Source organism: Vigna unguiculata, chromosome 9, assembly GCF_004118075.2.
Source record: "Vigna unguiculata cultivar IT97K-499-35 chromosome 9, ASM411807v1, whole genome shotgun sequence".
In the NCBI taxonomy this organism is placed as follows: Eukaryota; Viridiplantae; Streptophyta; class Magnoliopsida; order Fabales; family Fabaceae; genus Vigna; species Vigna unguiculata.
The window spans coordinates 11,122,208-11,194,296 of NC_040287.1; the positions used below are offsets into that span (position 1 = coordinate 11,122,208).

Genomic DNA, 72,089 nt, shown 5'->3' on the forward strand with positions numbered 1-72,089 from the left:
GACTTATATTTTTCTAAATAAGGCACAATATATAGATCATGATCATAACTTTCTTTGTTATTAGAGTCGAAGGTATCAAAATCTAAAGGAAGTTCACTCTATCTTTTAATAAAACTAAAAAAGTTTGTTGCCTTATGCAATAAATAAATCTTATTGTTTCAACAAATAAAGTTGGATCATTCTAATGAGAAAGGCCTTTTCACAGTTAACACCAAGTTAAAGAAATGTTGGTTCAAAAAACCCAATGCCAGAACAAACCTAATGCATATTTATGCATTCACTTTTAAGACTATATTGTAACTATTCAGACACAAAAACAAAAAGTATATTTATAAAATTAAAAGAGAAGGAAAAAGTTAACTTAGTGCAATCTAAAGAGAAAACAAGAACAACTTTATTAATAAATTCCAAGGATTTTGAGAAGTTACCCAAATTATTGAAGGACTAAGTTGTTTCTAGGGCACTTTGAGCCTACAATAGTTGAGAGAGCTCCTTTTTTGCAGTTGAATCTTCAGGCTTTTAACTCCTGAAACTTTTTATAGCTCCTCTCGGATTGCAAAAATGATTAACTTATTAATAACAAACTTGTAAAATGCACTTTTTATTTTGCAAACCATAACACTTGGATCCTTCATATGGCTACGTCGAGTACCAGCAGGTGGCAAAAAGGCTCCATTATCTATCAACAATTTCACAACATCCCTCCTCCTTTCTTTGGCTGCAATGTGGAGCGATGTCCTTGGTTCGAGAGAAAAGATCAATGTAAGAGATTCATACTTTGAATCTGCAGGGATATTGTATTATACAATAATTTTTACCCAAATTATCTTAACTTCCTCTTCTCTATCAAATACATTGTCAGTCATTCCTTCATTGAGAAGTCTTTTAACCTGATTAGCCACGCCAAAAGATGCCAGTATCAGACTAAATTAAAACAATTAGTAACCATTTTGTGAAACCTAACAAGGATAATTAAATTGAAACATCCAAACAAAATAAAAAAAAATGCATAAAGTTTGACACCAAAGGCTGCAATCTTAAAGGCAAAACCATTCAAACCCATTGCAACCCCTTTCACATACAAGCATAAAGAATCCAAATTCAAATTCAAAAAATAAATAACCTAAGTGAAACCATAACAATTTTCCTAATTGAAAGCCTCAAATTACAATTTCTCTGATAAACAACATGCCTCCTTCCATTTTAACCACAAATAGTCAGCAGTGGTCATGACAAATGCTGAAATTGTCTAAATGAGAGGCTGAGTTTGGGAGAGTGGCATCGGCAACCGAGAAGGCTAAATCACTTATCCAAACAAAATAAGCTCAAGCAATTAATCTCAAAGAAAATATGCTTAAGTAACTAAATGAAAGAAAGAGAGAAAACCTGATTCTCCAAACGATAGCAGAATCATTGACACGACAATGGTAGGGCTTCGATTCACTATGCTTTCACGGTGCAGCATGGGAAACAGTAAGCAGTTATCATTGTTGCAAAGGCTCTAATGGTTCAAACGTGAGACTAAAACTGAGTTATGGTGCTGCAAAGGCTCTAGATGTTGACGACTGTGTCAAAGTGCTCCAAGTGTTGAGGACGATATGTCAAAGGCAGAGGCTGACAACGACAAACGAGAAGGGAGACGATCATGTGGACGGCGTGTGGGAGCCAACCCCTTGGAAGACAAGAAAGAGTGTTGAGTGATTGCGTGGACTGCTCAAGGAATGGAAGACGAGAAATAGAGATTAGGCGTGGAGTGCTTCTAAAACAGAAAGTGGTAAAATTAGGGATTCAAAAATAGTATGACTAGTGTTAAAATATCAGTCATGGTAAGTTAGAGATTTAGAGATAATATGACATGTTTCCTTATATTTGTCATAATATGATTTTAATATAATTTCATTTTTGCCACTATGTTCACTTACTATTACCTTGAATGACCTATGATTGAGAATGGGAGAAGCACATTGAAGTAAACGTCATATGGAAACTGAATGGGTGTCTAAAGGTGAGTTGGGAACAGATGAAGAACACGACTATTATTAGGTGTCTGAACGCGAGTTGGAAATGGATGAAGAACACGAGTTGGGTGTCTGACTTGGAAACGTGACTTGAGAACATGAATTGGGGGTCTTTGAAGTTGTTTGGAGCATTGGTCGAACTTGCGGAGGACATGAAAGGGAAATATATTGCTTTCTGAATATAGTGAGGAACAAGGTTTCAAAGTTGAAGTAAAAGGGGTTATTTTTTACTTTGTCAGTGCTCGCGATGTAATGTCGAAGGAGACAGAAAGTGATGCCAGGAAAAGAATTCCCAACAACATCATTAAAATATTAAATATAGCCATCGATTTAGCGACTAAATTTTAGCAACTATATTTAAGGTCGCTATTTCAGTCGCTAATTAAATTTATGTAAGTACAATAATATTTTGTTGCTATGTTGGTCACAGATTGCAACACAAATCATTCAGTGGCTAATTCGGCCGCAGATAGCAACCTATATTTTTCGGTCGGTAATTTCGGTCGTTAAAACAGTAAATTCTAGTAGTGAAAGTATCACTTCAGAATCATACAATTCAACTAATTGAAAAAGAAGATCAAATGATTATAATATTGGCAATGAACGTACAAAAAAATCACTAAACACCAAATTTTGAATTTGAACAGTTTATCAGTTAAGATCAATTACAATTAATAGACAAGGCAATGTTATATCAATTGGTTATGCAAACATGTAAGATTTTCAATAAAACATTACTTAGATTGATTTTCTTGATGAATGTAAACTAAGAACATTGCAATGCAGAAAATGTAAACCAATTCACGCAAAATTTTTATATTGGTTCACTCCACTAGAGCTACATCCAGTTACTCAAGGCAATATTATCCTAACTTTCCAGTATTTCAAAAGATTATACAATCTTTACAAGATTCAACTTTCAAAATACATTATTCAACACACTAAAACTCTTGAATCACACAAGAAGTCCACACAGCACAACGAGAAACTTTCTTGCAGATCTAGAATCACACCAGACACACCACAAATATCTAGACTCAACATTCAAATTTATATATTGTCTTTGACACAAGAAGCCTTACACCTATCATGAAACCTCTTAGTGCATTATATCAAAGGCGATGTCTCCACTTGACCTAACAAATGATCAAATTCCTCATGATAGTGTAAGTTTAAATTATGACTTCGCTAGAAGAGGGGTCTCACCCCTAATCTTGCCAAAAGAACCTTATTCAACTCTTACCACCTAGATTACATTACTGTGTGAGTTTCTAATTCTTATGGAGTTTAGGATGGCTCACCAACATGTATCCTTAATCAATCCATAATACTAAAGTTAACAAAAAAAAGGTAGTTTTCCTCCTTATGAACAATACCCTAACACAACATACATCTCTTATACCAAAATTTCCAAAACATACATTGCTTTGGAACCTCCTTCAACACTTACCACCTAGATTACATTACTCCATGTGAGTTTGTAATTCTAATACAGTTTACGATGGCTTCTCACCAACACAAATCGTTAGTCAATGCATAACACTAAAGCTAACAAAAAGGTAGTGTTCCTCCTTATGAACAATACCCTAACATAGAATACATCTCTTCTACCAAACGTTTCAAAATAAACATATATCATATAATTCTCCTCAAAACGAATGTATTGGACCATAACCATATCTCATTATTAAATGAAACTACCTAACACATACTACCTAGTGCCAGCCAAAATACGCCCAATGATACCCTGGCAGAGAGCGCCAAGCGATTTGACTCTTCTGCCCAACGATTAGCTCCTATGCCCAATGCCCCAGACCCTAGAGCTCTCTAGAATTTAAATTCCAGGATGGTGCCCAATAGTATTCAAGTGGTTCCCAAAGTTAACTTCCCCTAGAGCCCTTATTAAGAGAGTGCCCAATAGCCTCAACGTAGTACATGACACTCTGGTCCACTAGGACTAACTATCAAGTGAGCGCCCAATGATATAGAATGGAGCCTAGTGTTATAGCCTCTAGAGCTCTCTAACTTGGCCATTTCGAGGTGGCGCCCGACAATACATACTTGATGCCCAATGCCATATCAGTACACATGAATATATGGTATTTTTTACTTGTGCAATTGGCTCAATAGGTCTCTTCAACTTCTTTTCCTTTTCCAATTCAAGTATCAATTTAGTACATTTAAAAACCTCCTTCTAAACCAAATGCCAAATTCACAATAATTCATAATTGAATTTCACAACCGGGCAAACAATAACAAACCACAAATTTCATCAAATTAACAATTTCACACAATCGATCAAAGAATTAACACCAATTACAATCTTAAATTCTATCAACAAGTGAAAGTATAGAAATTAATATTAACTTCTATTACTTAAGACAAAAACTCTTTTTTTTCACATTGATGCTCCTTAAAGCTCTATACAACACATTATGACCTAAACAATCAATAAAAATCTCAATTAGAGATCTAAGCTTAACATCAAGATCATAGAACAATAAAGATTCATCATAAGTACCTTTGAGTCACATGTTCTCGCCTGCAACCTAAAGAGCTAAATATCTAATTTAACAACGTATAATAGTGACCTTTAAAGGATATTTTTGAAAGATCACTCAGCAATGTAAAAAATAAACATGACATTTCATTTATTAAATCGGTCATTAATATAACAAATACAAAGATAATCTAACAACTTTCTAAATCGATCTAAAAACTCTAATTTTTTAAATCGACTTTAAAAGTAATGTAAAATGTTTCATATAACTAATGCAAAAGTTTTTGTACAGTTGATGTAGAAGAGGTAGTGTTTTAACAGTCAAGATCTGTAAGAATATTTTTCATCGCTTAATTAGGCATGATCACAATTTAGTTAATTGGTATGCATATAAGCTAATTGGTTTAGGAATATTGAACGAGCTCAATTAACATCAATGTTCCTCTTTTTCTCATTATACTTTTGGTTTGACATATATAGTAGATATAGTATTAAGGCTCAACTTTGATTTTAATTCTTGTGTTGAATTGATCGAGTTGTAAAAATTTGATATCAGATTTCATATTCAGCTTCTGAGTTTAAAAGTTCTATTAGAATAAATATTTAGTTTTTGAGATTAAAAGTTTTAGGTTGGGGACTGCGAAGTATTAAAACTCAAACCGATCTTAATTTTTTTCTTCTAATTAGTTCTTATCCAATCTGTCATTATTTATATGCTATTAAAATATATTCAATAAACAGATGTTGATAATATTATTAAGACATTTAATTCATCTATATTAATGAAACAGATAAATTAATAAAGAATCAAGGATAAAGCTTGAAAACAGACATATATTCAATAAATTAGAGTATCAAAGAAACATATTTGATAATAAAAACAATCAAGGATAAAGATTGAAAACATGTTTCTATTCTATATATATTAATAAAGAAAAGGCTAATGATGAATAATGGAGAGAAGGAGAAATAACACATACCGAATGATTTGGCTTAAGTTCTTCACATCCGAATTCCATAATAGGTGTCACAATATTTTAGTAAAAAAAATGAAAATCTTAAATCCAAACATTTAGTGTTTTTTTCTTTTTCTCTATATCTTCTTCTGTGTCAACCTTTATTTATCAGTTTTCAACCTTTATGTTATCCCTTACTTTTATTATCAAAATATGTCTCTTTAAGATTATGATTTTTGGTTTTATTAATAAAAATAAATCTTAATGCTATACAAAAGAATATTAATAGGTAAATATCAACTGTTCTAGCCAACAAATAATAATCTCAATAAGTTAAATAACATTCTATCAATTCATGCTTAAGAGTCTCTTTTATCTTTCCTCTGAACTTCTAAATTCCTATTAGTATTAGGATTCTCAAAACATTTAATTAAATATTATACTTACTCCTAATGTCTTTTTTTTATTATTCAATCCTAATCATCACGGTATTTATTAACTAAATTGATATTTAATCTACCGTTCCAATGAGTATTTATTACTGAAAAATGTTTTATTAATAATCAATTTTAATAATCATGATAAAATTATATACTAATTTACAAAATAAAAAATTATGAGTTATTAAAATAATTATTATTATGAATAAAAAATTATAATTGATTTTTAATTAATTAAACTAATTTAGAAATCAATTCCTTTGATAACAAAAGCTTTAGTAGTTAATGTTAGGTAATCAATTTTTTTTGATAGACGGAAAGTTAAAACCTTAGTAACTAAATTTTAGAAACCAATTTAAAAGTCAATTATAATTTTTTTATTCATAGTGACTATTTTAGTAATCAATAATTTTTATTTTTTAAATTAGTATTTAAATTAGTTAATATCTAACAACTTTTAATCAATAAAATCGATTATTAATAAGATATTTTCTTATAATGATTAAACTTGTTAACCTAATTCTCATCGGATCTAACCACACGGATCAATAAGACGAAATTAAGATTAATTTTATGTTGAGGTTGATTTAACTAGAAAAATGAAATCAAATACTTAGTAAAGTCATTAACCTTAGCGTTTTCGTTATCTGAATTTTGTCCTATATCTCTTGCTCCTTTAGAAAATAGTCTCATAATTCATACAACTAAATCAATGTAATTCAAAAATTTCCTGAGCTTGATATCACAATCAATTTTTTGTTTTCCCATTTCAAACTCAAGCGTTTGTGCCTATATTTCCATTTAACAAAATTTATGTTCATCTAATTTGATTTTGACACAGCTTTCAAACTTACCTTAATTATTTGATGGTGGATATAGTTTTAAAATATTTGCATTACTTATCCGTTAAAAAAGTGTTAGTAGAAGGTTTATTTAAATGAATGACATAAGTTTTAAAAATAATAGTTGTGCCTCGTAACTTGTGAGGTTGATGAGTAATAAGTGATTTCACATGGCACTATTGAGAAGCACGTTGATGTTGTACACATTTTTGTACTAGCTGACAAAAATTCCCTACCACACTCGTCTTTTTCCCAACCAAACTACCGTCAACTCCTTTTCATTTTTCTTCTTTTCTTTTTCTCTCAAAATCTCTCTTTACTGTACAAGGAATCATCGTCCCCTACCCTTTTACCCTACGCACCAACCCAACCCAACAAATCTCAGCCATTCCATTCTCATCAACAAACCCTAACTTTTTTCCTTCCCCCATTAACCGATTCATCCAAGATTCCACGTCAAATTTGTATAATTAAATTAGGTTTATATTCTATTTCTTGACATAGTATTTGTATGATCATCAATTTATCTTAACGAAATTTGTTAAAATTTAAATTTAATCACACGAAAAGTCTTCATTTTGATTAAGAAATCTCAATTGGATCCTCAATTTTAAAATTGTCCCAATTAAGTGTCATCCTTTTTAATCTTCCAAGCCTCTAGTCTCCTCTAATTTCAAATTGGAGGATTTCTTATGCGAGAGAAATAATTTCAAAGCACAGTCACTTTCATTTCCAATTCTTTTCCTTTTTTTCTCCTTTTATAATTACTATTTTTCATGTCAGTAAATAAGTCCAACGCAAATTGATAGTTGTTAAACATTTTAATAGTGTTAACGATTTGTCCTTATTTAATACAAATTTTCAAACTAAAAGACTCAATTGAGATAACTTTAAAGCCGAGGACCCAATTGAGATCTTTTAACCAAAATGAGGACCAAATGTGATTAAACCTAAAATTTATTATTTGTTGGGTCTATTATTTTACTCGTTATTGAATTATCAATTAATGTTTCGTCTCATACTCAAAAATTACATGTTTTGAATATGTGAAAATTTTACATCAGTTAAAAATAAAATGATTTTATATAATAGAAACGATTACAAATCTCATCTTACAAAATTAATTTTGTAAGATTAATTTAGGTTAAATTCACTTTTTCTTCGTCATCGTGATGACTGTTTGAGTGTTGATTGGTTCTCAATAATTGGATTCACCACATCTCATTATCTCTGAACCATGTTTAACTAGAAGCCAAGCTATGCATTATTAAGTACGGCCATGGAAAATAGTTTGTACCACCAAACCACGCTCAATTATTCAGTTTTGGCCAATTCTATTAGTACGCATGCCAATTATTTTATCCTATATTACGTCCCATTACTGCATGTGCTTCCATCATAATTAAAACCTTTCTTTCTTTCTTTTCTACCACACAAAAACACAACAAAATCATCCATATATATCAATTACCAGTTGTCATCACATTTATGATTCCTTTCAACACATTCAAATGACCCCATAAATATATAATGTGCCAGCTAATTAACACTTTTTTTTTCTCCAAATTATTATCGATACTCTTTCTCACCATATCAAATCATATTTATGCTTAGATATTCATACCATTATTATGCTGTCAACCTCCTAATTATCATATCACGCGCTATGCTACTTCCTACTTTACTTAATCTTAATTTTCCTTCTTTTTATTAGAGGAGAATCAAATAAAGACAAAAGTTTATTCATCCCATAATCACAGCCACAAATTGCATAAAGGACAGAGATATTATATAGACATTAATTTGATTACAGTAATTTTATTGCGCTATAGTATCAAGCGACGTGGGCCCTGTTAAAGATAAAAGTAAAATAGCCATTCACTAGACAAAGAGAAACTATTTTAAAACTTATATAAAGATAAAGTATCTTTCGTTTATTAGAGTTCAATCTAATAATTTGTTTTTCTTTTCACAACGATAGTTTGGTGCAAGTTAAGGACAATAAAAACAATACGATACATACACATATTGAAGAATAATTAAGTGGATTACATAGCTTTTGAGCTAAAATAGTCACTTCAGACTAATTTTCTTACTTTTCTAATCATAATCAATATGTGGAGATATTTATATATAACTGGGTAAATTCAATCCTTACATCATTAAATTATGTTGAGTTTATTTTTCCCTACCCAATTAATGATTGACTTAGTATAGGTTTCAACGTGATTTGGTCTTAGCAACTAATTATATTAATTATAAATAGGCTTAAATATCTTTTTCGTCTTCATTTTCGTAGTGTTTGTTACGGATGGTCTTCATTTTGACATAATGTTTTAAATGATCCTCATTTTTACCGAATGTTTAAAATGGTTCTCATTTTCGCAATTCGTGTTTTATTTGGTCCTTTTCTGTGACGTCGTTTAAATCAGTAACAGAGCATTGTACAGGTGACACTGTTTGTATTATGTTACATTGGGAGTGTTACATGTACTATACAAGTGTGGTAATTTAGAAACCATGCAGAACATCACAACAATCCAAGTACAAACAAACCCCAAAATAGAATTACAAACACCCTAACTCACGAGCAAACACAACCCAAAAAACCTTAAACCCACTTACCTCGTTGATGATGATTAACTGGAAAATTGAAATGAAGAGTGCGACTGCAATACAACGATGAAATGGCAAGTATTAGTTGCTTCTTCTGCAAATCCGAGCTCAAGAAAGACGAAGATGATGAAATCGCCTCCAACGATGAAGAGCGCGACTGCAATCAAAATCAAGCCCTAATTGTAAAATTTCCCCCAAATTGAAAAGTTAACGTTAATTAGCCATTTGTACAATACACGTAACACACCCCAATGCAATGTAATACAAACAGTGCCACATATACAGTGCTCTGTTACTGATTTAAACGGCGTCACACAGAAAATGACCAAACAAAACACGAATTGCGAAAATGAGGACTATTTTAAACATTCAGTAAAAATGAGGACCATTTTAAACATTCTGTCAAAATGAGGATCATCCGCAATAAACACTACGAAAATGAGGAAAAAAAAGTATTTAAGCCTTATAAATAAATAATTGTTAGTATTGTTTGAGATTTACATTAATGATGGTTCTCTTAACCCCCTCATTCATGTTTGATCGGTGACATTTGAAAACTTAATCAACTATATGATTATATATGAATTGTGTATGTTTTAAAATCGTGATTCAAATATAATCACCGTTGTATGTTGGTTTATATGTTTTTCTCCTTGTTTATTGCACGCACTGTTACAATGTCTTATCTTTTTCTTTTTTTATCATTGCTCCTTTCCTTTGCCACTATTCTTCCATTCTTCTTCCTTCTTTTCTCATTTGTCTTTACTCTTTTATTGGTGTTCTTCAAGGTTAATGTTGTTTCCACCACTAGGTTTTCGTCTTATGTCATCATATATGCCAAAGAGGTAATTAATAGGAAAACCCTCACCTACACATGTAATTATTTGAATATTGAAAAATGATCTATTTAATTTAACAATTGAATCTTTAATTACTGCCATGCTTCAATATAGGTGGATTTTTTAAAAATGATCAAAAGGAAATATAAGATAAAAACAAGAGAGGTTCTATGGCTTTTTTTTTCAATTTTAATAATAAAAATAATTTATCAAAATATAATAAAAAATTAAGAGACATAGTTATTAAAAGAACAATTTATGATAATAAAGTCACAATTAAAAAATTGTCATGAAAAACATATAGGACATAATTTTTCCTTCTTTCCTTCTATATTTATAAAAAAATAAATCTACAAAAATTTATAAGATAAAAAATACTATTTATTAAACTAATATTTAACTATCAAGTGAGACAAGAAGAGAGTTATCCTTATATCTTCAATAATGGAATAGAATATATGAGAAATAAGAATAAAAAGGATGAGTTTGTGTCTAAATTCCAATTTTTCTTCCTAAACAAAAGAAAATAGGTGATACAGAGAATATATGAGCAACTCAAAAGATAATAAAGAATATAAAAGTGTCTCAATAATTTTTTTTTATTCCTTATTATATTTAATTTTATCAATAAGAAAATCATTAATTAGAAAGCAATTTTAGAAATCAAAAATATTTAGTCACTATAATCAATTTAGATACCAATTTACAAAATAAAAAATTATTGATTACTAAAATAGTCATTATTATGAATAAAAAATTATAATTGGTCACTAAATAGATCAATAATTAATTTAAGATTAATTTAAAAACTAATTCATTTTGTAGCTAAAACCTTAGTAGCTAATTTTTAATGACCAATTTCCTTTAAAAGTCAAAAGAAATACAAATTTACTTAATTTAATTTTTATCAATATGATATATATTACATATAACTTTTAAAAAATTTAAAAAGCTGGAGGAACCATGGTCCCCATGCACAACACTAAAGTCTCCCTAATTGTTCTTCATTCTCTCGTACCTGCATTTTGGGTCAGATATTCTAATATTGAATATTATTTTAAAAAATTAATTAACATTTCTTGCTTTTAAAATTTATATACTACTTAATTTTAAATTATATTTTATTTAGTGATTTAGGCTATGTTGTGAGGATTTAGAAATATTTGTTGTATTTAAACGTGTTGTGAACATTTTGTTAACTTATTAGGACAATTTTATTAAGCTTTGTTTAGAATATAGTGAATGATTGTCATGAATGGTTGCAAAATGAGTTATCAAAATTTATGTAGGAATTTTGACTTTCAAAAAAATAAATATGAAATTAAAAAAAAGTAAAACAAATACACACACTTATAACAATAGTTCTTCACAATAATCATTGTCGTTTGTACTTTTAACGAGGGTTCTTTAGAGTAGTTATTGTCATTTGTCAAATTATTTTTTTAACTTTTTTCCCTATTTTGCATGGCGGTTCTCATTAATCGTCGTTGTTTTAAGTTTTGACGACGACTTTAAAATTGTTGTCATTTGTTTGCACTTTTAACGATGGCTAAAACAATATCAATTTAAAAATCATCGCTACAGGCCTATTTTTACCGTCGTTATAAGTAAATATGCAATAATGACTCTTTAATGTTGTCATTATAACCATCATGAACACTTCAAAATCTAAGTTGGTTCATCTTTTCCTCTTAATTTTTTTAAATATCGTTATGCGTTAAATGATTGATTTTAACTCTATGCTTGATTTTTTAAATTTTATTTTGACTATATCATAACGATTTTATTAGTCCATTCTTTTAATGCATTGGTATTGAATTTGAGGATGCTCAACTCCACCACAATTTAAATTATATAATTTTTGAAATGTTTATATTTTAAGCCTTACATTACTAAAATTAAAAAAAAATGAAAACTTGAAATTATAAATCTTGAAATAGTTTTTTTAATTTTGTAAACTCGTAATACATAGTTAAATAAAGAGTGTGTGCAATATAATAGCTTGTTGGTTTGTTGAATGTGTAAACATAGTTTACTTTATTTCATATTGAAATTACATTATTGTTACATCATGTGAACCTTAGTTACCTCAAATTTGAAAATTTCCTATGATTTCTTATTTATAAATACAAGAGGAGTGAGTACTAATAATCACTAGATGGAATCTTGATTTCTTTGTTGGATATTTTGGAAATATTGATCACTTCTTAATAATTTCTTAGTACATAAATTGTAATCTACATTTAATATTCTCATAAAATTTGGTTAATTGTATTTTATGTTGATCTCTAAATTTGTAGTTGGTTGTCATTGATTGTTATTTTTATTTCGTGTAATCCAAAGACCACTACGAAATATTGTTGAAATTTTGTGAAATATAAGAAATGTTGATGGGTAAAGTTTAGGTATCCTTACATTAATTGTTTGAATGGTACAATAGTGAATTCTACAAAATTACGACCACCTTTTGTGTGATGGGTTTCTACGAAATTATACAAGTTATACATGACATGGTGAATTATCATAATTGTTAAGTATGTGTCAAACTTATTTAATTCCACCATGGACGACCGAGTGGAGGAAGGTCGATTGAAGGACATGAATCATGATGTTGTTGTAGATTTTTTTTTTCAAAACACATGTATATAAAACTTTGTCTAGTGATGCAAAAATACCCTTATATTCTAAATCAACTAAATTCACGTAGTTATTAGTGGTTTTTAAGTTGATAAATTTAAAGGTAATAAATTGGTGAATTGATAAAAGCTTAACAAGATTGCTTGCTTTGCTTAATGATATGTTTTCATAAGGAAATACACTACTTAATTATAATTATGAAGCAAATAAAATACTTTTTTAGATGGGTATAAAGTATAAAAAGTTGCATGCGTTTCCTAATTATTGCATATTATACAAGAAAGAATTTGAATGGTTGAAAAATTTCATGTGTCAGTTATCACGTTACAAGCTAAAAAACAAAGATGAAGATAATAGTCATGGAATGACAAAGGATGTCCTCTATGAAGAGGGCGTGTAGAGAAAATATGACAAACTGTTTCGTTATCCAGTTGACTTTAAGCAATGGAATGATGAGTTTCCCCAATTTGGTAAAAAACTAATAAATCTTGGACTTTGCTTAATTATAGATAAAATGAATTTTTTAGGTAATATAATTATCCACCAAAATTCATGACCTATTTTACGAGTTATTTAAAACTTATCTCTTAATTATGCATGAAGAAAAATATATGATGTTGTTTATGATGGTTTATGGTCCAAGACAACTAAGAAATGACATAAATGTTTATCTAAGTGCACTGATTGTGATTTAAAATTTATGGGATGAGGGAAATGAAGTCTTTGATTAGTTTGCTAATGAATCTTTCCAAATGCATGTCATGTTATGTTGTACTATCAATGACATTTCTACATATGGGAACTTGTTTGTGTATAATGTTAAGAGTCATAAAATATGTACTATATGTGAAGAACACATTGTATATCAATGATTTATATATGAAAGGAAGACAATTTATCTCTGGCATTAGCGATTTCTAAAATAACAACATCCTTATCGTAGGTTGAAAAATGTCTTTAATGGGCACTATGAGAATGAACATCTACTTCCATTGAATAGTGCTCAGATTTATGAAAGGCTAAATTAACATATAACCTATCTTTGAAAACTAACAAAAAAGTCATTTATGACAAATATTTCAAAGAAAAAGTCAATGATACGATCCTATCCAGGAAAGAGTACGATCATTTCTGAATTTGAATCCTTAAGAGGTACGACACGAATAAATAAGAGAAGAACGCGAAATAAGACGAAGATGGAGGATGTCACAATCTAGCATATTGATAAGTCAAGGGAAGATTCGCCACAAATATGTTAATCTTTGATAAGAACCGAAGGCCTAAGCCAAAAACAAAGAGAACACTCTCTTTAATGAAATCAAATTCAATATATGACTAAAAGTGTCTACATCAACTTTTGGTACCTCTATTTATAGGCACATAAGTTTAAGAAAACCTGAGAACCCTACAAGAAGTCCTGAGCCCAAACCTAAAAACATAAACTAATTTATAAAAGAAAGTCCAAAGCCCAAAAACATAAAACATAACTAATTTCTAAAAGAAAACCCAAAGTCTAAAAACATAAATTAATTTTCTTAAAAACTATCCTTCAAATGTGCTCCAAGCCATGGTCTTCATATCCTTTGGATTTTCGATTTCTTGTAGCATCAGGAGCCTTGAATAGATTTGATCTTCCAATTTCTTACTCCTTGCCCTTGTCATAGGTCCTTTAAATTGTAAAGGTTCATCTTAGGATAGTCCTCTATCAGTCAATCTTCTTTTATCTTTCATATTTGTGCAAGTTAGAACTTAGGCATTGTATAAATGTAATACATGTAGAGAAAAATGTGTGTGATCACTTAATTAATATACTTCTTAACTTTAAAACCAAATAGAAAAGATAGTATAAAAGCTTGTTTGGATTTGATTGAAATGAATATACGAGAGGAGTTGACACCAAGAAAGGTGAGCAAACACATATTTACCCCCAACATGTTACAATATGTCTGAATAAGAAAAAAAATAAGTTTTTGTCAATGTATAAAAGGTGTAAAGGTACTAAGAAGGCACTCTTCAAATGTTAAAGAGTCTTGTATCTATGTTGGGTTTGAAACTAATTAGTTTGAAATCACATGATTGTCACATCTTCATGCAATAATTGTTTCATGTGGCTATTAGTGGAATCTTACATAAAAAACATGTTAAATATATTAGGAGAGATATGTTAATGTTTGTAATAATGAAACTTAAAAAGAAAATTTGAAAAAATATTAATTCCTATAAACTAAATTAAATATGTTTCATAGTTATGGTAATATATTATACTTATTATTTATTTAAATGAAATGAATATAACTTTTTTATTCCTTTTTTTAAAGTCTTCATTTGATTTTAAACAAATAATGATTACATTATCATAATGATCGGATACCTTTTCACTTCTTTTTTTATTGTGGCAATTTCATTTATGTATTCATATAAAAAAAATACTATTTGAACTAGTATTTTTATTCATAACACACATTTATATCCTTTTAAGTAAAAAATATATATCTGATTTAGAGAAAAAGAATTTTAGTAAAATAATTATTTTTAGTTAAATCATATATCTTGAAATGGTGATTCTAAGATTTATTTGAGTTCTAAAATAGGTGTTATATTTGGTTCCCTCTTGGAATAATAGGTTTTATAACATAAAGTACTTCGAGCTTGGCTTACAAGTTAGTTAGGTGGGGTAAAATCTCATTAAAAATACGTTTTATAGGATAATTCGTACATTTCTAAATATCAAGCTTATGTGAGTTCTATTAATCTCATGTTTAAGGCTTTATGATCACTAAAATATTTGTTTTCAATTTCCAATCATAAGCAAAGAGTTTCTTAATCAAGTTAGAAAGATGTATAATACTACACAATTCCCTAGTCTTGAACATATGCAAAAGACTATTAGTCATGTCAAAAAAATGTCAACAATTAGATTGACAACAATGAATACTATTATATAATCCTCAAACGTAAGCCATGAAGACAAGGAGGATAAGGATGCTTTCATAATCTTAACTTAGGATTTAGGTTTAAGAATAATAAGATAGTTGATAAACCTCTTTTCGTCTAGAGTTTTATGAAAAAATTTAGTTTCGCCACTAATGATATATAGTGGTAACCAATGTGTCAAACCCAAGGAGATTGCAATACATTGAGTGAATGCACATGTGCAAATATAACTTTTATGGAGAAAAATGAAATAACAATTTAAATTATCCTAATATGCAAATGAGATCATGAATGGAACTAATCCTAAGTATATATGCAACACTACTCTAGAAAGATGCAAAAACTATGGTTTAACACACTAAAATGAATTATAGTGCTTGAAAACAAGATAAGAGTATTTATAATACTTGGAATGAATGATATCAAGTATGTTCTGAATGTGAGAATTAACTAAAATACTAGAAAAATACAAAATGTGAATGTGTTTGTAGAAATGCTTAAACGAAAATGTAATCCCCTATGTGTTTGATGAAATACTCAAATGATTTATCAATGCACAATTGACAATGATATTGGTATGAACATGTTATAAATGTTAATAACACAGAGAACATATTTAGAAGTCCTATCTAACCTTAAATTCATGAAATTGCATATAAAAGCCAAAAACACGAAGTTAAAGCATGAAACAAAATAAGAGACGAGTGTGCATGTGTGCAAAAATGAAAATGTATCTAACTATGATGTGAATGGTATTTTGAGATAAAAATCTACTTTATCACAATGCTAATTGAGATAGGAAATATTGAATTTAACAAGAGAATAAAAAAAACATTAAATCCTAAATTTACAAACCAAGAACTAACGAACATAATAAAAGTACCAAATTTAACTGCCTAAAAGTTGTTTTATTGATATTTTAATGAGAAATGCAATCTAATACCTCAAACATGTTGTAGGGTTTAAGAGAACGATGTTAACACTGCGAATCATGGATTACAAGAATTAAAACCATAAAACGAAGTGTACAAAACATAGATGAATGGTTCAAATGGCTCAATTAAATAGATTTCAAGAGTTGAATTTTACTTAATTGATTTTAGCTATTTCTAATCAAAAGACATTTGATAGAAGTTAGATAATTGTGTATCTTCAGAAATTAAGCATGATTCTGTAAGTTTTGAAATAGTTGAAATGCCAAAAAGGGGGGTTTGAATTGGCTAAAAGCTAAAAACTATCTTTAATTGAATCAACCCAACCAACAAGTAAGGATGCAAACACCTCTGAACTGTACACTTTCAACCGATCAAAACTGAAGTTAGTCGATTGTTTTTATTAAACTGATGCAGTACTGATATAATCAACCGATTGAATCACAAAAACAGTCGACTAAAATACTAAGAAAAATGCAGAAATGCAGATTCGTGATTTAAAGCAAGATCAATGTAAAAGATCAGTCAACACAGGTTCCAATGAGTTATACAAACATGATCAATCCTGCAGGTGATGCCAAAATACTCAAGCATGTCAAAAAGATGGTTTAGATCACAATTCTTTAAACTTTAAATGATAATGCAAGAGAGAATTGTTAGAGAAAAGAGTAATACACAAGATTTTTATACTAGTTCACTTAAACATGAGCTACATCCAGTTGCTCAAGGCAACCCGAGCTTGACTTTGCACTATTTCAAAAGATTTACAAAGTTTACACCCTTAAACTTTCAAAATATGCAAAAACACACACAAAAGACTCTTGAATCACATAAGAATCACACCAGCACAACAAGACACCTCTTGCAGACCTGGAAAACCACCAAGCACACACAAAGCTTGAGAAAGATCAAACCTTAGTGGTATCACAACCCTGCCTACTACAAACACCTTCTCCAAGCTTCAAATACCAAGCAAAATGCTCCAAGAATTGATCCTAGATCAATCTTCATCAGCTGCAATCTGTATGATCACGAAAAAGAGAGAATTCCCATGTTTTCAGAATGATTTCGCACTAAAAATGCTCTTATTACCTCTCTTTCGCAAAATACAACTCTTGTAGTCAAACTGTACGAAATTCAACAGGTTGATTTTCAAATCAATCGGTTGATGTCCTTAACTTAAGTGAAATCAATCGATTAAAAAATAAATCAATTGATTGAATAAGTCATAGTTTAAGACTACTGCAGCTAACCTTTTAATCTGTTAAAAATCCATTCAACATATTAAAAGACACATTTTAACTTGTTGAAAAATATTTCAACAGATTAAAAGATACAATAAAGACCCTATACATCTAATAAATGCTAAATGATCTACAAAGTGAATTACAATCTTTAAACTTGTTTTTCCATAATCAATTATGCACTTACTTAGTCAACTCAATTTCTTGCTCAAAGTTCCTACATTATTCATTGTTAGCTTTCAATTAAAAGGAAGCAATTTTCGAACCAAGTCAATTAGAACCAAATTCACCTAAGATAAATCTGAATATTAAAATAAAGCTAGCAAAAACAAATTACAAAACACATTTAATGCAACTATTAAATATATATATATATATACTAATAATATGTAACTCAACTTTAAATTAAAAGTTAAAGCAAACTAAACTACTACTTATTTATGCTAATGAAATCTACCAATTAAAGAAATCAACTAAAAATGGTCTAAAAAAAACTAAATAACAAATATTTGCAAAAATCATAAAATTAACACTAACTAAATATACTCTAAAAGCTATGAATTGAATACTAAAACAATACCAAAAAGATACAAATGGTCTAGAAAAATTTATCAAAAATAGGGACTTAGCAATAGTGCATATATAATATTTAGACTACAATCAATTAGTATACAACTGATGCATAAGGAAAATCTATAAAATTTATTGAGAAAAAGATTTCAAATTGGTATCCTTTTTTTGTGTTACTCATGGTAAAAAAGGAAGCAACGTAATGATTTGAAGTGATATTTTGAAGAATTCAAACATTATTTTGCCACAAAACAGCTTTCCATTAACTTGGTAAAATCTAACTTGTAACTTAGGAACTTTGACGAATACATTGAATATCAAGACTTATATAAGAAGTATATTAACCTGCTCAAAATAAATTAATATAAGACTTAAAAATGAACAACTTAACACGTGATCAAAAGAACATAGACTCATTAACATATAGGCTAATATAATTATATCCATTATAAGAGCACACATGTTCCCTTGCACACACACTAATATAGAGATAGTGGTCATGAGAACAAACCAACCAATTTTACGTAGGCTAATATAATGAAATCGATAAAAATATGATCTTAAAAACACATAGGCTAATTAGCGCATAGGCTAATATAATCATATTAATCAAATGACAATCATAAGAGTACCTAGACTCGTTAACACATAGGATAATATATGAGATTAGTCATAGGCCTTGTGGGAGAAAATGATACATAATTGTGGAGCTTGACCGTCAAGTTAGATTAAAAGGGTGAAATTCCACAAAAAATGACGCATCTATTAATTATAATTTGTACACTTTTTAATATCAAGCTTACAAGGAGATCATTTAGATCTCGCAAGTGAAGACTAAGGCTTTGTGATCTTCTAAATTTCCAATCTCATACATCTCCTAATTACTAAACTTTTGATGAATCATATGTCCAATGTATTAGAAAATCTAACTATACATAACTTCAATCTTAAATGTAAACAAATAGATTATTAGATATACATAACTTCAATCTTAAATGTAAACAAATAGATTATTAGATAGATAGACAAAATATCTATTGTAACAATAATAATATTTATATTTAACAAAAAAAAAATATTGCTTATAAATTATCAAATAAAAACTTTAATTCTAAAACATACACTACAAGAAAATCCCTCTTTAACAACCAATTTTAGTAACTAAAAATTATTAGTCACTATAGTGCCCAATTTAAATACCAATTTACAAATAAAAAAAAATTGGTTACTAAACATAGTCACTATTCTGAATAAAAAATTATAATTAGTTTCTAAATTAGTTTCTTAAATTTAGCTACCAAGGTTTTGGCTATCAAAGAAAATTGGTTACTAAACATTAGCTACCAAGGTTTTTGCTACCAAAAGAATTGGTTTCTAAATCAATCTCTAATTAATTACTGATCAATTATAATTTTTTATTCATAATAGTAACTATTTTAGCTACCAATACAATTAACCCGTGGTTTCGCCTTTTGTGGTGCAATTTGTTCAATCACAGCCTCAACCAACGGTGGTTAATCATGGTAATATTTGTTTTATGAATGAATCTTCTCTTATTAAGAATATAGACATTACGACATTACTATTAGTGGTATGTCAGTATAGTCTGATTCCTTGGTTGATATGTCTTGTGTAGAGGATTGAACTTCCATTATCAATAGTTTGTAGGGTTTACAACAACTACATTCACTAAATGGTAGTTTTGAGGTAGCTCTTAATTATTTGATGTCTAAGGAAACTCATTTTGTGGAATAATTGCAAATAGTTTCTAAATGGGCTAATAGGCTTAATGAAAGGAAAATTCTAATATTGAAGAGGATGATGAGTCAGTTCAAACTATAAGGAAACCTCGTAGAGGTAGACCAAAGAAAGTTAATACTAAATCCTACAAAGCAAAAATTTCTAAAAAATGAGTTTTAAAGGTATATGGAGTTCAAATTATCGGATGGTTTTTGTGAAGGAAATCATGAATTTATCCATGTTTTACTTAGTTTATTCGTAATAGATTTTATTTGCCTATGTGTGTGATGTAATTCCATCATGGGTTTGGTATTATATCCCATGTTTTTCCTTTTTTTTTAATAAAAATTTCATGTAACAATAGTTCGTCCAAGTTATGGATTTGTATCTCACAATTTGTGAACTGTATCAAAAGTTATGAGCCTAAATTTGGATTGCTTGAATATATTAGAATCAATTTGTGAACATGTATGTTTTAATCCTTTTTATTTTTATTTGTGTCTGAAGTGTCGAACTCTAGCATTTATCATGAATGCCAATAGATTACCTTCCACTGTTCCTTTCAATTGATGAACAAACAAGATATAAATTGAGTCTTGATATATTAAAAAATAAAAGAAAATCATAAACACTGAAATTTAGAACCCTTGACATGTATATTGAAAAGAAAAAAATTTGATTAAACGCATTTATTATAATTATAATAAAAGAGACCACATATACATAAAATTTAACACATGATGACATGTTGTATAAAACTTTCTTATATGTTACAAGATATGTAAATTAATTAGTTAATTCCACCTTATTTATTATTTAAAAAGTGAGTCATATTTCAACTATTTCTAAGTGAGTTACAAAATGATTTATATAATTTAAAGTATACTAAAATACAAATAAATAAGTAGAAAAGAGCACTAAAATTAGTAAATACTAATCAATGATAACATAAAAGGAAACATATCAAAACAAATTTAAAAAGAAGAAGAAAAATTAAAAGAAAAAGTTGACGTATCCCGATCAACAAGTTAATCAAGTCAAATCAATCAATGAAAAAATAACACTATTATAATTTCTTTGCGCTATAATCCAAAAGATTAATTGAATAGATATGAATCAATTTAATATTTTCAATGTGAAACTAAAATTTAAAACTTATACATGGTAGATAGTTGAAATTAGCATAGTGTATTAAATTAGTAGATTGATCTTTCAGATTGATTATGCATCTAAAATTTTACTTACAATTATATATCCATTACATTTTGTAATAAATGCTTCAAAAATATTTTAAGAACATTTTTCACTTTCATGAGTCTAATTTTCTTTATGAAGATTTTGCAAATATTTCAATAAGTTAATTTTCTACATGTATAAATTGTAATTTTATAACATTCTTTTGAATATGATTTATTATAAAGTAATGTTTTATTTTAATGTGTTTTATTCTTGTACGAATATTACTTCTGTAGGTGTTGAAGAACTCTAATTCTATTTGGATCTTGATTTAAAAGAGTTGAGAAACAAATTACAACTAATATATGTATCGATTACGCAATTATTTTTTCTTCTTGTTAACTCATGGAATACTTATACAAATTTTCTTCGATATAATAACTTCAACTATATACAAGTTCTTGTGTCTTTGAACAATGGATATAGTAGAATTGTCATAGTTATTTATTATAAAATGGTATTTAACATTGTACTCTACATCACATAATTAACTTATGTTAAGTATATTATGTTTGAAATATTTTACTAAACAAATGTTATTTATAGATTGTAGAGACTTCATATCTATTTGTCCAAGTCAATGATCTTCCATATTTAGTTTTTGTCAAACATGGCTAATCCTCCATTCTTGTTTCATGAGTCTTAGAACATAAATCTTTCACTCATAATTTAACACAAAAACCTATAGTCCATGTATCATAATAAGGGTGTCCAGATAATATGGGGATTCTTTCTCGTTAGTTCTTGGTGTCACGAAATCTCCTTGTATATATGAGCTACTAGTATATTTAGGTTTTGTATGAAACTTTTTTTCCTTTATAACCTAATCTACTTTTTCTACGAGCTCTTGATGAAGGCTTGACCACAAAAGATTCCATGGAGATTCTCCTAAGAAGAGTTACAAGGAGCATGTCTAGAGAGGAGACTTATAGTCTTTCATCTTTATATTTGTTTTGCATTTCATTATTGTGATTTTCCTAAAGTTGACTTAGTTGACCAATCTTAGTTGACTTTTTGACCTTTGACTAAGTTTAATTTGTTAGCTAGAGTTGACTTGGCTTAAGCTAATATGCTAATCTATGTTTAGTTGTTTTGTAGGTTAATTAGGCTTAAGGAAGCATGGCTAGGTGGCATAACACTATTGGAAAGCATGGATGATGTGGAGCTTAGGTGGAGAAGAGAGAAAATAAAAAAGCATAAAGCATAAAGCAAAAGGAGCTTATACCTTTTGTCTCCTTTGTCTTAAAGCTCCTTTTGGCTTTACTAGAAGACATCCTTGTCTCTTTTGCGAATGTGACCGAGAATCCTTCTAGGGTTTCCCACCAAACTTTAAGTTTGTGCTACTTGAGAAGATGCTTCTAGAATTAGGGTTTCCTATTTGCTAGCTAGTCTTTTTAACTTTGTTTTCATTTCCTAGAGACCCTTAGAACTCCCTATATAATGGGTGCTCTTGTATATGTAAAAGTGTTGATCATTTTGAGCTTATACACTAGTGTTTCAACCACACAAAACCGTGAGCTTCCTCCTTGGAGTGGAGTTTCCACTTAGCCTTATCTTGCTATGCAAGTGGCGACACAAATCATTCATCTCTAGAGTTGGTTAGCCTTATGGCCCCTCTAAGAGTGGCGTGCTTCAAATCCATCTCCATCTTCTGTATCTTCCATTTTATTGTTGTTTTCTTTTACTTCTATTTGGTTTATATGTGTTGTTTTCCATTTGAATTTTGAATCAATCCATTTCTCTCCTTCTTTAGAACCTTTAGAAGTGAACCTTCGCATCCATATAGCTTGTTATCTTAATGTTCAGTGGGATCTTCTCTAGGTTTCCTAAATAACTCATCACCATATCAGCTCTCCTACAAGATCTTGTCAAGAGATTAAGTTTTTTGTCACCTCCGATTGTTACATATGACTTTTGTCAATGTATCATTCTCATAAAATAAATCATTCACTATTTGGGCATGATCTATATTAGATAGTCTCTTCTAACACTCTTGATTTTTTTTAATAAAATTTATATTAGACATCACTATATACTTTGACCTATGATAAGCACTGTGATAGATGACATCAAGAAATACTAGAATTCTCTACATTTTGTAAATAGAGCACAACCAAGATCAATTATCATAGGACACATTAAATTGTATTCACTATTTTGGGTTTTTTTTTGTACAAATAAAAAATGAAGGTTTTGGGATTGGATAACATAAAATCGTAAATTAGAAAACAAGATTAGATATCAAAAGCAAATTTTTATAAGATTAAAATAGATCAATTCATATACTCAAACAACCAAACAATCTAAAAGTAATAGTTCTCTAAAGATTATATCCAAATTTGAACAACTTATTGATTCTATTGATCAACTAAATCAATTATACAAATTAAATCTCAATATCATTCATTCTAAAACGTATTTAGTTATCAAATAATGATACAATCTCAAACAACCAAACAATCTAAAAGTCATAATTATCTAAAGATTATATCCAAATTTGAATAACTAATTGATTCAATTAATCAATTAAACCGACTGTACATATTAAACCTCAATATCATTCAATCTAAGTTGTATTTAGTTATCAAATAATAATTCAATCAGTTCCTAATTTGAGTTTTTATTTCAGAAACGCAAATTGATATCACAAAAGAGAAAAACTAGAAATAGAGAATAGAAAATTAATCTCAAAGCGAAGAGCTTTCAATGCAAAAACTCATTCCATGTTGTTTGATCTAGATTTTGTGAATTGATTCTCAAATATTAGTTCTCCATTATTCAATATAAAAAACAAAAATAAAAATAAAAGGAGAAAAAAAAAATTAAAAATCTCAAAATTCGGCCAATGATTTATGTATATTGTTTATAGTATAATTAGACATCTAATCGAATCTAAACCTAAACCCTAATTTAGCAAACTCTAAAGGAGTTGTGAGCCCAATTTGGGCTATAATCAGGTATAGAAGCCCAAATAAGAGTTCTTTTTACCTTTTGATTACAAAGTGTTTGTAATTAAGAAAACTCTAAGTAGATCCCCATTAGACACGAAGATAATCCATTAGGTTATCTAAGTGTGATTGTTCTCTTCACACGAGCTCGAGAGAAGGGAGGATTCCATTAGAAAAAGCAAGAAACAATGAACACCAACAGCATAAAATGGCATGAAATGAAGATAACAACAAAAGCATGAAAAACATAAAAAAAAAAAAAAGATAACATGGAAAGGGAAACAAAGGTGATAAATCTTCCCTAAGTCTCCACATGTCATCCAAGCCTTTGTGCTTCAAACTAGGTGGCAATAGAAAGTTAAGAATGTCCAAATGTAAGTCATATGTTGGGTCATGCGTCCCAACACTCCCATCCCCCAAAAGGGTCTCAACATCAAACTATAAGTATCCAAAACCAACCTACAAACAAAAAGTAAACAACATGAGTCAAGGAAAACTAAAGCAAAGGAAAAATGCTACGTAAACTAAAACAAGTGAGTAAGGAGAAAGCTTCACTTTTAGTCATTATCCTAGTTATCCTTATAAGAGGGTCCCTTACATTCACATGAGGAGTTATGATCTCATCAAGCCCAATTTACAATGTGTAACTAAAACAAACAAAATTAAACATGCAAGTCTCTTTACAATTTTTTTAACAAATTTGTCTCAACTTATGAAAATTGTAAAAACTATCATAGCAGTTCAAATCTAATAATCCATATGTTTATTTGGAAGTTCTGAAAACATAGAATCCAAAGCAACTAGAATCAATAACAAGTGACATTTATAGAAAAAAGTCATGACTAAAATAGTCAGATGAACTAAAACTCCAAATTTAAAGCAATTGTATGTAAATGAATCCAAAATTATCCAAATTATTACTAATGAAAAAAATAAACAAAAAACTGAAAATAAGACAAATGAAAAGTGAGATCATTGTTTATATTACAAGTTATTAATAAGAGCATTGTATTTAGTTTGCATAATATTAAACTAGTCAGGCTTAGATAAAACTTATTTAATACTAGTCGGTTCAAGTGAAGTTTGTTTAGCTAATTTTTTTTTTAAAATATCAAAAAGAAAACATGGACTAAAATATTAGTACAAGAGTTTCTTAAATATATTTAAAAAAATACGAGTAATTAGTACTACATTAATTATTACTAAAAGTAATATGAAATATTTCATATTATATCAGTTATATTTCGAATCCTTATAATATAGGTTTAACTTTTGGTTTCTATTTTTGTTTAAAAATTTCAAGTTCGTCCTCTCGTTTTTTTTTGTCTCAATTTCATCCCGATTTTTCAAAAAAAAATGATACAATTTAATTATTTTTGTTAAATTTCTTAAAATAGAATTAAAGATTTTTCATCAAAATTGAAGCTGCTAATAAGGATGGTTTATTTTGTTAGTATAATTAACATAATCCTAATATCAATTTTGATGAAAAATCTTTCATCCACTTTAAAAAATTTAACAAAATGATCAAATTGAATTAATTTTTTAAAAATTGAGACCAAATTAAGACTAAAAAAAACTGAAAACCAACTTAACATTTTTTTCACAAAAACTAAAAAAAAAACTAATTAAACGTATAATATGTACATATTATATTTGTTCTAGTAGTAGTTATGTCAATTTTATTAATAATCAATGTAATAAGTATTAATTTATTTAAAGAAGTGTTATCATAGTTACTTTTACGTAATTTTCTTCTGAATCAATGTCAATTTGACAAGAAAATAATATTTTTTAATCATCGACACTAATTTAAGAGTTTAGTTTGTTTCAGGAAAATACTATTAAGAAAAGTTAGGTAATTCGTAAAAATATTTATATTAGTAATATTCGATATTTTTAAACTCACAAATACTTTGGTGAAAGAAAAAAAAAGAAATAATTTTTTCATAAATTAAAATTAATTTATAAAAGATTAAAATACGTGTGTGTAATTTATTGTTTTTAATTTCTGTATAAATGAATTTTACTTAATAGAAGTTTTTTTTTTCTTATTCTAGAAATTGTTTATGAACGAGCTTATTAGCATGTCGGTTATTCATAAACATATTATAACAAACAGAACCTTACACTTATTACTTGTCATAATATTTTTCTTTCAGGTGAAGTGTTAGTTAGATTTAAATATTCACTCTACCTAATATAATATTATCAGACTATTAAAACTCGCGTCGCAATCTAAAAAAAAGAAGAAAAGAATCGATATATTTGTATATAAATACTAAAGGACAACAACAATATTATTGGTTAATTTGGAAGTATAGTATTGTGTTGTAAGAAATTGAGAAAGAAAAATGTGGACTGTTTATATATTTGGGTATTTTTAAGATGTTTTTAGTTTATTAAGTATTTAAAATGGATATTTTTTAATTCAATTTTGTAATTTATCCTTTTCATTAAAGTGATATGAATGTTATTTATTTTTATTTGTCTCCTTGGTATTAATAAATATAAAGTCATTATAATTAATATAAAATGATATGTAAAAAACAAAATAAACAGTAATTGAAAACAATTTTTAATTATTGTAGTTGAAAAATTTGAAAGTCATCGAGAAACATTATTCTAATATATTTTTAATTAACCCAGAAAACTTCATATTCATGAAAACAATAAATAAAGTGATTAAACAAAGTAACAGTTACGATATTCAAGTAAAACAAAAGAATATACGACAAAAGTTTAATTAAAAAATATAAAATATTTAAGTACGTTATAATAAAATAAAATTTAAATACTTAATTAAATAATAATAATAATAATAATATTTAATAATATATATAATCAACAATTTATTTTAGTAATATATCTATATATATATATATATATATATATATATTAAATTTTATAATAAATGAGAGTTAACTATGTTATTAATTTTTATACTTTGATATAAAATTAAAATTTGTTCATATTTATTTTGATATAATATTGTATTTAAATTTAAAAATTAAATAAATATAATTTTTTAATTGTATAATATTAAAATTTTACATATATCAAATAATATTTTAAATTTTAATTAAATTTAAAAGGATTATATTTTATTTTAAAATTTAATGACAAAACTGTATTTGGAATAAAACTAAATTCTAATTTCAGTTACAAATTAAAAAAATACAAACATATTTAATTATAAATAAATATAATCAAAATATTATTATTTTAAGAATTAAATATGTTTTTATCTTTCATATTTTAGTAAAATTTAAAATTAATTCTTTTTGAAACTCCTTTTATTTTTAGAAATGTGTGAATTTAATTTTATTAACCAAATTTTATTAAGTTTATATGCATTTTAAGTATATTTCATGATATGATTTGAATTGTTTACAGACATATTTTTGTTTCAATGTTAACTCAAATATTATTATAAAACTTGTCGTCAAATCAACTTAACAGAATTTGGTTAAAATGACTAAAATTACATATTTCTAAAATTGGAGGACTAAATTATGCCAAAATTTTAAAGAGAGATTAATTTCAAAATTCACTACAAAAATATATTTAAGCCTATTTTAAATTGTAAAAACTTATTTGTTAAATGTGTTTGAACTTTAACAAAATTCGATTAAAATGATTAAATCCACACATTTTTAAAGTTTAAAATTTAAATTAAACCAAAATTAAAATAAAAAACCAATTCTAATTTTTATTAAAAGTTAAATAAAAATATATTTAATCCTTATTTTATTTTAAATGGTAAAAATTTATTTATATGAAAAATATCACAGGCCGACGATAAAGAGGCAAAGTAAAAAAGGCATAGGTGCATGCACAGCATTTAGTACTAGTTTTGAAATAACCGAAGGGGTCATCGAAATGCGTAAAGAGAAGTAAATAAAGAGAAGATGAAAGAGAGAGAGAGAGAGAGAGACCGTATACGGAAGAGGACCATACGGCTTGTCCGACAGAGCCACGGAGAGCACCAACTGGTGGTCCCCACTCCAACTCCTATGTGGTGGGCCCCACATGTCCCTCCCAATCTTCTTTTATTTTCTCTGTTGCTCTATTTTTCTACTCCTCTTCCTAACCAGACATTATAGTCACTTATGTCCCTCAAACTCACCAACCTGCCCCTACTTGCCTACGACCAACAACAATCGATTATGGCCCTTAAATTATCTATTATCTATTATCTTTTTATTTTCACTTTCTTTTTTCTTTTTATTTCTTCTAACCATCCAAACAATCACTTCTCATTCGTTTCTTTCCGCCTTCATCTTTTTTTCAAATCAAACAAAAAAAGTTGAAACTCCACCATAATCTCATCATCATCAAATTATGGCCTCAAATTTTTTTTCCTCAAAAACATAATAACACTAACACATTTTATTTGAACAAAATGTGTATTTTACGCATTTTTTTAATTTCAAATTTTATTTTAAGAAATTAATCACCTGTAATTAATTTATTAAAGTTCTATCATTACATTTTCTTTAAATGTTTAAATCGTGGTGGATGCAAAAACTTTTTCTCTAAATATTTAAATATTACACTATATTCAAAATTTAATTATTCATGAAAATTCGGTTCACTTGATAGTGAAATTGAAAGAGAATGAAAAGTTAACGCTTATAAGTTATGAATTCAACTCTTACAAAATATATTTTATCAGTAAAACATTAACCGCTAACATTTATTATAAAAAATAATTATTAATGTATAATACTCATAATTGTTGATAATTATGTAAAAGAAAATATTATTTCATAATATTTATCAGTTTATTAGGGTTTAGTATCTATAATCCCTTTTATTTTAACTTATTAACTAACTTTTTAGTTCTATCAAACATGATTTCTTTCATAAAAATGCCGATAGTTTAAGACCTCTTTGTAATATAAACACGTCATTTGCAAAACAAATTTACGAATTATTTTTTCAATAAATCAACCGCTTTCAACTATAAAATTTATTTGAGGACGAGTTAAAAACAAAACAGTTAATAAAATATTAAAAGTATGACAGTTTTGGTAGGACGAATAAAAAGTATTATTTGATATAAAATGTAAACGAAACATCGTAAATGATTAAGTGCATAATTTAAGAGAGGTGGTTTAATAATTAAAGACGTGAGGAGTGTTGGCTTAATAATTAAAGTGATGATGAATCTTTTATCTTCATTACTTTAGGGTTCAAACTCATCAATCATTCAAAAAACTTTTAATTATCCTTCTAAATAAAAAAAAATTCATTAAAAGTATAAAAAAAAAACCCTAAGAAATGAAGAAATTAAAATACCGAACTTAACTTACAGTTATAACCTAGGAGACGAAGCGAAAGAAGGCGCGTGAAATTGAAAGTGTGTTGCATTATTTAGGGGGTTTCTATATATGAAGTAGTACTAGTGGTGTATAAAAAGAAGGCAGATGTGATTATTTTGGTGTAAGTTTTGAGTAGACAGAAACATTTGATTGTTGTGATGTGTGCGTAGAGAAAGAGTAGAAAGTAGAAAGCTGCACGTGGTGCGTGGGGAGTGGGGGTTGGTTGGGTGGCACAACACAAGGGTGGGGTAAAGTGAAGGAGTGAATGGTAAAAACAAATGGCAAGAGTGGGGAATGTGGGAGAAAGACAAGGGCAAAAGAGGAAAAGTCATACGTAGCTGTCGCTGTCACACAGACCCGGTTTGTCTCCTCGGAAGTGGATCTTCGCACGTTACGAATACCAATGTAAAGAGACTAATGTACCCAACCCAACACATTGCTCTCCCCTGCATATGCCTTCACCCCTCACCACCCCAACCCAAATTATCCCAAACTATCATCTTTCTCTGCTACCAAACATCACACTTAACTATACTATAACTTTCTTTCTTTTTTCCTAATAAATTTCTATTAATAGGTAATAATGAGTAAAATTAATAAGTCCCGTTTCATTTAAAAGTTAATAGTTTAAATAATATTTTTTTATTTTTATCTTCTAAAATATCTTTTAAAATTACGAGGACTAGATGAAAACCAAGAAAGTATTTAAAAGATCTTTACAAAATTACCTATTAATAGAAATCTTTAATGGACTAAGATTCAAACATGTGTATGTGTAAGATATCAACTTTATCTTTACTCATTATATTGGTCTTTTGTTTGTCTTGTTACTACCAACTATAACTATTTCTCCTCTCTCTCTCTCTCTCTCTCTCTCATTTGGTGCAGGCACTTGATTGGAAGTTGGAAATCAACAAAACTTAACTCTCTCTTTCTCTTTCTCTTTCTCTTTCTCTGCGCTTGCGCTGGTTAAAATTTTGTTCTTTTCACCGAGCCTGGGAGCTTCTTCTCCTCGGTCCTGATTTTCTTCCTCCGGATATCAGCTTCTGTAGGCGAGAGGGGAGGGACTGAATGGTGCGAAAAATTTACAATGTGGTAGCCTCATTTACCGTTTAAGCCATGATAATGAAGTTTTCCTCACTTGGGTGTTCCGCGAATTGGTGCATTTGTTGAGAGGTTTAGGCCGTTACTGGATCTGCATTTGGGTGCAGGAGGGTTGGGAAAAAGGTTGAACTTTGATGGTTTTGAGAGGTGGTGGGTGTGAGCCACATGAAGAACTTGAGGTGGCACAAGCAAATTTCCAACAGTGGCAAGTTGGGGAGAAGGCTTTCACTTGGGGAGTACAACCGCGCAGTGTCATGGTCTAAGTATCTGGTGTCTCCGGGGGCTGAGATAAAGGGAGAAGGAGAAGAAGAATGGAGTGCAGATATGTCTCAGTTGCTCATTGGATCCAAATTTGCCTCTGGCAGACACAGCAGAATCTACAGAGGGGTTTACAAGCAAAAAGATGTCGCAATTAAGCTCGTCAGTCAACCGGAGGAGGATGAGGATTTGGCTGCTTTTCTTGAGAAGCAATTCACTTCTGAGGTCTCTTTGCTCCTTCGATTAGGCCACCCAAATATCATTACTGTAAGTTTATCTCTCTTCCGCTGTGTCCTTTTCTATCCACATGGATTCATATAATTGCTTCATAATCATGTTCTTTTGCATGTGGTCAGAAGTTTGATCTCCTTGGTGATGTGTAAGAAATAACATGAACTGGTCAGAAGTCTCTAAATCTTCGTCACAAAATATCATGACTTTACCAGAAAAGTAAAAGAAATGTTGTGTTTTGTTTTCTTCAGTTATTGTTCTGTTCGTGTATCTGTCTTATTATTAATGTTGGCATAGAATAAGAGAGATGATTCTCTTGCTTACGTTGTTAGGAATATTTATTGGTGCCTCTTGAGAGGAAGATGCTGGCCTTCATACTTTGTCTAAATGTCCAATTCTCATTTGTTCTTCACCTTTTGAGTATAGCTTCTTTACCCCTTTGGTCTTTTCGACGGTTTTTGTCTTGCAATTCTAACTAGGTGTTGTGAAATTTCGTGAAGGAACTAGGAAGAACAAAAAAGGAATAGTTATCTGCAAAATGAAGTAATGGATTAGTTGGAAAAGTGGTGCAATAGTTATGAAGTTAAAACTGCCAAAGGTGCTTCCAATGAATGCTTCAGTGTATGGTTGCATTTCCATTTGTTGAAAAGTTTAAATTGAACATAAGAGCAGAGATTCGCCTTTGATTTAGGCTATTTCTTTAGCTAGTCATTTAATTACCCTCTCACCCCAATTATTCCAGAGTCTTGTGGTGGATCTTGTTGTTGATCAAGTATTGAGTTTTAGGAGCTCTGAGAGGAAAGTGTTTTAATTTAACTGTTTAATGCTTTCTCTTGAAAGTTGATAATGGCCTAACTAACACAGAAAGCAATAAAAACAGACATTAATGCTTAGATTTGCTCATTTTAAAGAGAAGAGAATGTTTGAAATACAAGACTTCTGCTGCTATAGAGACAGTAACCCTTCATCATGAACTGTTGATTTTTATTTATAATGCAGTTTATTGCTGCTTGCAAGAAACCTCCTGTGTTTTGCATAATCACTGAATATTTGGCTGGAGGTTCACTGGGAAAATTCCTGCACCACCAGCAACCAGATATACTCCCGCAAAAACTTGTTCTGAAGTTAGCCCTTGACATTGCAAGAGGGATGCAGTATCTTCATTCTCAAGGGATTCTTCATAGGGATCTCAAATCAGAGAATCTCCTCTTGGGGGAAGACATGTGTGTAAAGGTAGCAGATTTTGGTATCTCATGCTTAGAATCTCAGTGTGGCAGTGCAAAAGGATTCACCGGAACTTACCGTTGGATGGCGCCCGAAATGATCAAAGAAAAGCATCATACCAAGAAAGTAGATGTGTATAGTTTTGGCATAGTTCTATGGGAGCTTTTGACAGGAAAAACTCCATTTGACAACATGACTCCAGAGCAAGCAGCATTTGCAGTTTCCCACAAGGTTTGCATCAGAATTTACTTAAATTGTTTCACTCATACTCTTATTGTATTTCTTAAAGAAAATAAGTGCTCATTGCATGGACTTGTATGAACCGATGTCTAACATGATCTTATTTGAATAATCATATTTGTCTGAAAAATTGGTGGTATGCACATGTTGTCTTATGTCTCAAATGCTTCAGTTCTTAGTAACATAATAGATTGCTTTATTAATTCATTGAATGACTCTAGGCATATTTAATCACTAAATTTATACATGAATCTGGTTAAATCAAGTGATGTTCTCTTATCTGTTGTCAAAGGTGAAAACAACAGAATGCCTTACCAGAAAGTTTGTAAAGAAAACTACTAGTAAAACACTTTCAAACAGTATTTTCTGACACATTTTTTTGAATAGATTGAAATTCATGTGGGTTCTCTCATTTGATGAGTCTCGTTTTCAAACTAGTTGGACCCACAAGAATTTCATCCCATAGAAAAGAACGTGTTAGAGAGAAAATGTGTTGGTAACACTGTTCATCGTTGTTAATTTCATGAATGCTGTTAAAGAATAAGAAAAAGAAAATAGTTAGAAAGAACTTGAGTACAGAAAAGGGCTTAAAAAGGAATGAAACTCCATCTCATCAACGTAGATTTTGTCAATATATCATTATAATAGTACTATTGAGGATCTATTTCGTTCTCTATTATTCTAAAGTTGTTTTCTTACTGATCCTTTGTTAGTGGGAACAGTTTTCCATTGTATTATTTGTTTACACGTAGATCAAACATGGGCATGCATGATTATTATCTATGTAAAAAAAGTTGATATTGTTCCTCATAAAAATCTTTAATATCCATCGTTGTATGCATATACACATATACTTGTGTTTTCGTTTTCACTATCTGCTTTAACACTATCATGTCTCTATGCATTCTCTATGCATGCACTTGGCTATATAACCCCATTTTGATGGTTTATGTGCCCGAATCTTTCTCAAGAGTGTTGGCGTGGTGGGCAACAATTATTCTCTGTCTATGATCTTTACAGAACATGTGGTTGTGTTTGTGATATGATAGCCTTGTTCATCCAACCTCATTTACAACATTGAATTACGATAACCTTAGATTTTTTTTTCTTCATTTGCCTGACATCTGCATGATGGTTACTTTTCCAACATTTAAGATATGGCATAGTGTTAGATATAACATTATTTATGAAAATCAATGATTGCTACCACCTCTGCTTCACTGTCACATGCACACCACATCAGAACAAGCTGCCACATAATTGACTCACTAATTGATACACAAGCTTTTATTTTATCTTTTTTTTTCTCATTTTTCTGATATTACTTCCAACCAATCACAGATGCAAGAAACATACACATAGTCCATTCCAACTTTTCTCGTTCATTGTCTTTGCACATGCTTCACTATCCTAGAGATATTCTTTGAATCTAAAGAGAATACTTAAAATATACATGCCATTAAGTAAAGGCGGTTTATGTTTGTACTGTTTTGCCTTTGGTATGTTCCACCTACCGGACTCATCAAACTCAGCAATAATCTATCTTCATATCTTCAATTTAACTTTTTATTTTATAGTTTTACAGTATCTACCAGTAAAAAATAATGGGTTCAATCTGGTTTAAGGCAATTGTTCAACAAAGTACATGTCTTAGACGATAATAATAGAAATACTGGTTTAAGGTATGTCTGGGTAACTTTTTTCCAAAAACAAAGAAATGGAATAACCCTTATGTAAACTAAAATCAACTTGGGTATAATCTTTTGTTAATTTGTCGAAAAATGCAAACTTTTAACTTAAGCCAACCCTTATTAAGCAAACTTTTGTTAACTATGGAAGGTTCTCTTATGGATTAAGTGATTTTTTGTATGAATGTTGAAACTGAGTTTGATGGATTTTTTGTGTGTAGAATGCAAGACCACCATTGCCATGTGAGTGTCCTTGGGCATTTAGTGATCTGATCAATAGATGCTGGTCAAGCAACCCAGATAAAAGGCCTCATTTTGATGAGATAGTTTCGATTTTGGAGTTCTACACAGAATCACTTGATCAAGATTCAGAGTTTTTGTCAACTTACAAACCAAGTCCTAGCAGTAGTAGTAGTAACACCATTCTTGGGTGCCTCCCAAAATGCAATGCACGCCATAAATTTGGTGCTTGCAAAGCTTAGCATTACTAATGGATGATGCTATTATTTCTCAGTTGTGTGACTATCAACAATTGTATTATATTATATTAAAACCTATGGGAAGAAAAAAAGCTTGTTCAATTAACAAACGCAATTCTCTTCCTCTTCAAGACTAAGTAAGAAAATGTGTTCCATCCATCCATCAATTGTTTTCATTTCTATAGTAAAGATATATAAGTTATTAATGGCTAAATGTATCATCTTTTTTTTACTTTGAATTCTCTCTTCTCTGATTTTTTTTAGGGTTAGATGTGATGTTTAACCTTTCACCTAATGCATAGAAGTTATAGTAAAAACTGAAAAATCGTGTTGTTCAAAAATGATTATGCATTGTGGTAAAAACTGAAAATTTGTGGACAACATGACAAAGGTGAGTGTGCATCAATTAGACCAACAACTACTTTATTACGTGAGTCCCCTATTTTTTCTCTCCACTAATTCTTCTTACAGATATGCTTTTTAACAAACTTTTTACTTTTAGTTAAAGTTCAATTTAAATTGCAAAACTTTAAGTGAGGTTTATTGAATGAGAAATAAGAATTTTTGGAAATTTCACTATTTTTTAACCAATAAGGAAACATGTTTATTTTTTCTCGTGTGCTTTTCAGTTGGGAATTTACAATTTCCAACAAAGTACATGCATTTTTTTTATCTAAAAATATTGGTTGCTTTAGTTATTTTTTAATTTTTGTAAGAAATTTGGTTCATTTAGAACTCAAAGTGTAATTTTTAATAAATTTTAGTGCATAATGAAATAAGTTCAAGAGACTATAAAAAAAGTGTGTTGTTAAAAAGAATGTTTGTGTACCTTTTTCAATTATACCCTTATATTGCATAGTTAAAACTATTTTAAGTGGTATTTAATAATTTCTAAAGTTACTTATAGTGGAATGTTAGCACTACTTTTTAGTAAAAACAAAATAGAAAACTATTTGATCCGGGTATAAATGAAGTAGAATAGTACATGAAATTATAAAATAAGAAATAAAGATAATTTATTTTAAATTTATATAAGTTAAATATATTTTAATATGAATGTAAAAATCTGAATGTCTCAACTAAAAATTACTTATTTTGCATGAATATAAATATAGATTAGATATAAGGATGGGTTTTAAAATTAAGGGGTTAATTGTTTAATTAGGCAGATTATGTTACAAAATATCACAAAAATTGAAACAGTCTTCTCTTTAAGACAAATCACTCTTGATTTTTCACGTAGTTAGATAGACCATAGAAGATCATGCATGGGCCAAACCCGTCTCTTTCAATCATTCGGTGATTTGAAAAAATAAAATAAAATAACATTATAACTTTAAAATGGAAATCTACTAGAATTATTTATGTTGGATAGCAATCAAAACTAATAATTCATGTTGGATGAGAGCCAAACAAAGATATGCGATGTTAACACATATCGTATTCTAGTTTCAAGATAAACACCTTCTTCCTCTGTTCCCGTAGTTTCTTCTATTACTTTTATAATTTTAAAAATATCAAAGGGTCACTTTTAATAATAATATGAGTTTAAGTGGATTCGTGAGTCTATTTTCATTTCTTCATTGTTTGTTAGTGGAGTTTTCATGTTAGATTAGAATTTTAATTATGTGTTTAAAAAGTTTAAATTAATTGAATTCATTTGTGTTATTTTTTTGGCATATTCAATAAGCCACTTTAGTAAAATTATAATTTCTGTTTCATTCATTGTTGGATCAAGTTTAAATTTTTAGAAAAGCTTGATGAGATATATGATTATTCATTTTGATAGTTGGAATCATGAATTGAAAGTCTTTGATAAGAGAAATCATTTTCACAATGTTGCTCTATTTTAGGTTTTTATTTTTTTTTCTTTAAATTTGAGAGCATTATTGCTTTGATGTATTGGATGGTTATAAACACTTATTTTTGTTTTTATTTGATTATATTATACATATATTTGATCTTGGTGGAGCTTGATTGGCTGACTTGTTCCAGGAGTTTATACTTCTCACATTTAGAGGATTTTTTCACAATAAAAATATCAGTATTCTCTTTTTGTAATTATTACTATCATTATCTATTATTGTTGATCCTCATAAATTCTTGCATGCAAGTTTGGAGAAATTATTTTCACTGCATACTTTAGTGTTGTTGTTGTTGTTGTTGTTTTTCCCATAAGATATATTAGTATCAGAGCTCTTTGGTTTGAACTCTATTTACTTGCTTGAATGATGAGAGGAAATACAAAGATGATTGCTTTAAATACAAATTATCATTTGTGGAAGGGAAAGATGAAAGACTTGTTTGTGAAGAAATAGTATTTTTCCCTCTTTGTTATGTAGAAGCCCAATTCTATGTCTAATCAAGAAAGAGACCTTGAGCACTAGATATATATTCAAGACAATGTTTATAATCACATTATTAATGAGGCATGTGTCAACTTTGTGGGAGGAGATTGAGTCTTCTTCTAATAAGTTAATTAATAATAAATTGTATCTATTGAATTACTTGATAAATTTGAGGTAGAGGAAGAGTTCTTCCATTTCATATCACTTAAAAGAGTTTTAAGAGCTCTTGATCAATTGTCAATAATAAGTATTAATTTTGATGATAAAGTTTTAGGACTATAATAATTGAATACTCCAAAAGTTTTACAAAGAAATACTTTTAATATACAATGTATTACCATCACATTATTTATACATATTTTATTGTTTAATATATATATATATATATATATATATATATATATATATATATATTACTAAAAATAATAATAATTATAATATATCTATTATAATAAATTATGAATATACAAATATAACAATTATAAATATATATAAAATTAAAACTAATTAATTAAAAATAATATAATAATATTATTCTACAAAATTACATACACGTTTAATTATAAATTATATAAATATAAATATAAGTTATAATAAATCTATATAAATAAATATATCATAATTAAACTGTTGTTTCGTGATCATGATATAAAGGAATTAAATAAAGCATGTAGTCATTTAAAGAGGTAGACATGACTTAACGAATTTACAAGGGATAAAGTAGTGGCCAACTTATCAACCACAGAAAATTTTAGGGACTTAATTGCAACTATATTTCTTTGAAGAACTAGAGAGGCAACATTCATATTCTTTGGGGTGCAGAAGAAGTAGCCCACTCCTTTTATAAGTAAAATAATTTTCAATCTTATTGGATATCGGGCCTTTGCTTCGTGCACACCTCAAATATTTAAACATACCTTTTTGTTTATATAGTGGAAAGTGTAAATGAGTGAAGGAAGTAATTTGAGAATGCATGTGCTGAATGAAATAGAAATTTTAAAAAATAATTAAAACAACTTTAAAACATGTAGTCTAGAAACTTTGTTAACATTCCATAATGATGATTCTAGAAGGCATTATTTTTCAATCTAGAATTAACTTTTTACTATTTTAAAGTATTCTAAAACGTCTAATAATAAGATTTATTATTACATAGTAAGCTTTGTAGAATATTTTAAAATTCATTCTACAACTCCTTCTTGAAATAGTTTAGAATTTGTTTTAACTTATAATTTCTGAAAAATTTATATTTTGTTAAAAAATATTGTTTCCAAAAAAATCCAAATTAGTTCCAAAACTGACTTTTATAGAAATCACATTTCATTTCTTTTTCACTTGATGATTCAAAACTCTCTTTCTTGTATTATTTTTATTAGAGATGACAAATAAACTTGAACTGTCAATATTGTCCAAATTTGTCCCCATTTTGATAGAAAAATTCTGCATTGATTGGGTATGGATATGGAGAATTCCAAACTTTTTCAATTGGATATGAGAATGAGCATAAGGATCTACATATCCCCACCATAATACTCGTCCCCGCCATATCTCTGTTGTCGTTTAAATTATTAAAATATTCATAATTAATTAAGTAACCCTATATATATATATATACTTTCTATTTTTTATTTCTTCTAATTATTTGGTTTGTCATGAAACTCATTCGCATCTCCAATATATTTTTCATCTTATCATAATCTTTATGAAATTATGTTAAAATGATGTATGTTAATTTAAAATTTTTTATGTCTCACATTTGAATATTTCTATTATTTTTTAATATTTCTATTTATTTTATATTTTATTTTCACATGAGAAAGTTTAATATTCTGAATTTAAGGGTTTAACCATTCATTTACTAGGTAATATAAAAAAAATCTTTACTTATTATTATTAATTTTTGTTTTATTTGAAGAACTTTTTTGTTTCGTTAAAATAATTTTCGTTATTTTTCAACCATATGATGATATTTGAAAAGTTTTCTTAGATCTCTCAGGTATTTTCTTCTTATCATACCCTTAATTATACATTTATTTTTTCTTTGTGCGATACTTTCAATAGTCTCTCAAATTATTTCTAAGACATACATTTTTTAATTTTTTAATATTTAATTTTTTTTTGTTTATTTTTATCATGTAAAATACTATTTTGATATATTCTATCTAATTATTTTTTATTTTCTAACTCATTATCAATCATACTGTAACTTTTTTATTATAATTAAATAAATAACTTTTATTTACTACAATATAAAAATTTAATGTAATTGTCAAGAATATTTTTTTATCACCATCCAACATATATATATATATATATATATATATATATATATATATATATATATATATATATATATATATATATATATATATAAGTTCAAAAGATAAAAGATTTATGTCAAAATTGTATTATTATATTTATTATTTGTTCTTTGCGTCATTTTGATCAAGTGATGTATTATTACTTTTATTAGAGGATAAAAAAGATATTCATTAGAATTTAAAAAGTTGAAGTAAACAAACATTTAAAATATATTTTAATTTGAATATTTGTTTTCTATTTATATTTTCTTAAAAATAATTTTAAATTTTATCAACTAGGTTTCATTAATGTTTGCAGTTTGCAAATTTAATAAATGTTTTGGTAAACAACTATCTCCCTAATATTGAATATTTGATAATATTATGTTTTATTTACCGTAATTTTTTATTATTTTATAAAGGCTTAAATAATGATTTGGTCCTAGTATTCGTTTGTTTTTTTTTCAATTTGGTCATAATATTTGTCAATTTTATTCAATTTGGTCTTGTTCACTAAGACCATTAAAATAGTTAATGGACTGTGAACTGTCACATGTCATTTTGTGATCTTTTTTAATTTTTTAAAACTTTTTTAATTTAAAAAATAAAATTTTTTATGTAAAAAAATATCCACGTGTCAAGCTCATATCATGTCATGTGTAATTTTGTGATTTTTTTAATTTTTTTTTTAATTTTTTAAATTTAAATTTTTTTTTATTTAAAAAAATAATTTCACGTGTCAAGCCAATATCATGTCACGTGTCAGGGTCAGTTTTTTATATTCAATTTGGTCTTAATATCCATTATTTTTTTTTCAATTTGGTCATATTTTTTTTTTTAATTTAGCATTTTTGCTCCTCTCCAAATTGAGACAAAATTTCCTTTGTATATAAATGTTATATGGATATTCTTATTAATTGTTGGTTAATTTAGAGTTAGAGTTGGTTTAAAATTAAAACCAAAAATTTCAAATTAGACAATAACATCATTAATTTAAAATTTTAAGAGGTTAAAAATACTTAATATTATTTTTAATTTCAATACTTTATATTATTTTTAACCTCTTAAAATTTAAAATTAATGGTGTTATTCCCTATATTAATTAACTTCTTAAGGTTTTAAATTAATGGTGTTATTCCCTACTTTTAAAATCTTCGTTTTAGTTTTAAACCAACTCTAACTCTAAATTAAACCAACATTTAATAAGAATATTCATATAACTTTTACATACAAATTAAATTTTGTCTCAATTTGGAGAGAAACAAAAATGCTAAATTAAAAAAAAAAAAGATTAGGACCAAATTGAAAAAAAAAAATGAATATTAGGATCAAAATGAATATAAAAATATGTCAGGCATGATATTGGCTTGACACGTGAAATTTTGTTTAAATAAAAAATTTAAATTTAAAAAAAATTACAAATTTAAAAAAAATCACAAAATGACATATGACATGATATAAGCTTGACAGGTGGACATATTTTTTAAATATAAAAAAATTGTTTAAAAAAAAGTTTAAAAAAATAAAAAAAATCATAAAATGACACTTGGTAGTTATCATTCACAATCTGTTAACTATTTTAACGATGTTAGCGCAAAAATAACCATACTAAATAAAATTGACGAATACTATGATTAAAATGAAGAAAAAATATAAGATCAAATTAAAAAAATCGAACGAATACTAGGATCAAATAATTATTTAAGCCTTTTATAAAAATAAATTAAAATTAATATTGAAGTAGTAAGAAAACGGGTACATGTATGGATACGAGATTATATTCGTTATCCAGTGGAGATTGAAATGAAACAAAAGTTAATACTTGTTGAGTTTGAGTATGGGGATAAGGATGTATATTTTTCCAAAAATGAGTATGAGATAACAAAACATGTTTCTGTGTTCTGTCCCATCCCATTGTCATCCCTGATCTTTACCCTTATGTTTCCCGGACAACAACAAAAAAATAAAACAAACTCTGATCTTTCTCTTCCATCTCCATGTTTTTGCACCCGATGACAGAGCTTAACAAGGTTGGACGAGACTTTAGCCTCTCAAATTTTTTTATTATATAAATTAATATATAATTAAAAATATAATTTTAAAATTTTAATATATTTCATATATTAGGTATCTTAAAAATATATATATATATATATATATATATATATATATATATATATATATATATATATATATATATATATATATATATATATATATATATATATATATATATTCACTCGATTAAGGGTAAGTGGCTTTGATCCAAAGTTTTTAGCTTTTGCTTGTTTGGTTAAGTTTTGAAAAGTTAGTGGTTGTTGATGGAACCCATTGAACTAGGCAAAGGAAAACCCTTTAAAACTGCAACAACAACAACAAAGCTATATCACCATTTCCAACACCTTCCACAAATGGTTCCCTATGCCACCGTTACCAATCGACCAGACAAGGGTACCCTTCCTGTTTTTCACTCATGACCAAACAACAATAACAAAAGCATCCTATGTCATCATTTAGTTAAAATATTCCCAAAACAAGGTTCTAGAATGAAATCAAACGGTTCAAATCAATTCCAAATTATCCATTTCAAAATATGACAGTTTATCATTAAAGATTAGTTCCAAATTAATGAAAACTTATTTTAAATTATATATTCTGAAATTGTTTCTATTACTTTATAAAATATCTATTTTGGAGAACTACTTTTTTCACCTAGCATGTCATAGAAAAGGAACATTGAAATTTTGGGGGTGCAATAAGAAATTTGTGAGCAAGAGGTAGGGGCCTATTCAAGCTCTCTAAGCTACCCCTAGGTTGACCCATTCAATTAGTTTCTGAGTGGATTTCATTTCAAGCTTTTATGGTCAATACTAAGCTCCAATAAGTGGTCTCTTAGGAATTCAACTTGAATGAATGGTCCTAAGTTTATGAAAAATCAAAGTTCAATAATCCTATCATCCATGTAACATCATTTTATAATTGAAGTATGAAGTGGAGGTATAAATTACACTATTACAAAGTGTGTTTATTCGCATGATTGACTATGAATTAGATTTTTAAATTCAATAGCCAATTAATCTAAATTCAATAAATAGATTAAATTTAAAGTCTAGATTCATCTGACCTAATTCAAATTGAATTAGATTTTTTAATTTAATTTAATTTAATTTGCATACTTTTTCCAAAATTAATTTATATTTATATTTATATTTGAATTGCTCTAATTTGGATTCGACTCAACCTACTTTGAACTTAGTCTCTTCAAACCGAACTTGACATGGATTCAATCTAGTTAAATTCAATTTGACTTGGACTTAACTCGACGTGATCAAGTTTGCACTCTGTTTATTCTAACAAAGACTAACATGAGTTCAATATGATATGACTGATATTAATATGGGCTAAGCCCAACCTAGCCTAACATGAATTCACCATGACCTAATGTAATATCCTAGACAGATATTGCTATTTTAAATAAAACAAAAAAAGGATGCTAAAATAAAACGCATTTAATAACAAAAGTTCTTTTCCAAAATGCGCCAAATTTTCAAACTTTATTAAAAACGCTAAAATCCGAAACCATAAAATTCGACTTAAAGTTTTACATAATTTCAAACTGATAATAAAACTCTGTTTACAAAAGAGTAACCCAAAACAATTCATAAAGAAGTTCCCTTACTAGCCCCTATCTGGCTCTAAGCATCACCAGCTCCACCTGCAACATCACCTGCTTCCGTGTAATGAATTACACGATCATCGCCAATCACAAACAAATAAGGTGAGCTAACAATACAAAAATACATACATAAACACAAATCAAGTGTAAACGCACACTCATAAGAGAAAATCTATCCTCTAATTCCCTAAGCACAACCACCACTATGTTTATCCACCTTCTACATCTTCTGATAATGACCTTAAGATATCGTTTGCTGCCACAAGCCACAACTCGTGGTTCCATCATCTACAAGCCAAAACTCAAGGGATGACATTCTGAGTCACAACTCAAGGAATGCTCCAGCAAAGTCCATCCTTAAGGTATTCATCCAAAGCCTTTGAAGATACCCTAACCCCTTTTGAGGACTACAACCCTCAGACCCCAACATTTACATATTCCTTTGGATGCATCTTGATTCTACACCCTTTGATGATTACATTGATTGATCTTTGTTGCCACGAGTGTTTACTCGCCCCTTCAACTACAGGCCACAATCTGCGGGAATAATCTTGTCGCACACGCACACACACGCACACGCACACACACACGCACACACGCATGCACGCACAAACGCACGCACGCACGCACTCAAACACACACATATGCACACATGCACGCACACACACACACACGCACACACTTACTTACACACATACGTATGCACGCACCATCGTACACACGCACGCACGCACTCAAACACACACATACGCACACACGCAGGCACGCACACACACACACACACGCACACACACACGCACACACGCACCTACGCACAAACGCACGCACGCACCCTCGTACACACGTACGCACGCTCGCACGCCGAAATGCACACACGCATTCACACACAAGCACACACACAGACGGACACACGCACGCACGCACTCACGCACGCACGCACGCACACACACACATACATGCACACAAGCACACACACATGCACGCACACACTCACACACGCACGCACACACGCACGCACACACGCACGCACACACGCACTCACGCACACACGCACACACACATGCACGCACTCACGCACACACGCACGCACGCACGCACACACACATACATGCACACAAGCACACACACATGCACGCACACACTCACACACGCACGCACACACTCACACACACACGCACACACGCACTCACGCACACACACATGCACGCACACACCCACACACGCACGCATACACACACGCACGCACAAACGCACGCACACACGCATGCACATACGCACACACGCATACACACCCACACACACACGCACTCACGCACGCACGCACACACGCATACGCGCATATACGCACGCGTGTTTGGGGTTTGGGGTTTGGGGTTTGGGGTTTGGGGTTTGGGGTTTGGGGTTTAGGGCTTAGGGCTTGGGGCTTGGGGCTTAGGGCTTGGGTTTGGGGCTTGGGGTTTGGGGTTTGGGGTTTGGGGTTTGGGGTTTGGGGTTTGGGGCTTGGGGCTTGGGGCTTGGGGCTTGGGGCTTGGGGCTTGGGGCTTGGGGCTTGGGGCTTGGGGCTTGGGGCTTGGGGCTTGGGGCTTGGGGCTTGGGGCTTGGGGCTTGGGGCTTGGGGCTTGGGGCTTGGGGCTTGGGGTTTGGGGTTTGGGGTTTGGGGTTTGGGGTTTGGGGTTTGGGGTTTGGGGTTTGGGGTTTGGGGTTTGGGGTTTGGGGTTTGGGGTTTGGGGCTTGGGGCTTGGGGTTGGGGCTTGGGGCTTGGGGCTTGGGGCTTGGGGCTTGGGGCTTGGGGCTTGGGGCTTGGGTTTAGGGTTTAGGGTTTAGGGTTTAGGGTTTAGGGCTTGGGGCTTGGGGCTTGGGGCTTGGGGCTTGGGGCTTGGGGCTTGGGGCTTGGGGTTTAGGGTTTAGGGTTTAGGGTTTAGGGTTTAGGGTTTAGGGTTTAGGGTTTAGGGTTTAGGGTTTAATCTTGTCGCAACCACAATCTGCAACACCAAGTGGAGTTCCCCAATACGAACCACAATTCATATTTGTCCCCAAGATTACCAAAATTATCGGATAACACCAAGGAGGACAGTTTTTCAGAACCCATTCGTACGAGCCACAATCTTGCACACTCTACTAGACTTCCAAAAGCACCAAGCTACAACCTCGAGTGCCACGTGTTACCCCATGACAAGATGCACTCGTAATTGGGACCCCAACAACTCATCGCATCAAGACCTCCATCCAAAGCTGTGTAGAATACTCCACGAGATCCAGCTCTGCACCTGAAATTGCCTAGTGCAACACACGCATCACCTGGCGCTGTCTGGTTCCAGACCGTTTGGTGGTCTCCTCACGTCGCCAGTCGACACGCGCCTTCCAATGCCTTTGCCAATCCACTTCCGCCTGGCGAGACCACCCCTTCCGCCAGGTGCCACACGATTCTAGTGGCCACTATCACTGTTTGGAGTCTCTATCGCTTGATGGCTCGTCCCGCGTTGCCAGGCGCCATACCAATAACGCAAGTGCTACTGGTTTTTGGCATTTTGGATAGGTCCTAAAAGACCTCAAGCAATCAACATTCAATTTATAGCACAATAACGATTATCCAGTCAAAATCACATGACTGGATCACAATTCACACATTCATGGTTTCACAACTAAGGTCATGCCTCTATTCATTTATGATGCAGTCCATCATATACTCATTATTTTACCATATAAACATATCACCTTCAACTTAAACCAACAACAAAATTTGCACATAATGACAATATCCAAACATGCACCAAACAATATCACAGTCAAGGCAAAACCTTACTCTTAAATGCATTTAATCCAACCATCACATAATTATTTAATTAGCTTACATATTTTACTTTACCAATTAAGCATGCCAATTTGCATTCATATCAATCAACATGACTAAAAAATTGTATCCCCACATATCATATGCATCAATCCCTACAGATTCATATATATACCCCACCATTTAAAGCCATGCTAGCTTTTAATTCCAACTTATGAATAATGCATGCTCAAATAAAATATAAAGCAATAGCACTCTAATAACTTAAGCACATGATTCTACGCACCAATTTAATTTATATCGACACACATGCATTCACCAATAAACCAATTCTCAACATGTGACTAACCTAAAGGAACATTCAAATTCATAGAGACTTACAACATAATCCAATCATGCTTCCAACTCATGCCACATTAGTATTTACTTAAAGTTATCAAGAGATTATTCATGCATTTTAAAGACTTCCAAACCAGCAATCATGAGTTACCTATATGTCTAGATACAGACCTCCAATTCAAATCTTTACTGTTCAAAGTAAAGAACAACATGTTATGTATCGCCTATCAAAATTTCACCTAAATCGGACGGTTAACGAACCAGAAAACGTAGTTTTACGAAAACTGCGTAAACCAGAAAAATTGTAGTCGCCCAACGACTAGATCTTGACGCTCAGCGAAACAAGACCAGAGACCTGGCGCCTAGCAGTAGAAACCCATCGCCCGATAGTCCTTGCTGTGCAAAAAATTTGAAAAACAACGTTTTTCATGAAAAGATAGCTATTTCATACCTCAAAAGCATCCAAATACGTGATCTACTCATGCAATTGATAAAGCACACATGCAAAGAGATTACATAGCTCTTCAAAACACCAAAACATGTCACAAAAATCAACCACAATTGCAAAATTTGGAAAGTCCAGTTTGCGTCGCCTGACAGTCTCGATCTTGCCGCCAGGCGGTTCATCACCAACCTAGAAAACAACACAAGATTCATGCGTTGCCAGGCGAGCCTTCAATGCCGCTAGGCGGATTTTGGAAATTTTCCAAAAACCCGAAAGCAGTGGCAAATTAAAGTAGAATAGGCATCCCAATCATACAACATACCACAAAAATCATGCCAATTAACATAAAGAAATAGAGCGTCTCCTCTTGATCAACAATAGCCTCCTTTGTTACCACTCATACACCTTGCTGCAATGTCTTACTGATTCAAGTATATGTGCTCATAATTCTCTCCTTGCAATACTCACTATTGAGCAGTCTAAAAAACTCCCTCTTTCTCCCTAAAGGTTTTTTGATCCCCCTCATTCATGTTAAAAAGGAATTTGGCAAAAAGGAACTTATTTCTCTTAAGCCAAGGATTGAACCCACTATCACATGATTACAATTCAAGTGCACAACTATTCAACCAATTCATGTTTCGTGATAATTTCTATAATTCTAGAAGTATGTTATCACTGATCATGATCAAACATATTATTATTAAAATAATGAACAATTAAATTACACAATGATGGCACACCCAAGACTCAAACTCAAGTCCTTTCATAATAATCAAGTACTCTCAACCACTTGAGCTAGTACCATTTCTTGTCATTAATTCCAGCATTAATTACCATAAAGGTTTCCATTAAAATATTTATTAAATAATTATTTATTTAATTATTTAAATTTCTCGGGTCTTACACCTAATCCCAACTAATATGGACTCAAGTTGGCTAAATACCAGCTTGACTAGAGTTAGACTTATGTCCAGTCCAACTCAACCTAACTTAGGCTCAACCTAACACATTGACTTGGACTGACATGGACTCAACTCAACCCTTCATGACTTGGGTCCAACTAGACCAACATTTCTAACTTGGATCCAAATCAACATAGGCATGACTCAACTAGTCTTATCATGAGTTTGACTTGACTTGATCCAATTAGTACCGACCCAACACGAACCTAGCTTGACATGGACTCTGCCCAAGAATTTCGTCTAAATGTTTTTTTATTGGACCTAAGATCAACCTATTTTGGGTAAACTCAAGCTTGGCCCAATTAGGATTAACATATTCTTGACCCGACTAGGTCCACTGTTGGGCCAACATGACCTGACCTAACTCAACCTTGGTTCGATCTAAGTTAGTTAACATGGGTTTAGCTTTTAGTCAACCTGATGTAGGCCGTACTTGACATTAGAGTTGTCTAAACAGGTCAAACGACTCGGCACGACCCGACCCACCCCACCGCGGGTTGGCCTCTTAGTGAGCCAACCCAACCCGACTCATTTATTTGCGAGCCCAGAAAATTCTAACCTGGCTCGACCCACCATAGGTTATGGATTAAACAGGTTGACTCACTTATTTAAAAAAAAATTGTATTTTTTTTCAATCCTAAAAAAAATCAAATTATTATTGTAATTAAAATATAACCACACATTGTTGATCTTTCATTCATGGGTTCATATTTGTTCCTCTAGACTAAAATCCAAATATAATATCTCCTTTAATTCTTCATAGCAAGTTACTAACTTAAAACATCATGAAGAACTCATGGTTTATTCAAAAAAACCAAACGAACACTCATAATGCACTAGCTTAGCAACTTATTTTCCAAACAACTAAGGAGAAAATAGTTGAGCCATACCAAGGTTTTGGTCCCAAAACTACAGATCATTGATGAGGAGAATTTAATTCAGTAGCTTATGGATTAAAATCTCTCAGACTACACAAGGGAATCCTTAGCACACCTGACCGCAGGGGCTCGTTTGTAGGGGCAATGCAATGCCGTTGTCGAAGTACAATCATTGGTCGGAGAAGTAATCACGTCGTTTGTTAGAGTCTCAAAGTAGAAGCTATCAAGAAGAAGGAGAAATGACCCTTCGTAGGAGGAGAAGAAATGACCCTTCGTAGGAGGAGAAGAGAGAAACTTGTTTGAAGGAAACACAATTAGGTTTAGGGTTTCTATTTTTTAATGTAATTTAAATTGAATAATTAAATATTTAGAATTGGGTGGGTTGGTGAGTCAACCCGACTCACCACAGGTTCAATCCAGGTGACCTAAGTTCTTAGTGGGCTAGGTTTATTTTTGGCCCGTACGTAAAATTTCAATTTTTTTTACCCTAACCTAGCTTGAACCTATGGTGGACCGGGTTGGCTCGCGAGTTACAACACATTTTGACAGCTCTACTTGGCATGGCTTGAAGTGGGCTAGACTCGACCTAACTTGACCTAAACCATCTTGGCCTAATATGGGTTTGGCTTGAATCTAACCCGTCCTAATGAAACTTGGGCTCGACCCAATATAACTTGACCTAAGTTGTCCTATCTTAGCTCGATCTAGTTCCAACTGAACTAGGTTTAACATGGATCCCATTTAAACTTAACCTAACTTGGGCCGAACTCGACTCGGTTTGACATAGGTCTTGCATAATTCAATTTGATATGGATGCTACTTGATTCAACTTGACATGGGATCTATTCAACTCTACTTGACATGAAATGACTTGACTTGGTGTTACCTATCTCAAACCAACTTGATTTAGCGTTACCTGTCTCAGACTAACTTGACTTGGTGTTGCCTATCTCAAACCAACTTGATTTAGCGTTACCTGTCTCAGACTAACTTGACTTGGTGTTACCTATCTCAGACTCACATTAGGTCAAAACAAGTCAGATCAAACCCACACTAAGTTGAGTAAGGTCAAACCCATGTTAAGTCAATAATTGAGCCAAGGTTGGACCAGACCCATATTGAATCATCTTAGCCTTGGCCTAATGTGAGCTTGGTCCAACCTTGGCTCAACTAGAGTTGACTTGACATTGGTTTTATCTAACTCAACTTAATGTGTGTTTGATTTACTTGTTTTGACCTAGGTTCTACCTAACTTGTGCCGATATGATTTTAATCTAACTTGGTCTAACCTATACTAGGTCAAACCCAATCTGACTTAGACTTAACCTAATTTAAGATTTATATGGTCATAGTGTAACATCCCTAGGGAATATGACTTAAAAATAAATAATAAAAGAAAATAATTATATTCGTAGTCGTCTCGATAAAAATCCCAACGCGGGAAAATTTCAATTTATTAAGATAGCGCGCCAAAACTCATAATTGAATCCATAAAAGGTTACAAGTTACCAAAATTTGTATTTAAAACATAAATTACAATTTAGCAAAACCCTAGCACTATTCCCATGCTAGCCCTCACTCCGCCATCTGAGCATCCTCAGCACCACCTGTATCAACATCTGCTCCCGTGTAACGAATTACACGATCATCGCCACACACAAACAAAAAGGGTGAGCTGAGAAAATAAAATAACAACATATAGAACACCAAATACATGATATACCCATCTTATTCATTATATATATAATTCTTGGCCAAGACCTTAACCCCAAGACTTATCAGTCTTCAAATCATACAATTTGTTAGCCTTGGACTCGGGAATCTGATGCTCACACGAACCTGCCCGCTCGTGGTCCTGCCTCTACGAACCTCCCCGCTCGTAGTCCTGCTCTACGGACCTACCCGCCCGTAGTCCAACACATGTGATCCACCAGCCCCCGTACCTCCCCGCACGTGGCATCTCTCAATGTGAGCACGGAACATACGAACCTACCTCGCTCGTATCCCCACGTGAGAGTAACTCGATATGAACCTCCCCGCTCATATCATCACATGTCACACCATCCATGAACCTACCCGCTCATGGCACAGCATCTCCCGATCCAAGCAAAGCATCATTGTCAGTTAAAAACAACACACCAGAAAGCAAAGAACAACAGCGTTTCCGCCTGGCTCGGCCCACACGCCGCCAGGCGAAACTGTTCCAGACCGCCTGGCGGTGTTCACTCACCGCCAGGCGCCAGCGTCCTCTCAGACCCACTGTTTTCTCGTCACCGCCTGGCGGACCTCACCGTGCCGCCAGGCGCCCCTCAGTGCAGGGTTCACTCACGCTGCGTCTATCGCCTGGCGGGGATCAACAAGCCGCCAGGCACCATATCAGAGGCATTCTGCAGCTGATATTTGGCACTCCATTTTGGTTAATTCTACAGCCTAAGTTACTCGAAGGGCAACTCACCTTCTAGACTCAATACTCCATTCTGATTTATTGCCAATTCTCATCCTATTTTAATGTCGTTATCGCCCAACCTCATCCTTCCCACATTCCAACTAGAGATTTATTTACTCTTAAGTTATGCCATCAGGCCTTAATTCATAAATTAACAGATCCTATTCCCATATCTCCCTTTTTCACAATCATACTCACTCATATACCTCGTATACTCAATTGACAGTTCATATATGACTTCATCCTTCACTCTATCTTCCCACTCCTCTTGCCCATCTCACACAAATACTTAGTTCCAACTCTTCTACCATTCTTCTCAATCAACTCCTCTTCACTATCCTTGACCCTCAACATCCACTAATCATGTTCAGATTCTATTAGCATCAAGACATTCCAATTGCACTTTCCCCTCACTCATTACATTATATATAATCTTAATTCACTTCCTATCCCCTTTACTTTGCCTCCTTTCAAGCCATCTCTCCTTTCCAACTTCCCACTCACAATGCTCTCACTTCCACTATACCAACCTTTGCAATCCCCAAGACTCTCTCTCTCTCGCAGAACTCCCCCGTACAACACCCATTCAAGGCTGTCCCGCGTCATCGCTTGGCGGATAGAACAGCCCCGCCAAGCGGCACACCAGAATCAGACCCTCTGTATGCGTCTCTGCACTTCCCACAAACCTATTCTATTTCCCTCCTTCCCAGATGACCACCACACGTACAGTTCCAACCTTTTCAGCGTCTAAACTCAACAATATTATAATTATCACATTCCTCAATTCCAGTCAATTCCTAATTCACCCAACAATCCCACGTACAAAACCCCAATATAAATACAAACATTCCCACAAGAAGTATATGTCAATAATCCGTCACACAATCTTATACAATCATTTGACACTCAACAGTTATTACATTATTCCAATTTAGCATCAACGCCATCAAACAACACACAATCAAGGTCGCGCCACCAGGCAGGAACTCATCGCCGCCAGGCGACTCAAACCAAAACAAGAACACACGCTCATCCCTGATGAGCCGCCTGGCGGTAGGGATCAAACCGCCAGGCGGTTTCTGGGAAAAACCCAGAAACTAAATCGAACAGTGCAGAAACAGATGGAAGCACGCGATTTCAATGGGTTATGATACAATGCAACGTACATGTAATTAAATATCAACAAAACAACTCCCCTTACCTGGATTCCTTGCTAAATTCGAGTTGGTGTGCTTATCCCTTCACCAAAACCTCTCTAGCTTTGACTTCCCACTCCAACCTTTTCAATTTCAGCCTCCCTGCCTTACTCTATCAGCCCCAATCCTCGGAAAAAGACTTCTCTTATGATAACCACGACCCTAAATGCTATTTTCCCCCTCTTTTAACCTTCTCTTCCACTATCACCCTTACTTAATTGTCCCTTTAGTGACTTGCACGAATTTTAAATAAAAATGATACAAAAGCTAACCAAAATGCTTAATTAACCCTCTGTTTTCCAGCCCTTAAGTTACATCCCTCTTGGCTGCTAAGTTTCTAACCCTTCCACATTCATGCACAAGAAAATTTGGCAAAAAGGAATTATTTAGTTCTCACCAAGGTTTGAACCCACTCTCATGCATATACCAAGCCAAGGCCAAACCACTCAACCAACACATGTTTCATGATGACTCCCACAATTTTAAGGATTTATCATCATCCATACGAGTTCAATATATAAGCACACAAAAACGCATAATTTAAATAACATCCTAAGTGACACACATAGGACTCAAACCCAAGTCCTCACACACAATAAAATACTCTCAACCACATGAGCTAGTATTCTTCCATGTCATAGCTCCTCGCATTTATTGCTCTAAATGTTCACGCTACCCGTCCTAATTAAATAACTATTTAATTTTTCCGGGTCTTACACATAGCACAATCTAACTTCACTTGTGTCCAACACAACTTGGTCTAAATTTATTTGACTTAGGTTTGTCTAGGATTGGTTTGACTTGTTTTAAGTCTTACTTGGCCTAGACTTAAACATTATTTGGTCTCATCTAACTTTGTGTGATTTGAACCTAATTCTCGATCTTGTATAAGATAAGTCCAACTTGAATGATCTTGCGTTGCTTAAATGCGATTTGGTCTAACTTTACGTAACTTAAATTTTTAATTCACCTTTTCTCACATTGATTTTGAATATTTAAAATCCAAAAAATATTATCCAAACTAAATTCAATTAATTTAATTTGACTTAAAATTTAAAATATGAATTTAGATTTGTGATATTTTATTGAATTGGATTAAAATAATATCAATTTGAATAATTATGAACTGAATTAAAAGATTTAGATTTTTTCACCCTTATACAAAATACTAATTAAAAAACCTACGTTCTTTGGTGTCCTTGATCACTCTAAATATTACATAAGAATTTAATGAGTTAGGTACTTGCTATTTGGTTTATGTGGGACTCATTATTTTATTATTAGTTGACGGCTATACTTATCTTTAGAATTGTTTATATATAAAACAGTGACATTTTAATATATATATATGTGTGTGTTTTTCTTAACTAAGTTAATTCCTCTTTCTAAAAATTTAAGAAACACTCATTATTTTTTCTTATTTGCATTTTACAATCCCTTTTAGTAATAGAATATTATATGTAAGTAATAAAAATACATATAAGATAATAAATTTTAGAATTGTTAGATGGGAGTGTGGAAAAAAGAAAGTGTCAACGTATCATTTTACAAAAATGTAGTAAAAGTAAGAAATTCAAATAAAGATGGTCTCGCGCGCGGGTATTAGATTGTTGTAAACTGCTACAACCTTTACTGTGACTAATTTAAGCTTTATCTGCTTTGAGCTCCCCCTCAGTTTTTTTCTGCTACCATACCGATCTTAAATTCCACTTTTAACTTTAAAACAAAGTTAGACTTTTAACATTTTTTTTTTCCATCTTTTTTTTTTTAAAATAGAGCATCTGTGTTTTTGTTTGTACAATACATCTTCAACCTTTCATCTATTCCAGTTTTTACTTTTGCTTTAAAGTAAGTGTGCATTTTTGAAAAAGTTGAAGCCATCGATTATTAAAAGAAAGCAATTGGATCAGATCAGATACACATGGCATCCTTACTTTTGAAAATTAGATATTTTAGTTCAATCTCCATCCAACTTTGTATATAATTTTTTTTTAGTCTTGCTCAATTAAATACTAAATTTAATATAATCGTTGAAAATCCCATAACGCAACTTCAACCCAATCTCCAATAAAATATTATTTATCGATTCTTTATAAGTGCAGATGGATTGAATTACATATTTGACCTTGATTTAGAGATGAATTTGCATAAAATGTGAAGAAACAGGAACCTCAAAATTTGTGGTCCTATTCTCACTCAGTGGTGAAGTAACCAGAAAAATATTTGCACGTATGGGGCAAAGGAAAACGAAGATGAGAGCTAGAAAGCAGCCACCTTTATGACTTGAAAACTCTCACAACACAACACAATGGACTATCGAAAGAGAGAGGTGCCACCACTCATGCCACGCCAATCTCCAAATGGTCCAAACAATTAAACGCTGCCAACCCTAATTTTGCATTTTATCAAATTTGGATTTTATGCTAAATTTGTTTGTTATCTCACGAACTTCCTTCCACACGTCTAAAGTCTTCTCACACCAAAAAATGGATCTAAGAACAAGCATGATACCTCAACACATTTTATGATTCTTCCACAGTAAGAAAAATGATTTTGGAAGGTTAATTTAGAATTAAAGTTTAATTTTTAATATTATGTTAGAGTCATTTTAAAGTTTATCTTAACAAAGTTTGTCGTTTATTAGATTTATTGTTCCATAGCTATTATATATAAATATCTAATTTTGCACTCGAGATATATATGTCTTGACATGAAGAGTGTTGAAAATCTCATATTAACTAGAGATAAGACCAAAATAAATTAGTATAAAACTTAATCTTATGAGACAATTTTAATAAAGTTGATTTAAGCTCAAAGTGCTCTTCTTAACAATTTATTGTTAACAAATCCTAGCTTATTTCTTTGTTAACAAGCTCATCTTTATTGCACGATATCAATTATGATAGTTTATGTGTATGAATATGGTGAAACAACCACGATAAAGAAGCTATTGGGTGGATCCTTGCATTGGTACGTCATTCATAGTATACAAATATGTGGTTTCATTAACCATTGATACACATAAGAGAGCTTTCTTCCTCTAAGGTTACGTTCACTTCCATTGATTTGAAGAGATAAGAGATGACGGATTTGCAGGATGATAGGTTGGAAGTATCCTTCCTCGAGTGAGAGGATTAGAGGGTATGCATATAAATTTTCCTATACTACCCTCATTTCTTTTGAAAAATGACAAGCAAGTATAGCACTATGCATGAGGCAGTAGTTGTGTTGGGGAGATGTTGGAATCAGTTCCACTCCCATCTAAAATAAGGTTAAAATACTTTTTTTGTCTCAATTTTCGTCAAGTTTTCTCAAATCAGCCCTAATTTTGTTTTTGTGCTGAAATATGTCCTATATTCGTTATTTTTGTTCAATTTAGTCCCAATTTTTGTTAACATGAACCAATTTTTTCTCTCTCCAAATTGAAACCAAATTTAATTTTTACATAAAAGTTTACATTTTTTATTAAATATTTTTATATAATATATTAAAATTCAAATAATTATAACTTTTATATAAAAATTAAATTTGGTTGGATATTCGACAAAGAAAAAATTGGTCAATTTTAAAAAAAATGGAGTAAATTGAACAAAAATAACAAATATAGAGACCATATTGAATATAAAATATTGACTCTAACATGTGGCACATTGCTGGGTTGATACGTGTACATTTAAAAAACATTAAAAAAATTAAAAAAACCACGAAATAACACATGACAGTCACTGTTCATGGTTGTTAATGATTTAAATGGTGTTAGCAAAAAATGATATAATTGAACAAAATTGACGAAAATTAGGAACTATCTGAGCACAAAAATAAAATTATGATTGATTTGACAAAACTTGATAAAAATTGGGACTAAAAAGTTATTTTAACTTTAAAATAACCATAGAATCAGAGTTTATATATATGGAGGAGGTGGGGGGAATTGATTCTAGTTATGGGGGAACTAATTCCTATTGACCATCGATTTGTGTATATATATATATATATATATATATATATATATGAAAATTTATGAGTGATTTGATTGAAGTGACAAATTAGAAAAAATAAATAAATAAAAAAATAAAATTATCTAATTGTCCTTAATGTTAAAAGTAATATAAAATGATATTTAGATAAGTTAGAATCATTTTAGCTTTTTTAATGAATAAAATTTTTAAAAAATTATTAATTGAATAAATAAAAAATACAATATATTTGGTATAAAAAATTTTATAATCTAGATATTCAATATTTTCGTGGCAAATCATTTATTTACATGGAGTATTAATTTTTCGTTTTAATAATAATTTTAGAGCCATATTTTTTGAGGTTATCATAGTTATGAAAAATTATTAATGATTATTTCTATGATCAATTTATATAAGCACAATGTACATCGAATAAAACTAAACTTATTACGATAATTATAACAACTTTTTTGTGTAAAGAAAACAATGTTAAAAGGAATGTAGAAAATATATGTGAAAACCTAAAACAAAACAAATCCATGGATTAGGCATTTCTGGTACATTTAATTTGGTACATTTAATTTGAATGTAGTCGTGTAAACATAAAAAAAATGAAGAAAGGTTGACATGAAGTGAAAGGAAAAAAAATGTGAAGTAAACAAAAAATGAGTATGAAAGAAGAATTGTGTCTACGCGTGTACGAGTTTATAATGCATTTCTCTAAAAATTCAAAGCAATATAAAATTAAGAACAACTATATCTACAAATAAAATGTATACATTGTGGCCTTTTCAAGAGGAGTCACCACCACACATTTTTCGTTCACCGTTGAAATGGACTACACCACACATCCTTGACCACTTCCTACACCATGAAACAACAAAGTAGAAAAATATAACGTGTATGGAATCAGTTCTATGCTCAAGAAAATTGATTCCCAACATATTTCCATGGAATCGATTCTAACTCTCTCTAGAACTAATTTTACCTCCTTCAAACAATGCTAGTATTGTAGTTCGTTATTAGTTAGGATTTTTATTTTTTCTGTTTTTTCCTAATCTGTTAGGGTTTTTCCCCTTTCTATTTAAAGGAAGGGTTTTTCTCTATTTTGTAACAAAGAAGAAGAATCATAATAAATATTACTTATTTTGAGTGCCCTTGTTTTTTCTCGCAAGCTTTCTTCCTCTTTTCTCTGCATCAACTCTCCTCTGGGTCAACCATGGCAGGAGGGTTCTCTTCCAGATACCAGGCACAAGATAGTATGAGCAAGTTCATAGCCTGCTCTACATCCGTTGTTGCCCTATTGGTTCTTTCTTTCCCTTTCTTGTTTGGATTCTTGAAGTTTTCCTACACAATGGATACAAGCAAAGCAGAATACAATGAATCCAACATTAGATCCTACAAGTCCCTACTATCTACATCTTGGAGAAAACCCAGGTTTGGTTCTTGTGTCTCCCGTTCTAAGTGAAACTAATTATTATTCTTGGAGCAGGAACATGAAGAGGGCACTACTATCTTAGAACAAATTAAAGATCATTTATGGAAGCATCAAAATCCCTGTTTCATCTAATGATACATATGAAACTTAGGAAAGGGCAAATGTGATGGTCTTATCCTGGGTAATTAGGTCTTTATCTCCCCAAATAGTAGAGAGTGTCATATACATAGAAAATGCCAAAGATTTTTGGGATGACTTGCGTGAGAGATTTTCAAAGGGAGACCATTTTCGTGTTTCTGATCTTCTACAAGAGGTACATTCTATTAGACAAGGGGAAAAGAATATTACATAGTTCTACACTGAGTTAAAAACCATGTGGGAAGAATTATATTTCTTGAGACCTATACCAAACTGTACTTGTGGCAACCCTTGTAAATGTGGTCTTTCTAAAGTCATTGCTAAGTATAAGGAGAATGAATATGTCATCTGCTTTCTAAAAGGTTTGAATGAGGTTTATAACACTATTAAAACCCAGATCCTATTAATAGAACCTTTACCCAATATAAATAAGGTGTTTTCTTTAGTTATGCAACACGAAAGACATGTGGTTAATTCCAGTAACAACACTATTGAGAACAAGGCTTTCATCAACACTACATACAAGAATTCAAGCTAGGGGCATCAAGAACATGTTTCTTGGAAACCATAAGGCAGAGGCAATGGAGGAAACAACACCCGTGGTAGAGACAGAGGCAAAAACCCAAACTATGGGAAGCAATGCTCATATTGTAACAAGATGAACCACATTATTGAGGAATGTTATTCAAAACATGGCTACCTTTCCTTGGTTCAAACAGAAAGGAGATTACTACAATAATCAAGAAAAGGGAAATCAACAATCTTGCAACCTAAACATCAAGAATGAAAGCGTGCAGGCAGAGACTTGTGAAAAAGGAAACAATGGCTTTTACTCAAGAACATATGTAGAAACTCCTAAAATTGATAGAGGATTCCAATGGTTCCATCACAATGTCAATCACATACAAAGAAACACAAGTGGATGTGCTAATTCTAACAACAATCAACAAGGTAATCTTTCTTGGATTTTAGACATTGGAGCTACAGATCATGTAACATTCCAAAAAAATCTTTTTGTTACCTATTATAAAATAAAGCCAGTTCATGTAAAATTTCCTAATGAATCTTTTGTTACTGCTGAATATTCTGGAACCATTCAATTATCAAAAGATTTCATAATTTCCAATGTTCTATACATCCCAAATTTTTCTTTTAATCTGATTTTTGTCTAATGCCTTATAAGGGACTTAAACTATAAGCTAATTTTCTACTCTGAGTATTGTCAGATCCAACAAACTACTTCATCCAGGATGATTGAACAAGTTAAGTTGAAGAATGGGCTATATTACCTTGATCATGTTATTACTGTTTCTGATAAAAGATTCCTTACCAACATTGTTCTAAATTCTCTAGTTCTGACATAGGAATTTGGCATTATAGACTGGGACATTCAGCTAATAAAATTTTAGACAAGATTTGTAGATATTTTCCTTATGTGAAGTTTGATTGTAAAAATTTTTGTGATATTTGTCATTACTCCAAACAACATAAGCTGCCTTTTCAACAAAGCACTAGTTGTACTTTAAATTGTTTTGACTTGATATATGTTGATATATGGGAGCCAACTAATTTTTCTATACATGGACACAAGTATTTTCTTACAGTAGTGGATGGCCACTCTAGACATACATGGAATTTTCCCATGATAATTAAGGCTGAAACTAAAAATTTACTCCAAAATTTTGCTATATTTGTGCAAAACCAGTTTGAAAGAAAAATAAAAACTATCAGGTTTGATAATGGACAAGAATTCATGAATCAAGATTTCTATAATAAGTATGGCATTATTCATCAAAGAAGTTGTGTCGAAACTCCACAACAAAATGCTATTGTGGAGCATAAACACCAACATATTTTAAATGTGGCTAGGAGTTTAATGTTTCAATCCAATCTGCCCAGATCTTATTGGAATTACACTTTGATGCATGTTATTTATTTGATAAACAGACTACCTACTATAGTTCTTACTAACAAATGTCCTTATGAGATTCTTTACAAGGAACCACCACCTTCCTTGATCTTAAGGTTTTTGGATCACTCTATTTTGCTTCAACTCTTTAAGGACAACAAAGAAAGTTTGATTCAAGAGCTAGAAACCCCACAACAAAATGCTATTGTGGAGCATAAACACCAACATATTTTAAATGTGGCTAGGAGTTTAATGTTTCAATCCAATCTGCCCATATCTTATTGGAATTATGCTCTGATGCATGTTGTTGATTTGATAAACAGACTACTACCATAGTTCTTTCTAACAAATATCCTTATGAGATTCTTTATAAGGAACCACCCACCTTCCTTGATTTTAAGGTGTTTGGATCACTCTATTTTGCTTCAACTCTTCAAGGACAACAAATCAAGTTTGATTCAAGAGCTAGAAAATGCATTTTTCTAGGATATAAAGTTGGAGTAAAGGGTTACATCCTTCTTGACACCAAAAACATGGAAATTTTCATTAACATGAATGTGGTCTTTTAAGAAAATGTTTTTCCTTACAAGAATATTAATATCATTCCTATTTCTGAAAATTCTGATGATAATATTTTTTTGGAAGGGTCTACTCATCATTATAGTCAAGAAATGACATCTATTGAAAACATAATTTATGAAAGCACACATGCTTCGGATGCAGAAGGAAACAGTGATAATACAACACAAGGTGATAGTTGTGAAGAAGGAGAAAGTCTTGGGGAAGATAAGAGTGCTAATGAACATAATCTCAAAAGATCTAGTAGAACTAAAAAGCCTTCAGGATACCTTAAGGACTACTATCACCAGGTTAACAGTTCACAGGTTGACAATTCTCTCATTTCTAATAGTTGTGTTAAAACCAAAAACCATAAAATTATCTATCCTATTAGTAATGTGTTATCTTATAATGATCTTTCCAAAGATCATAAAAGGTATATCTTTGCTATATCTTTTGTTAAAGAACCAAGAAACTATAATGAAGCATGGATGAGTTTAGATTAGGTTAAGGCTATGGAAAATGAATTAAAAACTCTTGAAATGAATAAAACTTAGATTTTTATAGATTTACCTGCTTGGAAAAACCCATAGGATGTAAATGGGTGTATAAAATTAAACACAGGGTTGATGGTTCTATAGAGTGCTATAAGGCACGTCTTGTAGCCAAAGGTTACACCCAATTAGAGAGAATACATTTTCTTGACACTTTTTCCCCTGTTGCTAAGTTAACTACTGTAAGATTACTTTTAGCTATTGCAACAATTAAAGACTGGCATCTTCAAAAACTTGATGTTGACAATGCCTTCTTACATGGTGACTTAAATGAAGAAGTTTATATGGTTCCACCTCAAGGTCTTAGTGTTCCTAAATAGAATCAGGTTTGCAAGCTTAAAAAAGTCCCTATATGGCCTTAAATAGGCTAGTAGACAATGGTTTGCCAAGTTATCTTTCTTCCTTATTTCTATTGGTTTATGTCAATCTAAATTTGATCACTCATTGTTTACTCAAAGGACTAGTAAATCCTTTATTGTCCTACTTGTATATGTGGATGACATAATACTTGTTGGAGATTCTTTAGAAGTTATCAACAATATAAAAGCCCAACTCTATAGCGCCTTTAGAATAAAGGACTTGGGGAATCTAAAATATTTCCTTGATTTAGAAATAGCTAGATAAAAAGGATATTCATCTTTGTCAAAGGAAATACAATTGGACATCCTAAGCGAAACTAGTATGATGCACAACAAACTATGCCAAACACCAACTATGAAAGACACTAAAGCTCTTTTTGAGAAAGGAGAAGCTCTTGACAATCCAGACACATATCGCCGATTAATTGGGAAGCTTTTATACCTTACAAATTCTAGATCCAATATCACCTATTCAGTTCACTTAGTCAATTTATGCAAGATCTAAATGTTCATCACTTACATGCTATACAACACATTTTGAGATACATTAAAGCTAGTCCTGCCCAAGGGATTTTCTTTTCCTCTAAATTTGAAATCCAACTTAAAGGATTCAGCGACTCTGTTTGGGCCAATTGCCCAAATACTCAACGATCTACAACATGTTTCTGTATATTTTTAAGTTCCTTCTTGGTTTCATGGAAATCCAAGAAGTAACAAACTGTATCCAACTCTTCATCCGAAGCATAGGGTTTTAACAACCACAACATGTGAGATATAGTGACTCACTTTCTTGTTAAAGGATTTCAATGTTCCTATCGACACTCATGTTGCTCTCTACTGTGATAGCCAATCAACCCGTCATATAGCCCATAACTCTACCTTCCACGAGCGCACAAAACACAAACATAGATTGCCATGTGGTTCGCGAAAGGCTTCAAGATCGTCTCTTCCAACTGCTTCTGATCCGCTCGAATGACTAGCTTGCTAACATCACCAAACCTCTTCATTGCAACATTCACAAAGACATCATTTGCAAGCTTGGACTGATGGACATACACTGCCTGACTTGAAAAGGGTGTATTGTAGTTCGTTGTTAGTTAGGGTTTCTGTTTTCTGTTTTTCCCTAATCTATTAAGGTTTCCCTCCTCTATTTAAAGGAAAGGTTTTTCTCTGTTTTGTAAGAAAGAAGAAGAATCATAATAAAGATTACCTGTTTTGAGTGGCCTTGTTTTTTCCCGCAAGCTTTCTTCCTCTTTTCTCTGCATCAGCTCTCCTCTAGGTCAACCATGGCAGGAGGGTTCTCTTCTAGATACCAGACGCAAGAACTAGAATCGATTTCAACATAACTCAAAACTGATTTCAATGCTCAAACGTGGCTGCATCTTGGTCACCATGGACCTACACACCATGAGCCACAATTCTGCAATGGGTTCTTCACCATGAACCATTTATGAATGACTTTAGACTATATCCGCATATGCATGGAACATGATATTAAAATGATGTTATTTTTGTAAAACAATGTTGTTCATCCTCAAATCTTTAGAGATATAATGGGATGAGATTATAGAGTAATCCCATGATTCATCTCTTGCAATCACCTCCAACAAAATGAATGAATACATTTTCACCACCGAGTACTAGAAAATAACACAATATAAAACAACTTTGATACTACAACAAAATAACAACTAAGAACATATAACAAATTAATCATATTTATCATAGTAATTAGGCAACATACTAAATAAAAAATTGATTAATTTGACCACATTTATTTTTAAAATATACAGATTTTAATATTCTAAATTATATTACATTTTTTTAACGGTTAAACGGTGTCAACTTTTATTTTGCGTTTTCTCATATTTGGATTCTATGTTAAAGAAAATTACCATCGTATAGTGTATTTTTAAAATACAATAATTTTCACATTTTAAATTATATTAATTTTTAAAAATATTAAAATAATATATTTTAAAGATAAAAAGAACACCTAAGAGAGAGAATCAGTAAATATTTGAAAATGGAATTGAAGTAGCCACAAGAGGGATTTAACCCCAGAGTTTACTATTATGGTCTTGATAATGATTTGGGGCTGAAAATAAAATACTCTTTTGGTGTTGTAAAGTTTAAACAGAGATGCCCTATAATTACATCATAATGTTTTGTGAAAGCGAAGGAGAATTTGAAAGTAGGATTTCGTTTTCAACTACAAAAGTAGGTATATAGGGTTCTTAGATTCTAATTTTCCCATCCAATCTTACATTAAAATGCATACATTATTATTATGCTGCAACTGCACGCGGGGACGCTACTTATTCCCTTCACATGCTATCATACTCTTCACTCAATGCTTTGCTATATTCTTTTCCCTCTCACGGATTCCTTCACACCACAACCAATAAACTACAACACAAATTCATTAATATTCAAATATTCAAATTTAATTTAAATCCCAACAAAAATTCAGCCTGCACACATCACTTTCTAATGTGTCATATTTGAGATGACTTTTCATTCATATAAATTTTTTAACTCTCAGTCAAAAAAAAACATACACAAATGACAAGTTTTATAGTTAAATAATAATGCTGAAACATCCAAATATGAGTAAAACACACACAATGTAAAATGTAAAATGACAGTAATAAGAATATAAAACATCTTGTGTTTGAATTTTCAGTTTTTCTTGGCAACAGACAACAACTATTAACAAAAAAGAGGTTTAAATTGAGGTTACAAAGGATGCAAGTAATTTCCTGACTGTGATTGCCAATCTTTCTGCATAACCTCTTTTCCAATCTCCGCAAACTCATCACAGCGATGCCTTTACAAGTAAAACAAAATCATGAAAAGAAAAAAAAAATAGACAAAAAGAATATCACACCAAAATGCAACTAACAAATCTAATAGTATATAAAAAAAAACAATGATATTTTCAAACATAAATTTTGACAATTTTTTTTACAATTTAAATAATATCTTTTTAATAATTTAAAAAAAATATATAAAAATAAAAAATCACTTAAAAGATGTTATCTTAAATTACAAAAATAAATTGTCAAAATTTTATTGTTAAAAAAATATTTTCTTAAAAATAATTATTAATAATCTAATAATTTCGAAATAAATTTAATAAACTTTGTTAAAATAAAATTTTCACTACTTTATATAAGAAAGACCTAAGTTGTCTTCGTGCTTGCGCACATTTTCAAGGGGCAGAACGGTCCCGACAGAAAAGTGCTTCTGACACGTGGCGGAAGAAGGTGAGTTGACAAATAGAAAAAAATAATAAAGAGACGAAGTAATTAGAAAACACGTTCGGCATGGTTGGGGAGAAGTCAAGTTCATATGGTTCCCTCCTTTTTCTGACATTACAGTTCTGCAGAATTGAGAAACCCTTTCTTTTTCTCCGTCAAATTATTTTTTTATTACGTGGGTGGTGAATTCCCCGTTTTGCCCCTTTCCATCACCACCGTTCTGGTCTCTGTTTCATTCATTTTTCTTCTGTCATACATCGCACCAAAAAAAGGTACTGTGTGTTGAGGTTCTCTTCTTCTCTCTGAGTTCTTTCTCTATATATACGCACACTCATTCCTCTGTCTCTCTGCAACCGACAACCTCTGCTTCTCTTCACTTATGCCTCATTCTTAAGGTATGTGTCCCTTCCTCTTCTTTTTTATTCTTCGAATCGGTTATTTTTATGCCTCCGAATCCGACGAGGAAGAAAAAACCAAATGATAAAATTAAGCAAAAACAAAATAAAACAGAACCCCGTAATTTTCTCTGTCTTTTCTTTTATTTATTATTATAATATATATGTTTTTTATGCCTCCGTGCAATCCGGTTTGTGGCGAGTTTTTTCTTTTTTTACTGTTATCTTTCTTTGCTGATAATTGGTTCTATTTTTATGACACTGTTGGGTTCTGCAATCGTTTCTGTATCTCAACGTTGATGTTTCTGCCCGGGTTGTGGGATGTCCAAGGCTGAGGAACTTTGACTCTTACTAATCTTGGGTTTAGATGTATGTGTTTTGAACCATATTGGTTTGTTAACTATTGTGTCTTGGTTAATAAAACGGTTTGAGTTAGACAATTGTTTTGTTTTTCTTGTGTTGTGTTGTGTGTTTGCTTGGTTTGGATTGGATCTGGTTGTTTGTGGGTGGTGTTGATTTTGTGGACCATGTGTTTGATGTTGGTTGTAACAGGAGCTTTTATATCATGGAAGAGTTGAAGATGACAGGAAATGTTGCGAACGGTGTTCATGTTGAAGGGGAAGGTAATGAGATGAATGTGAACCCTGATTCCCTTTCTAAGGAAACCTTTAGTCAGGGAAAAGGTGAAGGCGGTACTGCTAATTTTGGTGTTGATGGGGTGGTTGAGCCCTCCATTGAACAGCTTTATGAGAATGTGTGTGACATGCAGAGTTCGGATCAGTCACCGTCGCGGCAAAGTTTTGGATCTGATGGCGATGAGTCTAGAATCGATTCTGAATTGCGCCATCTAGTTGGAGGACGGATGAGGGAGGTAGAGATAATGGAAGAGGAAGTTGGGGAGGAGAAAGGGCATGACAGGAGCTCAAGTAGTGAAATATCTTCCGGATTGGATGGCTTGACCAATGATAAGAAATTGGATCAGGTGAATGAGATTCAGGAGGTTCAGCCTGCAGCTACTAGTTCTGGTTCCTCGGTAAAGTCTGTTAAAGCATCGAGTTCACGGATAGGACCTGATACTTCGCCCAAATCAACAGCCAAGGGAAAAAGTCCTGCCCCGAAACCTCCTATCGAAAGAAAGAACGGTAGGCCTTCGAGGAAACAAAGTAGTGGTGTTAGTGGTGTTACTGGCGTGAAGAATTTGAAGAATTCTCCTTTGGGAAATAAGTCAGTGTCACAAAACCGTGTTGAGAAAAGGGCCGAGTCCGTATTAGACAGACCTGAGAGGGCACCGATATTACTAAAACAAGCAAGAGATATGATTTCATTCGGGGATAGTCCTTATAAGGCTCTTGACTTAGCTCTTCAAGCAATGAAACTGTTTGAGAAGTTAGGTGATGAGAAACCGAGTTTGGAGCTGGTTATGTGTTTACATGTTATTTCAGCAATACATTGCAGCTTGGGTCAATATGGTGAGGCAATTCCAATTCTTGAACGGTCAATTGAGATTCCTGTTATTGGGGAAAGTCAGGAACATGCCCTTGCTAAATTTGCTGGTCACATGCAACTGGGAGACACCTATGCTATGCTGGGCCAGCTTGAGAATTCAATTAAGTGCTATACCACTGGATTAGAAGTCCAGAAGCAGGTTTTGGGAGATACAGACCCAAGAGTTGGTGAAACTTGTCGGTACGTGGCTGAAGCCAATGTTCAGGCTTTGCGATTTGATGAAGCTGAGAGGCTTTGTCAGATGGCTCTAGACATTCATAAAGCAAATAATTCAGCTCCATCTCTTGAAGAGGCAGCTGATAGGAGGCTCATGGGCCTTGTATGTGATACAAAGGGAAATCACGAAGCTGCTCTTGAGCATCTTGTTCTAGCCAGCATGGCAATGGTCGCTAATGGCCAGGAAGGGGATGTGGCTTCTGTTGACTGCAGCATTGGAGACGCATACTTATCTTTGTCTCGATATGATGAAGCTATCTTTGCGTATCAGAAAGCTTTAACAGCTTTCAAGACCAACAAAGGAGAGAATCATCCAGCAGTGGGATTTGTCTTTGTGCGTTTGGCTGACTTGTATAACAGGATAGGGAAGATAAGGGAATCAAAATCATATTGTGAGAGTGCACTTAAAATATACGAGAATCCACTTCCTGGAGTTCCTCTAGAGGAGATTGCTAGTGGTCTTACAAATATTTCAACTATCTATGAGTCTATGAATGAGCTTGAACGGGCTCTGAAGTTACTGCAGAAAGCACTGGAGATATACAATGATGTCCCTGGTCAGCAAAGCACAATAGCTGGAATTGAAGCTCAGATGGGAGTCATGTACTACATGTTGGGGAACTTTTCTGAATCTTACGAAACTTTGAAGACTGCTATTTCAAAGCTTCGTGCTATTGGAGAAAAGAAATCATCTTTCTTTGGTATTGCTCTTAATCAAATGGGACTTGCCTGTGTGCAACGGTATGCCTTAAGTGAGGCTACAGAATTATTTGAAGAAGCAAAGAGTATTTTGGAACAAGAATATGGTCCGTATCACCCAGAAACACTTGGGGTATGCAGTAATCTTGCTGGCACATACGATGCAATTGGCAGGTATTCGCCTTTTTCTCTTCCTTTTTGGGTCATTTCCGTTTTTCTTTTTGCAGATATCTTTTCACTATTAGGCATATGCAGCACTTTCAATTTACTGCGACATTAAGAAGGCTAATAGTAAGATGATATGTTATATATTAATAGTCTGCCTAATCCAGTCACGCGACTCAGTATGTTAATTGAGGCATGCTCATGCAACTCGTGAATATAATGACCGATTTTCATTGTGGCATTCATGTTGAGTTTGTTCACTATTTTAATGTCACTTTCTTTCCTCTAAGCCATTACATTAACAACATACAAACAATTGCATCTTCTCATGGGGTTTGATATTTTCTATTTCAGAATGGATGATGCAATTCAAATTCTGGAGTACGTTGTTAGCGCGAGGGAGGAAAAGCTTGGGACAGCAAATCCTGACGTGGATGATGAGAAGAAAAGGTTGGGTGAGTTGTTGAAGGAAGCAGGAAGAGTTCGGAGCAGAAAAGGCAGGTCACTGGAGAACCTTCTTGATGGCAATGCTCACACTGTAAACAATGTTGTCATCAGGGTCTGACGATGATTTATACCAAAGACTCGTGAAAGAAAAGCCATGCTTTACAGGAACTCAAAGTAGCATATGCTGAAAGGCTGAAAAGATAAACCTGCAGTCTGGACAGTATTAATTTATTGGTTATAATTGAATGATTGAATAGTGTTTATCATTGATGAGGTAAAATTGGAAGAGTGTAATTTTTGTGCTAGATTATTTTTGTTTAAAAGCTATGTTATTGTTTATATGATATTATGTAAGTAATTATGGTGTATAGATACTCCCCTTGTTTGTGTATACAACATTTTCCCCCTCATTTCACATATCAAGAGAAGACTTATTTTTTCTCCCTTTGTTCAAGACTCTACATTGCCGAAATTAGCTTAATGGTTGACAGTTACGTATATGTTGTTTCTTAAGTGAAGTTTGATACAGAATGGAATAAATAAATGATTTGGAGTCTTGCCTAAAATGTCCAAAGAACTCTTATCATAAGACTAAATTGGATCAATCATATGGCTCCAGGGCCTAGTCTTGAATTTTAGGATTCTTTTGCTAGACCCTATAACTCTGTTTAAATTTATTTATTAGTTATTTATGCATCAAAAGATAGAATTTATCACTGTATTTGTTTCTGTTATGATTTCACTTTCATTTATTGCATTGGAAAGCTACAAACTTTTCTCTTTTCTACTTTTATTTTAGCATCTACTAGACAAAGTATAAATTATACTTGTTCTGTTAGTCTACAATATATATCTATCAAAGACCACAACTCTCATCATCATTTATTAGGCATTTGAATTAAACACGTATAGAAATGCATGAAATACAGTAATACTTCTTACTACATTACTTTTGAAACCTCAAAAGTAGATGCTATTTATTTAGGACGTAAAACGACACACAGACATGGAACAACAGCAGAACAACTTATGTAAGAAACTTAATAAGGTGGTAGTGGTGCCAATTCAAAGTGCCATTAGTTTGAGTCATCCATCACTTATGGGTTGAGAGAGGGATGGTAATGGGTTCAGTGAAACGAGTCTCGTGCTTCCAAAGCTTGAATTCTCCCTTTACAAAATCATAGTAACCCCCCAAGAGTCCTATGGTCTTGTTCCTTATTCCTCTTTCAACATATGGATATGTCCTCAGGTTCACCAACGAGTTATTCACTGACTCCTGCATCACAACATTACAAAATGGTCACTACTCATTGTTTAATGTTAAAAGCATGGTAGTTGAATCAAAATTGAAGTACATAAAACCTTTTCACAGAATTTGCATTGTTCGTCGAAATCATAGCCTTCATATTCTTTCAGAACGTGGAGTTTAGCTGGCAAACCAATTTTCACCCAATCATCTATGAAGTCACTGCACATTTCAATTTAACAATGTAAAAAAGGGTTCAAGCATGGCTAATTGGAGACTTGTTCCTTCCTACACATTATATACACTTTTAGTTTAACTCTTCTACGAAAAAGAAGGAATTAAAATCTTGAAATTAGCTATGTATTTTATATATAGAAATTAATTCTCACAAGGGGGCTGAACAATCTTCTGGATGACTCATAAGCCTTCGGATTCCACCGCAGCGACTGTGACCAATGACCAGAATGTTTGGTACCTGTAAAAACATATGGTTGGTCTTATATATGTTGAGATTCCTCTATGCACTAAAAACCAAAAATAAAGTAATTGGTTCTAGGGAAAACTATAATAAACCAATCATCACCTTGAGAGCAGTGATAGCATACTCAATGGCTGCACCAGTTCCACTGTGCCTTAGCTGTTGAATGAACAGGACATGACAGTGAGAAATTTAACCTCTTTTTGTTTAATTTTACGAACAGATGGAGAAGGAATTTCAGTAATATAATATAAACTTAAAAGTAAAATAAAAGTCTTGTTAACCAAGTTCCTAAATTCCATTTGATCTCCATCATAAAAAAATTGACTTAAGTTAATAGTCTTTTCAATAGTGCAAGCAATTCATGACAGAAGTGAATAAAGTTTCTTTCTGCTACAACCAAAAGTTCTACTTTTTAAACAAGGAAACAACCTCCAGAATGAACAACATCCGGGGATGTGCTGATTGAAGTAAACATGTTATTTTAGGGTTATATAAGTTGAAGTGCTGAGTTGATGAAAATAATACATTTTAGAAAAGTTTTGTATCATCTTAGATAAGCAATAAAGTGGGTGATAATAGTTATATAATATACTGTTCATGGTTTTAAACATCTATGTCAAAGATACTTTAAACTTGTATTTGACTTTTGTTATACTCTTGTAATAAAACATTTGGATAATCTGGATATATTTGGGATCAAAAGGTTGATGTATTTGGGATCATAAGGTACGAAAGAGTTGTTCATGTGACGTAAAAGTTTTAGATCGTGTTATTTTCGGGTTATTATTATACGACTTTTTTTCATGAGAATATGAGAGAAATGAACCTGATTAAATGTAGGGACCATGTTAGCAATGTTGCGGACCATGAAAGCTTCTCCAGGTTGGAAATGGAGAATAGTTGAAGGACTCACTCGAGAGTCAGAGCAAGCAAACACCAGATACTACATCATATTCAGAACATATCAAAATTAGAATGTCAAAAGTGGTGAAAAATGGTGATAAAATTTGTAACTATTCGTCACCTGGGGGCTTTGGCCATTGGCAAGTTTGGCATACAGATCCGGGTTCCTACTGCAAGATATAAATAAACAAAAAGAAACATGAGAAATTGTTGAATATGTATCGTGTTACTCTTTTGCATCAACACAATAATGAAGATTTGAATTTGGAGTTTACTCGAAATTGTTGATCCTGAAGTAAGTGAATCCGAGTATGATTCTTTGCAGAGCAGGGTCATGAAGTTTTTGCAACTCAGCTATGGCTTCTTCAACTTTTTCTGCTGCCACTTCATTAAGCTCCTCCTTTTCTCTGTAATCACTAAGCTACAAATGTTATTACTAGCATAACTATTGTATATCTTATGGTTAAAGAGTCTTCAAGGATTTTAGTTCATCAAGGAATGAAGTTGAATAAGTTTAGAAATTTCTTTTAGCTATTTAAATTCAAGTATACAAATATTTTTAAAATTTTGTACAGTAAATAAATCAATAAATATGTTTGTAATTTAAGTTTTACACATTTTTATTTCCAGTCATTTTAATTTTCTTTGCTTTTCGACAAATATCGTATGTACAAATTCAGTTGTCACTAAATTTGGAGCTATAAATTTAACTTAGTGGTAAATGTTTATAAATTTAACTTGGTGGTAAATGTTGGAAAAACATAAAATAAAAACAGTTGTCGCTAAATTTAAATATAATTTTGATTCTCTTAATTTTGAAGGACTAGTGACTTTAATTGGATTCGACTCTTATTGATATTTTAATTAAATTTATGCACATTTGATTCATTTTTTTTTTCAAATTTTTGAATAAATAGTTAATTTTTATGTTTAAAATAAAAAATTAGTACTTTACTTCATTTTCTTTTACCTAAAATCCTTTAGTTTTACCCTTTTATTAAAAAATCCTTCCAAATTAAACAGTTTTAAACCTTCTTCTTCTCAAAAACTCATTAATCAAAACATTAGATTTTGTATGAAGTGAAAAAGAAATAAATAAAGAAAACTTAATTTTTACCTCTTTTGATATTCATCTCTCATCTTACAAAATCATACAAATTTTATCACTTGTTTTCTATTTATAAACTTTCGAAAAAAAAAAATCACATTTCTTTCGTAGAAACTCCTAAGTATTTTGGTAAAAAGGATAATTTAAAGGTTTTAAATAATACAAAATTTACATGGAGACGAAATTTTGCCAAATTTTAAAATGAAGAGACTTAAATATAACTTGAAAATTATAGAAAATGAGCACGTGATATAAATAAAGAAAGAAAAACCACAATTAAACTTATATTTTTAAATTATAAACATTCTATAATTTTATTTCTTTAACTGATAACATATGATTCAAATTAGTTTATTGTGCA

General features: G+C 31.4%; 3 protein-coding genes across 4 annotated transcripts in view; 2 read left to right on the top strand and 1 right to left on the bottom strand.

Annotated features, from left to right (window-relative positions):
- Positions 1-30,618: 30,618 nt before the first annotated feature.
- LOC114164177 (serine/threonine-protein kinase HT1-like) lies at positions 30,619-35,109 on the top strand. Its single transcript, XM_028048740.1, has 3 exons — positions 30,619-31,408; positions 32,372-32,827; positions 34,746-35,109. Exons 1-3 carry the CDS (start codon positions 31,049-31,051, stop codon positions 35,004-35,006), a joined length of 1,077 nt encoding a protein of 358 aa, XP_027904541.1. The 5' UTR covers positions 30,619-31,048; the 3' UTR covers positions 35,007-35,109.
- A 29,531-nt stretch (positions 35,110-64,640) lies between these two features.
- Positions 64,641-68,434, top strand: LOC114163258 (protein KINESIN LIGHT CHAIN-RELATED 3). Of its 2 annotated transcripts, none has more exons than XM_028047451.1 (3): positions 64,641-64,957; positions 65,510-67,552; positions 67,898-68,434. In XM_028047451.1, the coding sequence occupies exons 2-3, from the start codon at positions 65,523-65,525 to the stop codon at positions 68,106-68,108; spliced, it is 2,241 nt and encodes a 746-aa protein (XP_027903252.1). In that variant the 5' UTR covers positions 64,641-64,957; positions 65,510-65,522; the 3' UTR covers positions 68,109-68,434. The 2 variants fall into 2 exon arrangements, with proteins under 2 accessions (XP_027903252.1, XP_027903251.1); XM_028047450.1 differs by lacking the exon at positions 64,641-64,957 and adding an exon at positions 65,133-65,326.
- Positions 68,435-68,850: 416 nt separating this feature from the next.
- Positions 68,851-72,089, bottom strand: part of LOC114164358 (carbonic anhydrase 2-like) — a 4,448-nt gene continuing 1,209 nt past the window's right edge. The window contains exons 3-9 of the mRNA XM_028048997.1: positions 70,896-71,027; positions 70,742-70,790; positions 70,544-70,660; positions 69,820-69,873; positions 69,626-69,711; positions 69,353-69,458; positions 68,851-69,266 (exon numbers count right to left, since the gene is read on the bottom strand). Coding sequence (XP_027904798.1) covers positions 69,084-69,266; positions 69,353-69,458; positions 69,626-69,711; positions 69,820-69,873; positions 70,544-70,660; positions 70,742-70,790; positions 70,896-71,027 — 727 coding nt within the window. The 3' untranslated portion in view covers positions 68,851-69,083. The remainder of the gene's footprint in view (positions 69,267-69,352; positions 69,459-69,625; positions 69,712-69,819; positions 69,874-70,543; positions 70,661-70,741; positions 70,791-70,895; positions 71,028-72,089) is intronic.

Bases quoted from the DNA above. Each gene is read 5' to 3' on its own strand.
- LOC114164177 (XM_028048740.1), top strand. From the start codon at position 31,049: ATGAAGAACTTGAGGTGGCACAAGCAAATTTCCAACAGTGGCAAGTTG. The intron at 31,409-32,371 runs GTAAGTTTATCT...TTTATAATGCAG, and splicing joins GCCACCCAAATATCATTACT to TTTATTGCTGCTTGCAAGAA. The intron at 32,828-34,745 runs GTTTGCATCAGA...TTTTGTGTGTAG, and splicing joins CATTTGCAGTTTCCCACAAG to AATGCAAGACCACCATTGCC.
- LOC114163258 (XM_028047450.1), top strand. The intron at 67,553-67,897 runs GTATTCGCCTTT...TTTCTATTTCAG, and splicing joins ACATACGATGCAATTGGCAG to AATGGATGATGCAATTCAAA.